The sequence below is a fragment of the Vicia villosa genome, linkage group LG5, assembly GCF_029867415.1.
Source record: "Vicia villosa cultivar HV-30 ecotype Madison, WI linkage group LG5, Vvil1.0, whole genome shotgun sequence".
Lineage (NCBI taxonomy): Eukaryota > Viridiplantae > Streptophyta > Magnoliopsida > Fabales > Fabaceae > Vicia > Vicia villosa.
The window spans coordinates 107,989,905-108,061,993 of NC_081184.1; positions in this window are offsets into that span (position 1 = coordinate 107,989,905).

Here is a 72,089-nt window from a genome sequence, read left to right on the forward strand (position 1 = left end):
TTTTGATTCTGTGTTGCTCAGATGCGTGGATAGACACGAAGCAGCAAAGATCATGCAAGAGGTGCATGAAGGATCCTTTGGTACACATGCAAGTGGACACACCATGGCTAGAAAAATATTGAGAGCAGGTTATTATTGGTCGACCTTGGAACATGATTGTTTCAACCATGTGGTAGTATGTTACAAATGTCAAGTGTATGCAGATAGGGTTCATGTACCTTCGGTTCCTCTGAATGTGTTGACATCTCCTTGGCCGTTCGCTATGTGGGGCATCGATATGATTGGATAAATTAAGCCCACCGCTTCCAATGGACATCGTTTCATCCTCGTTGCCATTGACTACTTCACCAAGTGGGTTGAAGCTGCTTCTTATGCAAATGTCTCCAAGCAAGTAGTGACTCGCTTCATCAAGCACAATATAATCTGTCGTTATGGGGTTCCTGAGAAAATTATCACTGATAATGGATCCAACCTTAATAACAAGATGATGAAGGAATTATGCGAGAACTTCAAGATTAAACATCATAACTCTTCCCCTTACAGGCCAAAGATGAATGGCGCAGTTGAAGCGGCCAATAAGAATATCAAGAAGATTGTGCAAAAGATGGTGGTCACTTACAAGGACTGGCATGAGATGTTGCCCTTTGCTTTACATGGTTATCGTACTTCGGTGCGTACTTCCACAGGAGCAACTCCTTTCTCATTAGTATATGGCATGGAAGCAATTCTTCCGGTTGAGGTCGAGATTCCTTCATTAAAGGTATTGACGGATGTGAAACTCAGTGAAGCTGATTGGGTTCAGACTAGATTTGATCAACTGAACTTTATTGATGAAAAGAGGTTGGCGGCCATATGCCATGGGCAAGCCTACCAAAAGAAGATGAAGAAAGCCTTCGACAAGAAGATTCGTCCTCGACACTTTCAAGTTGGTGACCTTGTGCTCAAGAAGATTCTGCCTATTCACAATGATCCGAGGGGCAAGTGGACTCCGAATTACGAAGGGCCTTATGTCGTAAAGAAAGTCTTCTCAGGGGGCGCCATGATCCTCTCAACTATGGATGGCGAAGACTTTCCACTTCCCGTAAATGCAGACGCAGTTAAAAAATACTTCGCATAGACCTGATCAAAATAAAATAAAAGAAAAGGAAAAGATCAGGCAAAAGAATGAAAAAGAAATAAAGTACACCCGCTAAGTTGAAAACCCGAAAGGGCGACTTAGGCAAAAAAGGGGTCCTGGTGGATTGAAAACCCGAAAGGGCGGTCCAGGCAAAAGAGGGACAAAAAAGCGAATGACTGCGTCGTGCATTGGATCCTTGAGCATAACTAGTCACCACAATTGGAGGACTCGGAAGGGTAAGAGATCAATTCATTCATCCATTTTGGAGAGCAAAACAGAAGGAATATTGAAGATCTGCAAGGCATAGCAAGATTGGAACCCAATGGAATCTTTTCTTATGTTGCCATGTTTGTAAATGCTGTTTGTTTTCCTTTTTGATGGCCACCTCCTTAAGGGGGCCACTTCCTGATGTACTCGCCTATGTTAGGCAACTTTTCATTAATAAAAAGATATTTCACTCGAAAATTCCTACATCGTTTTATTTTCACCGTTTTGTTTCTAAAAACGTCCAATTATTTTGGTAAGCATTGCATTTCTAACATCGAAGTCCTACAAAAAGAACATGATCTAAAACAGATAGAATTGCTTAAAGATTTTGAGTACTTGGGATGGTGGACGAGGTAGAGCCATCATACCTGGGGCATATTTGTTTGATTTGTTTTGCAGGAATCTCCGATCATTCAGCACAGTCAGATGCCAGTACCTACGCTTCAAGAACCCAAAGGTCTCCTTTCCTTCAAATACCAGAGTTTATTTCTCTGGGGAGCTCTCATCCGGGGCTTAAGTGCTACGCAGTGCTGATTAGATTCCCTTATTCTTTGATAAAGATGTGGAAATTCAAAGGGGGAGGTGCAATCTTCAAGTTTCCAAACATGATGACGGTAATGCCTCTATAAAAATTCCGTCGTGCTCCTTTCCTCTGGTGCAAGTCATCCCCCTGCAAGAGTTACATATTGGGATTAGTCGAGAAATCATCTGGTGTGGCCTTGCAAGGTCAAGAAAGCAAAAAGAATCCCCACATAGTTCTTCAGACAAAAGGCTCTCTCCGATGTTCATTCATCCTCTTTTGCATATAGAAATCATTGCATCTATAAAAATGCGTAGCATTTCCATGAATATGGAGCATTACGCCATGAAAAATCAAACATGCATCAATGCATAAGCCAAGATCACATATGTTACGCAGACAAATTGATATATCCCCAGAAGAGGTCTCACTTTCTCTCTCCAATGTGGATTGGATACAAAGTCTTTCTTCGTTGAGATCATTGTCTCTTTGGTTATTTCCCGTTTGCTAATTTCAATCGTTTGGATAACCCATACTTTGTGTGTGGCAATTCGAATGATTGTCACTCTCATAGAATTACACCCCGCCTTTTGGCCTGAGGGAACAGTGTAGTTCTTATGTTTCGTGAATAACAATACCTCTTCAGTGTTCATCAACATCTCCAATAAGAGTCTGGTTGCTACTAGTCTTCTTCAGTCAAGTCCAATGATTATTGGCACACCCTTTCAGATATCGAGTCACCCTTCGGCTGTGTCTCTCTTTGAAGTCTAACTGAGGTTAGCAAGTTGGTAAGATTCCCCTTCGGCTGGTTTCTTCCTTTTGGAGTCGTCCTTCGGCTACGTCTCCTTGTTCAAGTCTAACTGAGGTTAGCAAATTAGGATCGGATTCCCCTTCGGCTGGTTTCATCCTTTGTTGAGTCGTCCTTCGGCTACGTCTCCTTGTTCAAGTCTAACTGAGGTTAGCAAATTAGGATCGGATTCCCCTTCGGCTGGTTTCATCCTTTGTTGAGTCGTCCTTCGGCTACGTCTCCTTGTTCAAGTCTAACTGAGATTAGCAAATTAGGATCGGATTCCCCTTCGACTGGTTTCATCCTTTGTTGAGTCATCCTTCGGCTACGTCTCCTTGTTCAAGTCTAACTGAGGTTAGCAAATTAGGATCGGATTCCCCTTCGGCTGGTTTCATCCTTTGTTGAGTCACCCTTCGGCTGTGTCTCTTTTTGAAGTCTAACTGAGGTTAGCAAATTAGGATCGGATTCCCCTTCGGCTGGTTTCATCCTTTGTTGAGTCACCCTTCGGCTGTGTCTCTTTTTGAAGTCTAACTGAGGTTAACAAATTAGGATCGGATTCCCCTTCGGCTGGTTTCATCCTTTGTTGAGTCACCCTTCGGCTGTGTCTCTTTTTGAAGTCTAACTGAGGTTAGCAACCTATTTAAGGTCCACCTTCGGCTGGTATCCTTTGATAATACTCAATACTCTTTGCTGTACCATAGAATGCAAATTTTGATGGTACTTTCAGGGTATTCAATCCACTTACACCTCTCATGTCTCGAACTTGTGTCGTTCATACATTCGGGTCCAAGAAGATTTAATAGGGGCAGCTGTTGCACCCCAAAATTTGCCCACTTATTTATTCCCAATCAGCTTTCATATCACATCCATGTGCATACTTCATGAAGGTCATTAATTCCATACATTCATTCATATCATTGTCATTGTTCAAGAAAATTGACAAAAAAAGGGAAGTTAAGGTTGGAGAAACTCTTGATTAAGAAGGATCGGATCTGAGATCTTTTTGTAAAGGATCATCTCCATTGACATACCCCTAAAATCAGGGTTTCATCATCTCCAAGTCAAAGCTTTGATTAAAAGATACAATCCTCAAGTTCATCGGACTTTCCAAGTTAGGGTTTTGACCAAAGTCAACCTTGTTGACTTTTCGGTCAACATTTAATCAGAAGATTATTTTTGAGTATGAAATCATGGGTGCATTGAGGAAGTATTCATTTGATTCTCATTGAGTTGAAGACTGATTGGAAATTGGATCGGAAACGGATTAATCGGGAAAGTCATCTGGAATCAGAAAATCAGGAAAAGTTGACTTTTGGGTCAAAGTCAAAGTCAATTGTTAAATATTTACTTTTGGTGGAAAGTCGGTCAAAGGAAGTCAGAGAAATAAATAAAATCGAGAGTTTGACAAAATTTCCAAAAAAATAAGAAAAATTCCAACACTTAGAAAAATTTTGAGGATTTGGAATTGGTTGATCATGTCACTTCCTGGCTGATTTACACATGGATAATGGTAAAATCTCAAAACAAGTTCAACAACAAAAATGTTCGTCTAATAGCATACTACAAGTTTGTAGTTGGAATTATTTTCAAAAGATGCTTGGATCAAGTGTTATTGAGGTTTGAAGTTGAACATTTTACTAGATACAAGTGATGAAGCATGGCAAATCTCAGGGCAAGCAGGGAGCATTTCCACAAACTTGTGGTGTGCAAAATTGGAAGCTAGTTATAGAGCATTACACGAGTCCTAAAAATTCAAGCTTGGTACCATTCTATTTTCCACCATGTCATATATACAATTAGTCAAGAATAAAGTCATTTGGGTTGGTATTGAATCATCTACGAAGCTCCAAAGTCGCGCCCTTGCCAAGTCACACACTGTCAAATGTATGGGCCAGACTCCAGGTCACGCACGATGCATTTCGTCAAACATTTGGCGTGCCATATTTGAATCAATTTTTAAAAAGCTACAAGTATTTCCAGGGCTCTAAGGAAATATCATCCTCTTCTATCCCATGTCCTCTATCTAAGGGCCAAAGGAATAATCATTGGAACGACTGGTTAAGGGTTTGAGGATGTGCAAAGTTGGTTACTCGCAAATGCTTGAATGGGCAAGTCAGGTCTGGGCCAGGTCCTCACATGCAGGCAGTCGTGGACACACTACTTTGAAGTTTATTTTTTTATGCACACGAAGGCTTTTTCAAGACAATCCTAACATAAATTATGCTCTACTCCACTTCCTCATCATTTTGATCACAAAGTTGACCCAAACAATGCACCATAGTAGGAGATATAGACCCATGAACTCAGCCCAATGGCAAGGCATTGGAATAGTTTGGCATGGACTTGGCAGTTTTATTTATCACACAGCATCACAACCTCATCACCTTATATCAATTAAAAAACAAAAATACACTACACATTTTCTTCCCACTCTTATGACACCACCATATTATTCTCTTTCCCTACACAAAGAGCACAAGGCATTTGCATGAAGAAAAGCTACAGCATGAGTGCGATTACGAGTTGATAACTTCAAAGCCATTTCTCTCATACTTACAGTGAGCATCTTGGAACACTCCCAACCTCAATCTTGTTCTCCTCTGTATTCATTTCATCATGACTCTAATCTCAAATGAGATAGCAATGTGAAGAGGGGGTTGTAGGCATATGGAGTTGATGCCATAAACCGGAAATTTGTCGCATTGGAGTGACATGTCAAAACGAGATGCAAGGTTGCATCTTTGAATGAGCTACAACAATATGGTGCATCATGGTATCACTCCTAATACCCATACAAAGTTCTACATACATGAAAGGCAAAGGGAAAATTTACTACAAAAGCATGCAAGATGGAATCTTTAAGTTTGGTGGAAATAAAAGTGATGGCAGCAAAAAAAAACTAGTATACTCTTTCCTCATCTTGATGATACATAACCTCTCTCTGCATGAAAAGAGAATTTTCTATACACTCCTTGTTCACTAAGTTTGTGAGAGAAAAAAAGATCTACTACATCACTTCACACCATACAACAATACACTCACATATAAAACAAATGTTCACATTCACAAATAGGGGACACGCTTCATTTTTCATCTTTTACTTTCACTCTCTCTCTCTCTCTCATCCCTCTCTCCACTGTAAAAAACCATAACCACCACCTAACCAACTCTTTCAACCAACACCAACTGCCATAACAGAGTCTTGCAACTGATTCCGGCCACCACCAATCTCGGCCAACCTCCATAACAATCAATCTCCGGCATTCTCCATGGATCTTCATCATTGAGGCCACATGTTGCAAATACCAGGATCATCATCATCAACCACGGATTCGTTGAAACAGACTTGAATCTCTTCTTCTGCATACAAAACCCCTGAGTTTATTTCTCAGGAGTTAGAACAATTGCAGATTCGCCACAGTCGCATACAAGATCCGAGTGCAAAAAGGAATAGAAGTTCTCCGAAGGCTTTGGTTCAAAGACCTTTCAAGTAAGTGATCCCTTTCCCTTGCATTAGAAGCATGTATAGGCCTGGAACCCGTCATCAGGGATTGGGTTAGGACAACTAGAACCGCCATGTTTGCAAGTGTTTGTTGCATTTGTATGAAATCTGCGAATCCTCTTAATTCAATTCTGTTTTCTCCAAAATAATGGTTGTTTGAATGTTTGAATCACATCTTTGAATCCTATGATCAATTGTGAGTGCGTAGGTATGCTTATAGTTGGTTTTAAAGAAAATTGCAAAAGCTAGGGTTCTGAAAACGCGTTCGGTTAGGATGTTAGAGTTAGAATTAACAGAAACTAGTGAGAGATTCGTGATCTATGCAAAATTTCGAGTGGAAAGGTGTTGGCTTTTTGAGTTTCTGGAAAATATGGTCCGGCTCCACCGTGGGAACCGCCGGAGAAGACAACCGGAAAATGTCTCCGGCGTCCGTGCATGGTTTTTTTCTTCTTTCCGTTTGCCTGCGTGTCACTGTATCACTGGTCCCTATTCCCATTTTCTTGGTTATTTTTTTTGTTTAAATGATTAATTGTGAGGTGGCGTAGTATGGTTGGTTCATTCTGTAGGATCAAGCGCTTACCACTGCGCTAAAAGCAATTGCTGTTAGTGAGGGCGCAACTTTATTTCCTTATAGTATGAGCCCTCAGGGGCTGCACCTAAAGCGAGGTTTGTAAGCTCTCTCTAGGCGCCATGGGTTGGGATGTTAAGCCCATTCGAATCCCTAAGGGTGACGCTGGATTTATTTTTCCAACAATCTCCCCCCCAGTGTCAGCCGGGGGGATTCGAACCCATGACCATGCTCTGATACCACTTGTAGGATCAAGCGCTTACCACTGCGCTAAAAGCAATTGCTGTTAGTGAGGGCGCAACTTTATTTCCTTATAGTATGAGCCCTCAGGGGCTGCACCTAAAGCGAGGTTTGTAAGCTCTCTCTAGGCGCCATGGGTTGGGATTTATTTTTATCCTGGTTCGTTGTTAACTAAACTACTCCAGTCCACCCCCGCAGAGATGATTTACCTCAACTGAGGATTTAATCCACTAATCGCACGGATTACAATGGTTTTCCACTTAGTCCGCAACTAAGTCTTCCAGAGTCTTCTGATCACACACTGATCACTCCAGGAACAACTGCTTAGATACCCTCTAAGACTTTTCTAGAGTCTACTGATCAACACGATCACTCTAGTTACAATCTGCTTAGTTCACTCCTAAGACTTCCTAGAGTATTCTGATCAACACGATCACTCTAGTTACTTACAACTTAATGTAATTCTAAGAGTATTACAAATGCTTCTTAAAAGCGATAATCACAACTGTGATATTTCTCTTAATCGTTTAAGCTTAATCTCACTAATATATTACAGCAGCAATGTAGTGAGCTTTGATGAAGATGAAGATTCTGAGTTTAGATTTAAACAGCATTTCAGCAGGTGTTTTTGAATAATCTTGTTCAGAGTTGTTAACCTTGCTTCTCATCAGAACTTCATATTTATAGGCGTTGGAGAAGATGACCGTTGAATGCATTTAATGCTTTGCGTGTTCCGTACAGCATCGCATTTAATGTTATACGCTTTTGTCAACTACCTCGAGCCTTGTTCACGCTGTGTCTACTGACGTAGCCTTTAGTAGCTTTTAACGTTCCTTTTGTCAGTCAGCGTAGCTTGCCACTTGTACTTTCTTCTGATCTGATGTTTGTGAATACAACGTTTGAATATCATCAGAGTCAAACAGCTTGGTGCATAGCATCTTCTGATCTTCTGACCTTGAAGTGCTTCTGAGCGTGATACCATCTTCTGAGCTTCAGTGCTTCTGATCTCATGTTCTTCTGATGCTTCCATAGACCCATGTTCTGATTCTGCTTCGACCATCTTCTGATGTCTTGCCAGACCATGTTCTGATGTTGCATGCTGAACCATTTGAGACAAAGCTTCTGAGCGCTGAATTATGCGTACTCTTTATATATTTCCTGAAAGGGAAATTGCATTGGATTAGAGTACCATATTATCTTAAGCAAAATTCATATTATTGTTATCATCAAAACTAAGATAATTGATCAGAACAAATCTTGTTCTAACAATCTCCCCCTTTTTGATGATGACAAAAACATATATAAATGATATGAATTTGCGATCAGAAAGAATAGACGGCAAAAGACAAATTACACAGCTATAGCATAAGCATATGAATATGTCTCCCCCTGAGATTAACAATCTCCCCCTGAGATAAATAATCTCCCCCTGAAATAAATACTCGAAGAACTTTAATAAAAGACTTCCCTGATTATTTCGGTAGAGACGATCATATAAGCTTTTGTCTTCAGAGAATTCATAGCTTCTGACTTCTGCTTCCATAGGACAGCTTCAGAACTAGAATTTCCTTAGATCCCTAGAACACTCACAGCTTCTGATTCCTGCTTCCATCTAGGACAGCTTCAGAACTTGAATTTCTTTGATCTTCTGAACATTCACAGCTTCTGATTTCTGCTTCCATTCATGACAGCTTCAGAACTTGAGTTTTCTGGATCTTCTGAACATTCACAGCTTCTGATTTCTGCTTCCATTCAGGACAGCTTCAGAACTTGAGTTTTCTGGATCTTTAGAACATTCGCAGCTTCTGATTTCTGCTTCCCTCGGATAGCTTCAGAGCTTTGAATTTCTACCAACATCACTTCATGCTAGATTTGTATCAGAACATTGTTGAATGTACCAGAGCATCATTTGAGCATATCTACATCCTGAAATGTTACAGAACAAAAACTAAACGACAAAAGTCAGCATGAACGAGTTAGAACATAAAATGTATGTTTGAACACATTATATGAATCAGAGCCATATAGGCTGAAATAATGTATCAGAGCAAATAATGTATCAGAGCCATAACATTATATGTATCAGAGCAAATAGAATTTTGTCAGAACAAATGGACAAATATGGATCAAATTCTATTTCCAGTGCTTCTGATTCATTCTTCTTTCTTGCTTCTGATCTCTGAAGCTTGACAGCACTCAGCTTGCTTCAGTTTCCATGGTTTTGCTTCTTGTGTTTGCTTTGAAGATTCTCTTCACTTCTTTGTACCTGCAAAACACTTAAACCATATAGAACTTGCAGTTCTTGTTAGTAAATGTGTGGGAGCTTTACCCAGCAACTGATAGATTAATCAAATCATTTATCATTTATCTTTCTCCCCCTTTTTGTCATATCATCAAAAAGCAAAAAAGATTCAGAGACAAACAAAACGAAGCACACGAAGGAAGAAGATGATTTCATTGAAGTTCAACCAGCAGGTACAGAAGTACATGAAGATAAGAAAGAACAGATGCACAAAGACAGATGCAACGAGAAGAAAGAAACAACACAGACTCAATCTAAGATGGCCCTAGTCTTGACAAGATCTTGGTCAGCATCTCTTGAACCATATTGTTGTGTCCTTCTTGCCTCACCATGAAAGCGCTATACTGATCATTGAGTGAGCTTTGCTCATCATGTCTCTTATGAATTTCTTCTAGAGTCCTTGCAAGACGAGAAGATTCACCAGAAGAAGCTTCACCGCTTTCAACCACAGGAATGGCATGTTGATCTGCAGCTTCCATAGATAGATCATTTGCAGGAATTTCCTCAACAGGGACAGTTTTAGCAACATGATCTTCAGCATCTGCTTCTTGCATAGAAGCATCTCCATATTCTGCAGCAGGAATTTCCGAGTCTCCATTCTCAAGTGCCTGAAGAATGGCAGCTAGATTCCTGGGAGCAGAAGGACCTTCAACTACTGGTGGGTCAACAACTTCTGGGATGACCAAGTTTGGATCTTTCTCAGACGGGTTTTCCCTCAGATAGTCAAAAAGAGTCTTGAAATCTCCGAGCAGAACAGGATAGTCAGGAATAAAGATAACCATATCCCTGCATGGATTTGCTTCCATTTCAGCAGCCAGTCTTAATACTTCCAATTCATCCACAAAGGGCTTCTCCTCAGCAGCAACACAATTTCTGAGAGGATGGTAGTATATACCATTATCTTCCTCCAGAAGGTAACCAGGGTAACCAGGGGCAGCAGCCACTAGTCTTTTCTGTACTCCCATTGCTTCTACTTGAAAATCCTTGCGAAATCTTCTCCAGAGATTTCTTGTAGAAACATCATCCAGACCATTTAGGAATGCATCCTTCAGAAGGTCTAGACTGCTAATCACCTCAAGTCTGAAAAGTTCTAGGTAGGTATAGGGTTCAGGTTCAGGCGGATTGAAGGTGAATTTGTAGTCAGGGTAGAGAAGACAGTAAGGTTTGGATTTTCTGGTAGGTAAGGGATGGGATATAGAAGGTGGAGGTACGGTGGATGAGGAAGAAGGGATATCTGAGAGAATGATTGATGAGGATGGAATATTAGAAATGATAGATTGAGACGAGGATGGAGTGTTTGTAAAGGGAATTGGTGAGAAAGATTTATCAGAAGGAGTTGGGGGAAGAATACTTAAAGGTGTGGGGTTTAGAATGGGAGAGGAGAGGGATGATGGAGAAGGATTTGGTAAGGTGAAGTTTACTTTTGGTTCAGAAGGAGGTGATTTGGGAGAAGGTTTAGGGACAGAAGGAGGTGGAGTAAAAACCTTTCTGGAGATTTGTACAGAAGAGGAAGAAGATCTGGTTCTGCGAAAGGAATCTCTGATCCTTTTATCTCTTCGTTCTTTAGAGTCCACCTTGTCAGGATCATAGGTGACCTTCAACTTCTTGGCTCTCTCAGTCTCATCTTCTTGTGCTTTTCTTTTTAGCCTTGCCTGTCGTTCCTTCTTATCCTTCTTCAGAATATCATCTTTGGATGGGAGTACTCTGCCGCGGATCCAAGCAGGATCAACGTCTGATTGCTTCCTAACACAATCTTCCAAGAAAAGCTTGACAACATGATCAAGTTCTTTATGAAACAAGGAGATGAATCCTTCAACAGCAATTCTTCTTGACAGAATGTCAGGAAAGCTTGTGCACACGAAGGGTACATTCTTAATGAGTTCCAGTCTGAACAAATCAACACCATTGAAGATGGGACCTTGAATTACTCCAAGAGAATGCGATGCATTGCAATTTCTGATAGAGTCCACAACTTTGCTTTCAATCAGAATGTCTGAAATCATTCTTCCGAAAGGAATGGTTGTTCTTGGAATATGAGGGTACTTCGCCCTTTCATCTTCTCTTGATTCAAAGATAGATGTTTTCAGATTCTCAAACAGAATATGAGAGATGTTGATCTCTATCTTTTTGCCAATGCAGAAAAGAGTGTACTTGTGAGTCGGACTAATGTAGGAGGAGAAGAGCATCCTTTTTCTATGGTGAAGAGAACCCAGAATAATCTCAGCCCATACTTTATAGAAAGGCCTTAAGGTGCCTGTGTTATGAGAATCAATTCCAAAAACCGTAGAGATTTGTTTTTCAACTGGAGTCCAGTCAACTGTATTGGGTTGAAGACCAGACCAACCTTCTTCATCATCAAGATTGTACAACTTCCTGATGAGCTTCTCAGTGATAACCACTTCATGCCCTAGCACAAATGAAATGATGGCAGTTGGTGTAACCGTTGCGTGTACCCAAAAATCCTTCACAAGTTCAGGATAAATTGGACCAGCCAATCTATCAAGATAATTAGACCATCCTTGCTCAAAGATTCTTGCATCACACTGAAAGCCATTAGCTTTAAGGTTGTTGATGTCCACAGCAGTTTCACATAAAACCTCCAAGTCCTTCGTGGGTATCAAGCAAGTTTTCAAAGGAGCATCTTTATAACTTCGTAGACGGATTTGTGAAGAAGTCGGTCTTTCTTTTGAGGATGATGAGAAAGAGGAAGAGTTCATGATGATAATGCTTTGAGATCAAATCAGAAAACTAGGGTTTGAAGGGAAATGCAACGAAGTGAATGCACAAAATAGAGAGAAAGAGAGAAAAAAAAGGAATGAAGATGAAGCGGGTTATATAAAAGATTTAAAAAAAGAAATCATTATGCATTTAATGAGAAATGACATTAGGAGAGAGAACACAGTAAATGAAATGATTTAATACAGTTACCTAGGTCGGCGTCTTTTCAACTGCACGCTTTGTGCTAACCGTACAGACACGTGTTCACCATCAGATAATAGATGACAGCTGTAAATTTCAGAATAGACTTTACGCCTTCATATTCTGATCACTGCTTCTGATCTGATCAAGTTTCTCTTTTGGAAACACTCCTTCTGAAGTGTGCTGATATAAATCTGAATGATCTTCTGATCCATTACTTCTGATACACACAGCTTCTGGAGGTTCACTTCTTTGTTCTGCAGCTTCTGATAAGACAAAGCTGTATCTGCAGAAATTCTTAAGCTCTTTGTTTCATCAGAAACAAGTTTATCATCAAAACAAATGTTTATTGACTCGTCCACAATCAATGTTTCAATGTTGTATATTTTGTAGCATTTAGAGCATTCAGAATAATCAAGAATGAAACATCAAAGCTTTAGAGGCAAACAACACAGATGGTTCCAAGACTAATAAGCTTCTTTTCTGAATTCCTACGAACATAGTTTCTTCAACAGATTTAAGAACCAGAACTTGGAAGACAATCTTTCTTCCCTTCAAGTGTTGAGATCAACTTGAGTCCAGGAGACATGTCATGTTGACTTTTATCTTCTTTGTCACCAAGAGAATCTGCAAAGGAAATAGTCTTTTTCTTTGGTACCCACATTTTCTTGGGTCCTTTCTTGTTAGTCTTCCTCAAGTTCTGATTGAACTTAGGTTTAACATTGTAAGCAGAAGGAGGAACAGCATGATAATTCTTAATGTGAGTTTCATGATATTTCCTAGGTTGTGTCACATGCTTTTTGGTGTGTGTTATGTGAAAACTTTGAGCATGTGAAGTGTGCCTAATATCATGGGAGTGGCCATACTTGAACTGATCATACAATGGCTTGTATGTGATTTTCATTTCATCAACAGGTTCAAGTTTGTATGGGGTTTCACCCTCAAAACCAATGTCGACTCTTTTGTTTCCAGACACAGCATATATCATAGAAGCTAGCTGACTTCTGCCAATACTTCTAGATAAGAACTTCCTGAAACTTAAATCATATTCTTTCAGAATATGGTTTAGACTAGGAGCGGATTTTTCTGAATCAGAAGGGGATCCAACATTATTGGATAATTTTAAAAGTTTTTCTTTTAATTCAGAATTCTCCAACTCAAGCTTCTTTGTTTCAAATTCAAATTGCTTTTTCAGCTTTTTGTATTTGAGACTAATCTGAGACTTGAGTTCCAGAAGTTCAGTTAGACCGGAAACTAACTCATCTCTAGTAAGTTCAGAAAATACCTCTTCAGAATCTGATTCTGATGTAGATTCTGATTCGTCATCTTCTGTCGCCATCAGCGCACAGTTGGCCTGCTCATCTTCTGAATCATCTTCTGACTCATCCCAGGTTGCCATAAGACCTTTCTTCTTATGAAACTTTTTCTTGGGACTTTCCTTCTGAAGATTTGGACATTCATTCTTGTAGTGTCCAGGCTCATTGCATTCATAGCACATGACCTTCTTCTTGTCAAATCTTCTTTCATCAGAAGATTCTCCACGTTCAAATTTCCTTGAACTTCTGAAGCCTCTGAACTTCCTTTGCTTGGTCTTCCAGAGTTGATTTAGCCTTCTGGAGATCAAGGACAGTTCATCTTCTTCTTCAGATTCTAATTCTTCAGGATCTTCTTCTCTAGCCTGAAAAGCGTTAGTGCATTTCTTGATATTTGATTTTAATGCAATAGACTTACCTTTCTTTTGAGGCTCATTTGCGTCCAGCTCTATTTCATGACTTCTCAAAGCGCTGATAAGCTCTTCCAGAGAAACTTCATTCAGATTCTTTGCAATCTTGAATGCAGTCACCATAGGACCCCATCTTCTGGGTAAGCTTCTGATGATCTTCTTTACGTGATCAGCCTTGGTGTATCCCTTGTCAAGAACTCTCAATCCAGCAGTAAGAGTTTGAAATCTTGAAAACATCTTTTCAATGTCTTCATCATCCTCCATCTTGAAGGCTTCATACTTCTGGATTAAAGCTAGAGCTTTAGTCTCCTTGACTTGAGCATTTCCTTCATGAGTCATTTTCAAGGACTCATATATGTCATAGGCCGTTTCCCTGTTAGATATCTTCTCATACTCAGCATGAGAGATAGCATTCAGCAAAACAGTTCTGCATTTATGATGATTCCTGAAAAGCTTTTTCTGATCATCATCCATTTCTTGCCTTGTTAGCTTTACGCCTCTGGCATTTACAGGATGTTTGTAACCATCCATCAGAAGATCCCATAGATCACCATCTAGACCCAGAAAGTAACTTTCCAGTTTATCTTTCCAGTATTCAAAGTTTTCACCATCAAATACCGGCGGTCTAGTATAACCATTGTTACCGTTGTATTGCTCAGCAGAGCCAGATGTAGATGCAGGTGTAGGTGTAGACTTTTCACTTTCATCAACCATCTTTTACTGAAGCGTTTTTCTCTTCCTGAATCTTTTCTAAACACGGTTAAGTGCTTGCACCTTAGAACCGGCGCTCTGATGCCAATTGAAGGATAGAAAAACACTTAGAAAGGGGGGGTTTGAATAAGTGTAGCTTTAAAAACTTGACAGATAAAAATAAATTGCACAGTTATTTTTATCCTGGTTCGTTGTTAACTAAACTACTCCAGTCCATCCCCGCAGAGATGATTTACCTCAACTGAGGATTTAATCCACTAATCGCACGGATTACAATGGTTTTCCACTTAGTCCGCAACTAAGTCTTCCAGAGTCTTCTGATCACACACTGATCACTCCAGGAACAACTGCTTAGATACCCTCTAAGACTTTTCTAGAGTCTACTGATCAACACGATCACTCTAGTTACAATCTGCTTAGTTCACTCCTAAGACTTCCTAGAGTATTCTGATCAACACGATCACTCTAGTTACTTACAACTTAATGTAATTCTAAGAGTATTACAAATGCTTCTTAAAAGCGATAATCACAACTGTGATATTTCTCTTAATCGTTTAAGCTTAATCTCACTAATATATTACAGCAGCAATGTAGTGAGCTTTGATGAAGATGAAGATTCTGAGTTTAGATTTAAACAGCGTTTCAGCAAGTGTTTTTGAATAAGCTTGTTCAGAGTTGTTAACCTTGCTTCTCATCAGAACTTCATATTCATAGGCGTTGGAGAAGATGACCGTTGAATGCATTTAATGCTTTGCGTGTTCCGTACAGCATCGCATTTAATGTTATACGCTTTTGTCAACTACCTCGAGCCTTGTTCACGCTGTGTCTACTGACGTAGCCTTTAGTAGCTTTTAACGTTCCTTTTGTCAGTCAGCGTAGCTTGCCACTTGTACTTTCTTCTGATCTGATGTTTGTGAATACAACGTTTGAATATCATCAGAGTCAAACAGCTTGGTGCATAGCATCTTCTGATCTTCTGACCTTGAAGTGCTTCCGAGCGTGATACCATCTTCTGAGCTTCAGTGCTTCTGATCTCATGTTCTTCTGATGCTTCCATAGACCCATGTTCTGATTCTGCTTCGACCATCTTCTGATGTCTTGCCAGACCATGTTCTGATGTTGCATGCTGAACCATTTGAGACAAAGCTTCTGAGCGCTGAATTATGCGTACTCTTTATATATTTCCTGAAAGGGAAATTGCATTGGATTAGAGTACCATATTATCTTAAGCAAAATTCATATTATTGTTATCATCAAAACTAAGATAATTGATCAGAACAAATCTTGTTCTAACACATTCTTTGTTTTTTTGTCTTATTAGACTTAAAATTTCATGTGACCAATTGATAAATATCTGAGGTATATTATTGTCACGCTACTGCATAATACATAGGCCTGCTGAATCAATTAATTGGAATAAAAAATGAAAAGAAATCAAGGAAACTGGGCCCAGACGAAATGCTCTTCACACCCCCTAAGAATTAGGCCCAATGCGCATCAACTAGGATATAGTTCAAATCTTTTTTACTTTCTCACCCCCAGACTTAGGCAGATTTGTGTTTTGTTTAGAAATTGTTTCCTCTTCAAATTTTGCTTGCTAAATCATTTTCTCACCAAATAAAAAATCAATAAAAATATGTTTTAGATTCCTTAATGTGTTTAGATAATTTTAATATTTTTCTAAGAATTTTAGGACTTATCTTGGTATTTTTAATGGACTATTTTCTAAAGTGTAGTCGATTTTGTTTTGGTTTAGGTACCTTGTGCGTTTAGGCTTGATTGAATAACTTGCAAATTGATTTTTTACATTTCTTTTTGTGTACATTCATTAGAGATATATAGGATGTCATGTATCAAATAGAAAGTTTTGATTCTAAATTTTGGTATGGTTTTGAGACTAGTTCCTTTAGCGTTTGATTATTGTGCGTTTGTGTACGATTGTTGTTTGTCTTTGCCCATAAGGGATGATGCACTTGTGCAATGCTTTTAATACTTTTTGAGGACATTTCTAGGACTGTTTAAGAGGCTTTAGTACCTGATTTGTGAATTTTAAGTCATCCTTTCATGCTTTTCTCGGATTTCCTTTCTTACATGTAAATAACTTGCTTTTAGTTAGCGATTGTATCATAACTTGTCCAAATGACCTATAATTTTGTATGAAACTTCTTGACTTGATTCAATGATTGTTTAAACATCTATTAGGTGCTTTTCACTACTGACTTCCATCATTTGATTGCATTTTTCTAACTTCATTCACAATTTGAATTTACTAGCTAGTTTTGTCTAGTTTTGTTAGGACTTTGTGTTGCTTCAAGCTAGTTGACTAACATAGATTGGTGTGAGGTATTAGACCTATAAAAGAATTAATATGCTACTGACCTCAAGATTAGTTCATGTTTTCATTTGCTTTTTGTTTTGATTAATTGATGTTTGTTCGCTAATTGTTAAGTAACGATTCATGCGATACTTTGGTAACTTCTTGTGAATATTTTCGTGTGATGCCATGATGCTTTTGTGTTTGATTTAGGACACTAATTTCCTTGGTTTGCTACTTCCCTAGGGCTTTCTTCCCTCTTTATCATGCTTTGCCTCTTCTTTCACACTTTGATTGTTGTTAGTTTAAGAGGCGACGATTGTTCGTTCTTCCTTCACCTTTTGTGGATTGTTTTCTCTTGGGATTCATTGTGTGTAGTCTCTCTTAGGAGTAGACTTGGTTAGGGACTTCATTAAGTCACCTACCTTGCTTGTTGCTTTTGCTTATCTCTTACTATATGTTTACCATGTTCCCTTAGGGCGGTGACTTCAATCTTCATTAAGATTAGTCACATAGAACAACTTAGGTTGTAGTCTATGCATGATAACATAGGTAGAGATCCCTTATCCTTGACCTTAGGGCCATTCTTATATGTTAGCATTAGGTTAGAAATGTATGTTCCCCTTTTGCATAACAAACAAAATCAATAAAACACCATAAAACATTAATAAATAGTGAAAAATAATAAAATGGAATGGAAGCTCTTGTCCCTCTTGTTTAAGGGGATCACTTGAGTGGAGATTCCTAAACCTAAAAAACACAAACCAAGAGTTGATTGAGTCTTCCTTGATTAATTTTCACTCGAAACGCTCGATATACTTTCCTCTTTTGCTTTTAAGAGCATGTTACTTCCACTCCAATCCCAGCGTGAGTCTCCAAAGGTCGAGCGGCGGAGTGCGCTGTAACTGTTCACTAAAAAACACCAACAAATCCTAAAAAACATAGAAAATCTTGAGCTGAACTACGGCGCTCTGATTCTTCTTAAGAGGATACGTAGGCATAGAGGCAACTCTAGCGAGCACAATAATTATTAAAAAACTTTAGGTTTAAATATGCATTGCATTAGTGATAGATACACCCTTTAGATAGAAACAAACATAGGTGGATACCATCGAGTACGATGGGCGTGAGGGGTGCTAGCACCTTCCCCTTGCGTAAATGACTCCCGTGCCCTGTTCTCTGGTCGAAAGACCTTGTTCTTATTATGAGTTAGGTTTCTGATATCCCTTTCCCGCGATGGGATGAATATATTAGTGGCGACTCTGATTCCATTTTTCGCGGTAGCGACAATTACCATTTCCAGAAAAAAGCAAAAAATAAAACACATAGTGTAGGGAATTCAAAATGACACTTTATTTATGATTCATTTTTGAAACAAAGCCCTAAACACAAACTCATTTGTCTTGGGCAGGACAAAGAGGGAAACTTTTAAAACAAAGCCCTATACACAAAGTTATTTGGGCGGAACAAAACATTTAAAAGCAAAGCCCTATAAAACATCTCTCTGCTTTGGGCCAGGCAGGAGGTCAAAATAACAGCGAGGTGATTACTTTGAGCGGTGAACAACATTCGGAACATCGACAGCTTTCCAGTAGCAACGAACTCCTCTGTGTATTATGTATTCAGGAAAATTTGTCTCAGAATCTTCTTCAGTGATGACATTGACCGCTGGTCGAGCAGGATTTGAAGGTCCTGGTTTGTTAACCTTGTTCTTTGTAGAGATGAGACGATCTTCTTCTACTTCTTGAAGAGCATAAGATGAGTCACAATCTTCAGGATCTTTAGGGTGTAACTCCCAATCTTCAGGATGAAGAGACTCATTGTCAGAGACACTTTCCAAGTCAACTGCGGGGCCATCTTCCCCTTCATCTTCAAAAATGGCATTTATGTGATAATAACCATCTTCAGAGTTGTCAATCTTTGTAGATGCGTTAAAGTTGAAATCTTCAGTAATTTCAGGCTGCTGTGAAAGTTGAGAGTATTTGTAAGCCTTTTCTGATTGACTGTTATATTCAAAGGGATCTCCCCATCCAGTTGGTTGGATGTCTTCGATCGAAATTTTTGAACTTTCAGGTGCAGTATATTTCACCATATAATCAAACTTGCCACTTGGTTGTCCCAAGGTGTCCCAAACCTCTGCAGGAACAGGCTGAGTTTCTTTATCTTTGGATTTCTATGAAGGAGGATAGAACGGTGCATACGGTTCTTCCTGAGATATGTATCCCGAATCATTGAGATAACATTTCCATTCTTCTTCAGGATCGGGTAGACCTTCTTCGATACATTCTTCGATAAGGACATTAACCTCTTGAGGAATTGGGTTAAGGAATCCTCCACTAATGAATGTTTCTTTGATCGGACGAAGGGTTTCATCCTTCTTGGTGTAGTTTGAGAACATCGGTGAACATCCGAGTCCTGCTCTGGTTTCATTCTTGGTAGGGATCACAACTTGCCCCCAGCCAGTGTTAGTTCCATATTTTACTACTTTCACTGCCTCTTTGTATGAAGAGATTGATGCTTTCTTTTTGGAAGATTCGTCTTCTAAAGAGAGACCTTGGAACTGCGTTCCTTCCATATTATCAGCACCAATGAAAGAGAAATTGGATAAGTGGCTCACCATCAAGGCTTGCTCCCCACTTATTGTTACCAATTTTCCATTTGTTACAAATTTTAACTTTTGATGGAGCGTAGAAGTTACTGCCCCTGCTTCATGGATCCATGGTCTTCCTAACAGACAGCTATAAGCAGCTTGAATGTCCATGACCTGGAAGGTGATTTGAAATGTATGTGGACCAATTGTCATGGGAAGGTTGACTTCGCCGATAACAGATTTTCGCGATCCATCAAATGCTTTGACTACTACACCACTGAACTTCATAGGCATTCCTTGGTAAGACAAACGAGCAAGAGTCGTCTTCGGCATCACATTCAAGGAAGATCCGGTGTCTACCAGCACATTGGACAAAGAGTCTGACTGACAGTTCATAGAAATGTGCAGAGCAAGATTGTGATTTCTGCCCTCCTCGGGGAGTTCTTCATCACAAAAGCTTAAATTGTTGCAAGCTGTTATGTTGGCTATTATCCCATCAAAATGGTCAACAGTCACATCATGATCTACAAAAGCTTGATCCAAGACTCTCATCAGGGCTTCCCTGTGGGCTTCTGAGTTTAAAAGCAATGAAAGTATTGAGATCTTTGAAGGAGTCTGCATAAGCTGATCCACAATCTTGTATTCACTTCTTTTGATAAGCTTCAAAATTTCATCAAAGTCAGGATTGACATTGGTTCCACTGGATTGGCCAACATTAGTGTTTGTATTACTGATAGGAGTTTCCTCAGGATTCCTCACTGGTGTATCGACAGGATTTTGCCTGGTTGCAGGAGCAATAGGCTGCTTTGGAGGCAATGGAGTGTACACACGTCCACTTCTTGTTACTCGACTCACATCGGTGATATTCACGACAAATAAAAGAGTAGGTATGGAAACTTCTTGTCCATTCTTTATCATTGTTGCATTATAGTTGTATGGAACTACCTTGTTAGAGTCATAGGGAACAGGTCCAGGTAGACAAATGATCAAAGGAGCAACAGGAACCCTTGGCTTGTTGTAGATAACTTCTATGCGCTCAGGCATGTTGAAATGAGGAACGATGACGTTAACTTTAGGCATTTCCGAGTTGATATCGGAGACTAAAAGCTCATGTGGATAACATCCTATCATGTTAACTTCATCTTCATTCCTAATTCTGAAGATCTGAATAGTACCATCATCTAACAAAACTTGAAGATCTCTTCTCACCATCGAACATCCGTGAGGATCTACGCAACATATGCTACGGGAACCATAATGGTGTTGGCGAAAATCCCTCCTTTGACAGAGAGTGGCGTGCATTTGTACCAAATCTGCTCTTGAGAAATTGATGTCATAGATTCAGTATGGACTAGGACATCCATACACCATGTTTACAACATGCCCTCCATGATTAGGCAGCGGATTTGCTTTCACATTTGGATTCAAATTTCTGAAAGAGAGGAGATTAGATCTAACCAACCTCTGAACTTCATATTTCAAAGCTATGCAATGCTCAAGATCATGGCCAGGTGCTCCTTGATGATAAGGGCACGAGACCTCAGCTTTGTACCACCATGGGAGTTTCTCAGGTACCGGTGGTGGTGCTTTAGTTTGAACAAGACCTCTTTCAATCAAAGCAGGGTACAACTCTATGTAGGTCATTGGAATCGGATCGAACTGTGGAGCTCTTTGCACACGATTCTGATTGTTGTTGAACTGTTGAGCCTGTTGTCGAGGCTGTTGTTGTTGAAACTGCGGGGTAAATCCCGGATTTGGTGCTGCATTAACGGCTGGTGCGATAGCAGCAATCTGTCGTTAACGATTGACATTTCCTCTTGGTTTTCCTTGGGATACCATGTCAACACTTTGTTCTTTCTTCTTTGGGAAACCACTTCCGAACTTTTTGGTTCCGCTTGAAGATCCACCTTCTTTAGTTAGACGTCCGGTTCAGACTCCTTCTTCTAGACGCATCCCCATGTTTACCATCTCGGTGAAATCACTTGGAGCACTAGCAATCATGCGTTCATAATAAAACGGGCCAAGAGTATTCAAGAAGATCTTTGTCATCTATTTCTCTTTTAACGGTGGATTAATCTGAGCAGCAGTTTCTCTCCATCGTTGGGCATATTCTTTGAAAGCTTCATGGTCTTTTTGAGCCATGGATCGAAGCTGATCTCTGTCTGGAGCCATATCCGAGTTGTACTTGTATTGTCGGACAAAGGCCTCGCCCAGGTCGTTGAAAGTTCTAATGTTAATGCTATCCAATCCTGTGTACCACTTCAGTGCGGCACCAGTCAAACTGTCTTGAAAGTAGTGGATGAGCAACTGATGATTATCTGCATAAGTAGACATCTTCCTAGCATACATCACAAGATGGCTTTGTGGACAAGAACTACCTTTGTACTTCTCAAAGTCAGGGACCTTGAATTTAGCTGGTATTTGTACACTGGGAACTAAACATAGCTCCTGGGCATTCTTCCCAAAAAAATCTTTCCCACGAATAGCATTGACTTCCAGTTGAATCTTGTTGAACTGTTCTTGGAGATCTTCCACGCGGTTACGCTGATTTGTGCTATCACCTTGATCATGATAAATCTCGTTGTCTCCGTAAGGAACAGTGTGAACCATAGGAGTAGCAACTGTCATAATGGGTTGAGAAACCGACATAGTGACTTGAGAAAAGGTTACCCCCGGATTTGGAGTGAACAATGAACTTTGTGCAGCAGGCGCTTCAGTTGTGGATGTTGGAATCCCAGAGAAATTATGGCAAAAACCTGTACCGAAGCTGAAAGGCGTGCCCCAACCTTCTAGCATGGAGAAAGATGGAATGCTGAATGCAACTGTAGAGACTGGAGTAGTGATCTCAGATATCACTGTTGCTTGACTGTTGGGTGGTGGCTGTTGATTCTGCGCGGCTATTAAGGAGTCAACCAGTGTAGTGAGACTTTCCAACTTTTCTTGAAGGGTGGTCATTGTACCACGGAGCTCAATATTCTCTTGTTCAGAGCTTTCCATCACTCTTCTTTTGCTCGAACGAGTATTGTATCTGTGATCTGATTGCGAGCGCGGTCGAGAAACTTTGAGACGCGACAGCTTGACGATCTAATGGAGAAAGATCCAAAAGATGAGACTCTATACAACAGACTCGATATGCAGAATGATGTATGCAAATTTTTTTTTATGATTTTTCCAATTATTTTAAAGATTATTTCCTTGCAAACATTTGTACACAAACTGTTATCTTATTGAAATAATGGGAAACTGTTACAACATTGGAGTGTAGCTCCTACAGAAGCAAATGATAAATAAAAGCTAAACAATCCTAAGCATCCTCATCAGATGAAGAACCAAATGCATTTTGCAGCTTGAGCTTCATGATTTCTTTCCCATAGTAAGCTTTCAACTCGGCCTTTTCGGTCCTCAGTTTGTCAACAACATTCTTCCAATCGTCAGGAGTTGGAGCGTTGCTTGTTGAACCTTCAAGTTTTTTCCTGCTTTCTTTGATGTACCTGCTGATTGCAGTGTCTTTCCGACGGATCTTCTCATCTTTACTCATGAGCCATCCATCTTGACAATAGAGGGTTTCTTCGTGATCTTTCACTCGCCTCTTCAACCTTCTGTTTTCCACATCAGTCTTACGAAACTTGTCTTCCCAAGCGTCTTTTTCTAACCTCATCTTGGCTAGAGTCTCCTGGTATTCTTCCGTAGAGTCAATGGGAATGTTGGGTAGTTGAGATACCACAGGGAACATGGGTTTTTCATAATCATAAGGCATTTGAAACTCCCTTGCTCTTTTCTTTACCCAACAGGTGTAGGCGTCCGTGGCAATGCAATTCCTTATCCCACCTTTATCTTTCCTTCGGATGTCGTACCAAGCTCTCACCATTCTTGTTTTCAACCCTTGAGGATCCTCCCCCTCTTGATAGAAGTAGCTTTCCACTGTGAGACCAACAGGTTTAGTTGAATTTGCATATCCGAGTTATCGTCGGGCTAAGATCGGATTGTAGTTAATTCCTCCTTGTGTACCAATGAGGGGTACGTTAGCGAACTCTCCACAACTGTTAATGGTTTCTGTACCACAACGAGCCAAGGTAGACCAATGAATATCATTATTAGTAAGAGACATAAGTCTTCGAGGCCAACGCGAACCTTCTCGGTTTTCCGTGAAAATAGGAGACTTAGGTAAGTGTGAAACAATCCATTTGAACAACAGAGGTGCACAACATACGATGATTCCACCGCCTTGGCGATTCCTATGATGGATAGAGAAATACATGTCACCAAGCAAAGTCGGAACAGGATTTCCAATCAGAAATATTTTTATGGCGTTGATATCAACAAAGTCGTTGACGTTGGGAAACAGAACCAACCCATAGATGAGCAAGGCTAATACGGCTTCAAAAGCTATCATGCTACCAGTTTCGACGAAATCAAAAGCTTTCTTTATTAGAATCTGCGAAGTTAAACCCGGGAGGTTTCCTTTGGTAGTCCAATTGCTCTCTACTTCAGATTTCTTCAAGTGGATACTTGCTGCAATAACTTGTGACTTAGGAATGGCTTCCAAACCATTGAAAGGTATTTTGTCAGACACAGGAATACCCAAAAGATTGGCATATTCTTCCAAGGTTGGTACCAATTGATAGTCTGGAAAGGTGAAACATCGGTAGATGGGATCATAGAACTGAACCAGAGTTTTGAGAAGTCCTTCATCAACATGAGTGTTCAAGATAGGCAAAAGCTTTCCATGGCTTTTCCTAAAATCGGAAGGATCTTGTACAAAAGATGCCAATTCTCTCAGTCTTTCCACATTAGGTGCTTTGAAACCGTACGTCTTGGTATGCCTTTTTACCCACTCCATAACTTAATCCTATAATGTTTGCAAAGAAAATTCCCTAAATTTTTGGAAAAATCATGTTTTTATGGAAAAAGATGGATTTTTTTTTATGAATGCATGGATGCATTAATGCCACATATTCAAACATGGTGAAGCAAACACGATAATGCAAACATGGTAACGCAAACATGGTACTACAAACGTGGTAATTCAAACATGGTACACATAGGTTCAAAGGTCCAGCGTCACGAGCATGAGGTCAGAGAACCAAACATGGGATAGTACTAGGGGTTAATCACTTGCACAACATGTTCTACTGATACGTTAGAGTCTACATTTTTCTTTCGAATTTTCAGTATTTCCTCCATTTCTTGCCTCGAAGGATCTTCAACAAGGACTTCAACGGGTACTTGAGCTGGTTCGGTCAGTGGCTCTTTGCCTCGAGCATTGACATCTTGATTAGAAACTGGGACCTGGATGGGAGTAGTAGCAACATTTGGAGAAATTTCTGGCAAAAAGATCCTTCCACTTCTCGTAATCTTACTAGTCCCCACAATATTATCAACAGTTGGATTTACGGCCTCCTTTTGTTTAACTCCATGGACATAAACTTCAGTGTCATATTTCCACGGGACAGCTTTGTCGGTGGAATATGGAAATGGAGCTGGATTGGTAATGATTACAGATGCTACTCTGGGTGCAGCAGAAATTTTAAAGGGAGCTTTGGTAGGGATTTTCAATGGTATGTTAGAAACCACTGAAACGTCCTCTATTCTCATCCTGTTTGCAAAAACTTCGCATAAATCGTCCATAGAAGGGAGCCTTTCAAACATAATGACACGGTGATCCATCCATTTTTGAATTCCCATTTTCAAATTCTCACAACCATTGGGTAGGTGTGCACAATAAAAGCAATCAGGGTCACAACCTGGAAAGAAACCAGCTCGTATTAGCTTTCTTTTAACTTCAAGGAGCGGAGTTGACAATTCTCTCACATCATAGATATAAACAGTGTCTATGATAGCATTAACAGTCTTGTCGTGCTTTGGCATAGGTGCAGTGATGACATTTGGAGTTTCTGGAGGATCGAACTCAATTTCCCCAGCATCTATCATGTCTTGGATTTTGTTTTTCAGAGCCCAACAATGATCTGCGTCATGTCCTAGACAATCGGAATGGTATGCACATGTTGCGTCAGGGCGGTAACTAGGAGATGAAGTGTTGACATTCTTCGGAGGATCTTTCAATATAATCAAATTTGCCTTTAACAAGTGTTGCAATGCTTGAGAGATTGGCATATTGATTTTAGTGAAATTCCTTCTCGGTGCGTCGTGTCGACGCGTATACTTCGGCGGTTGATCTTTTTGAGGTGCAGATGCAGAGATCAAGACAGCCCCTATAGATTGGTGATGTTCACTTTTGCGACTTTTCTGATTTTGCATTGTATTGACCTCATTTTTCCCACCAATGGGTCTCTTTGCAGTACCAGAGGAAGAACCTACTTGAATTTTTCCATTTCGAATGCCACTTTCGACACGCTCTCCAGTTAGTATCAGGTCAGTGAAACCTGATGATGAGCTTCCCAGCAAATGACTATAGAACGGGCTAGTTAAAGTGCCCATGAACATGTCAACTAGCTCGCGATCAGATAAGGATGGTTGAACCCTTCCAGCTAGATCTCTCCACTTTTGCGCATATTCTTTGAAACTTTCTTTTGGTGCCATGGTCATGCCTTGTAATTGAGTACGAGTTGGTGCAAGGTCAGCATTGTATTGATACTGTTTATAGAAAGCAGCAGCCAGGTCTCCCAGGTGTGAACTTTTGTACTTTCCAGTTGGTAGTACCATTCGAGTTGAGTACCTGACAGACTTTCCTGGAAAAAATGAATCCATAATTTGTTATCTGCTGTATGAGGTAATATCTTCCTCACATAGGACCTTAGATGCAACTTTGGGAAAGAGACTCCATCATACTTTGCAAAGACAGGAACTTTGAACTTTGGAGGGATAACAATATCTGAGACAAGTCCAAGGTCGTCGAAGTCTAAACCAGGTATTTTCTGTATCTCCATGGCTTTCATGCGTTCTTCCAACTGCTGGTATTTATCATCACCCTCTTCGTCTTCGGAATGATAATCTTCTTTGTCAGGTTTGGCAGAACCCTGATTACTGTGATTGTCCCCTTCGTCATCTTCACCGACCTCTTCAGGGATTGGCGCATTTTTAGGCCTCCTGGCTGGGATTTTGACTTTTCTCACGAGGTGGCTCAAACCTACAAATCCCTTGGGCTTTTTCTTTTTCTTGATCATCAGGGCTTTCAGTTCCTGTTGCCCTTTTGCTAGCTCCAGAATTGCTACTTGAACTTGGGCATTTTGTACTTCAAGATTTTTGATGCTTGCTTCAGATTCCATCCTTTCTAACTGTAATAAACAGCGAGAAGATGAGAAATCCGTTATGCGAACATGTTATGCAATGTTTATGAATGAGATGCATATGCAATGTTTTCAAGGATCTTAGAGTTTAGATTTGTTAAAAAGAAAAAAACAAACATTTATTAGTCAAACATTTTATTTCTTTTTTATTTCTTTTTCTCTTTTTTCTTTGCCTCATTCGGGCTTACAAAACAGAAAATAAAGAAAATGTAGGATCCCTCAGATCTCCCATGGACGCTTTCTCTTTGCACCCAGGAATGTGTTGATCTGCTGTTCTTCATGGAGTTGTTTGGTGAGCTCCAACACTTTTCCCTCATAGTCTTGACAGTATGCTTTGAAGGTGTCTCTTTCCTCCTTTAGCTGAACCCAAGATTTCTGCAGCTCTTTCAGGTCAGTTGGCATGTCCGGATGTAGAATAACTCGAGGTTCCTCCCCTTCGACTTCTGGTTCAATAGTCACAGGTAGGATAGCGGGATATGGCATGATTAACTTTTGTGCACGGGCACGCACCCATTTGAGGTAAGGTTCCATGGGAATTGAATTCCACTGTCCTAAAGTCTTGCTTTCTACTTTGTAGACACTGCCCCAAGCATGTATAAACCTTCGTCGATGTCTTTGGGAATCATCTTCGTAGTCGAACACAATGCCACGGATAATCATATCATGAGGACCGTTACTTCGTGCATATCCAAATTGGCGTAAAGCTAAAGAGGGATTGTAGGTGATGCCTCCCTAAATGCCAAGGAGTGGCACATTAGGGTACTCCCCACAATGGTCAATGAGAGTGATGTCTCTTTGAAAGAAGTTGTTCCACCGGATATCTGAATGAGATAAAGACATGATTCTACGAGACCATTGCATCCTTTGTTCGTTTCTCAACACTGATCGGGGAAGGTGTAAGGTAAACCATCTAGCCAGTAGTGGTACACAACACATAAGAGTTCCTCGTTTTTTCATGGTACGAGTGTGTAGAGAATGTAGGATGTCTCCCAACAAAGTAGGCACCGGATTGCGGGTTAAGAAAATGTTGATAGCATGTACACTTATGAAATGGTCGGGATTAGGGAATAAAACCAATCCATAAATCAAAAGAGCCACAACTTCTTCAAAAGCTAGGTAACTTCTGTTTTTTAGTAGTAATCGAGCCTTTTCCATTAAGAACTTAGTAAGCAAACCCTCGACTCCACTCTTTGTTTCCCAATTGGACTCGATTTCTGACTTTCTCAAATGTAAGGCAGCAGCAATGATTTCTGGCTTTGGAATCTTTTCTAAACCAGTGAAAGGTAATCGATCTCGAACAGGTAACCCAATCAGTTCAGAGAACTCTTCCAAAGTGGGTACTAACTGGTAATCAGGAAATGTAAAACAATGATGTTCGGGATCAAAGAATTGGAACAAAACCCGTATCATGTCTTCTTCAAATTTTGAGGTAACCAAATGGAGTAGGTGACCATGCTTTTCAGTGAATTGAGCATTTCCGGGAAATTCTGATATTAAGTCCTTGAGTTCAGATGGTACTGTTGAGATGTTGATTCGGACATAATCTCTGGTAGCGGGAGCCATTACCTGAAACAACAAAGGTAAACTCTTTGATCCTTGAAATGATTAGTGAAAAATGATATGCTTATGATGCTTATGATGTCATGATGTCAAACATGTGGCAAACACAAACAAATCAAACAATAGCCTTAGGTTCAAAGGCTTGCATGAGTTTGATAGGTGATACCCTCCCCACTGAAGTTGAGTTGGTTAAAACCTGTCTTAGAATAGTATTCGGGTTCTATGATCCTTGGAGACAACATCTTAATACGACACTCGGGCGGCCGATAAAAATATTCCTCGAGGATAACTAACTTCGATCAATTTCAAAGCTAGTCACTTAATAGGCCACAAGTCAAGTTCAACTAAAGGTTCTAAGGCAAATTAGTGCTTGGTGACACTTCGGAAGCCTAACATACTCCTTGATCGTTTTCAAGGGACATCAGTATAAACCAAAGTGTCGCACTAACGGTGACTACCAGATCAACCGTATCGGTACATGCCGTATAGTTTCCTTGGTCTATTGTCACATACTTAAGGTATCTCGAGATTCGGGTTAGAATCTTTCACACAAGTAAATACCCAAACAAACCTTTGAAAGATAAAGCAAACAAGACAAGCAATTGAAAACATCGAAATGGCCTAATCTCTAAGGTAATCCCTTTTTGAAAACATTTTGTTTTTTTGAATTTTTTTTTTGAAGTCCCCAGCAGAGTCGCCAGTTCTGTCGCCCTCGGTTTTGTGAGACGCAAACTGACTCTTCTTTTGCTTTTTGAGTTGTGAAAATCAGAAAAAGACCTTTAAGAGATTTTGGGTAAGGGGATAGGTTATACAAAGGGAAGGTGTTAGCACCCTTTGTATCCATGGTTATCCATGGGCTCTTAGTTGCTTGGCTCATTTCTTTGAATCGTTTGTCTTGCCTTTAAATGCTTGTATGTGGTTTTAAAATACCTTTGCAAATTAACTTTGTAATGATCCTTGTGCGGATGTATACAAAGTGTTTTGTTTTTCGAAAGATGTTTTGAAAAAAGATCTTTAACTTCGTAATGATCCTTGTTTGGATATATACCAAGTATTGTCTTTTTTGAAAGTTTTGTTTTGAAAAACGGTGAATATGTGAGACATTTGTTGTTTTGATTTGAGCAAGCAATTAGGAGGTCTATCCTACATTTATAAGGTCTTTTCCTAACTCTTTTAGAAAATTCTCCTTTTACCAGATGTAAACAAAAGTTTGAATTCGTATTTGAAACAGTAGAATTTGATTTTTTTTGAAAAGAGTAACAAAGGGATTACCCTAAGAGGTGCAAGTGTGATTGCGTTCTGATTCAGATATTTTGTCTTTGAAGTTAGTGATCTAACGCTTCAGTTTTTTTTTGCTTTGACATACACGCAGTTTTATATGTACAGAAATTAAAGTGCGGGAATGTAAAATGCGGAAAGTAAATCTACGCTATTACATCGATTGTGCAGGAAATGTAAACTACGCTATTTACATGATTTTGACAACCTATACACTTGTCTAGGAATTTTAAATTGCAATAAGATAAAAGAAATATTTTTGGATTTTTTGTATGGTTGATTTTAATTAGAATTAATGCATGATTAATTTAATTAAAATGAGAAAAAGGTAGAAATAAAATTTAAACCTAAAAATTAAGTCTAAAATATATTCAAAATACTTGTCAATTAATTTTAAAACAAAACTAATTTTTTTGGAATTTTTGAATTTTTTTTTTGAAATTATAAAGTTAATTAACATATAATTATACAAATAATTATACAAATAATTAAAACTTAAAGAGAAAAAATATTCTAATTATATACAAAATTAGTGCATGATATATAAACTTAATTTAATAAAAAGAAAATATTTTTTATGATTTTTGAGAGGTTGAAAATAGTTAAAAGATAAATATACACATATTATCTAATTAATTATGCAAAATATTTAAATTATGAAGAAAAATAAAATATTTTTTATGTCAAAAATAATATATTATTTTATCAACCTGGAAATATTTTTATCATATTTTTTGGATTTTTAAAACTATTTTAAAATAATTTTGCAAAGAAAATTAAATAAAATGAAAATATATTAAATAATGATCAAGTGTGGTTGGATATAGAGTTCATGGTATGGACTGGTACATCATGAGCGTTGGATGAGCTAGCAAGTGGATCTGAGGGTGATTAGAGTGTGGCACATGGTGCCCATGGATAGAGAGATTGCATGTGATCATTCAGAATTCAAACATTCCAGGTGGGGTCCACACTGGTTGACCAGCGAATGAGGAACGCACGCGTGGTCATCTTCTTCCTTCGTCCATGCAGCTTTTTTGAATGCAAATTATGGCGGTTAAAACCGTCGTTATTTGCGTCGCAGAAACGCCATAATTTGCATGAACCTATAACCTGCAAAAATGTTAGTTTCAAATAACAAAAGCAACCCAGATCCCCTAATTAGGATGCTCTGAGTTCAAATATGATATTAGTTTTGCTGTTTGGAGCTTGCATCATAGAGAACGAAAGCTTCACATATTTGAAGCTCAAAAATGGTGGAGCTTCAAAACCACGTTAAAGCTTGCATGAGCTACATTGGATCTACTCTAAATGATGTCAGAAACTTAAATCAAAGATTAGATTAAGTTATTTCACGTAAGAATTTGGAAAACGAAAGCTATGTAACTATGGACATGAAGATGATGATACACGTATTTGGAGTATAGTGAGACTTGTTTAGTGCATCAATCTTACTCTATATGATCCCAAAGGATGATTTGAATGATTATTTTTTATTGATGTAAGCTAGAAATTGCAAAACGAAAATTACAAAGTGTTTGATATTTTGTGAGAATTTTGTGTGTTTCTTGGCTATGCTCTTGTATATTTTCGTGTCTCCTTTGATTGATGAAGTGTGCTACTTCATTTATAGGCAAAGATGTGCTTAAAATTGAAGCTAAGAAGCATTGATGAGCTTTGTTGAATTTTTGACTTGTTTAATATATTAAGCTTTGAATTCAAGCTACCATAGCTTGATTTTTCCACACCTCTTGCCCTAGGCCTGCCTTGTACCTTTCTTGCTGCAGAATTGGATCAATTTTGGAGGCTTTAGCTTAAGAATCAAGCATTGCATCATTATTCTTTACCATTTCTTTTTCAATTTAATCTTAAATGTAATAAAATTAAACCAAAAAAGAAATAAAAATGTTATGGGCCTTAGGTTGGTCGTGGGAGGCCCTTAACATTGTTAGAATCATGTTTGGATCATGAAAACTTGGCCCCTTTTGGAAAAAAAACATTTTTGATCAATGTTGGTTTCATGCATTTTCCCAAAATTTAGCCAACTTCAACAAGGCATAAATCCCTCAATTTTTATCATATGAAGGAGTTCTTGTACTTCTTAGAAACCTCAAGATGTCCTCTACAAGCTACTTTGGAAGCATATTTGCTTTTGGAGAAGTTATCTTGATGTTATGGTCTTTGACGAAAAACCACTTTTTGTTGACTTTGAAAATGACCTATAATGTCTTAGCTCATATTTTCCAAATGGTGAATCCAATGACCATAGGACCAATTGCATTTGAAAGATAATTGAATGATGAGAGAGTTATGGCCAGTCAAAGTTCAGTTGAGTTTTTAGGAGAAAACCCTAATTTTGAAACTTAGGGTTTTGCTGATTTCTGAGCTTTTCTTGATGGATTTTGATCAACCACTAGTCAAATGATGAATCCTTTGACAAAATATGGATGTTGACAAAAAATTTCATTTTTGACTGTCTGTTGACTTTTTGATCGTACGAGTCGTTTGTTGACTGTTTGAGCTGTCGATTGCGCGTCCGAGCGAATCAAAGTTTGAAAATTTGTCTGGTGGTACTTTGAAACATATGGAGGTACATGAAATCCATTTGAAGTCTCAAAAAACTTGTTCTCCTGAAAAAAACAAAAACCCTAGTTAGGGACTGTTTGTGTAGGAGACAGTCGAGCGTGCCTGATTTTTGTGCAGTGCTGAGTCTTTGCTGATCTTGTGATTGTCAGAAGACTTTTAGGACAAAAATCTTGGAATTTTGAAATGTGAAAGATGGATTTGATTGATGGTACAAAACACGGAGAAACGTGCTGTCACCGGGTTTGACTATTAACTGGCTGTTCGGGTATTCACGTAATAGTTAAAGTGAAAATTCAACAGTTAGAGTTAATTTTTCTTTTTATTTTTGTTGTGTTAATGGTGAGAAATTATTTACATGATTTGTTAGAAAAACACAGACATAATAAATAATTAAAGTACACTGTACGAGAACAAAATTACCGTCAATAATAAGACTGAAAGGATTTAATACACAGAAAAAATAAATATTTTAACTAGCAATAAACACATATAATATTATCTTACTAGTTAAATGACGATATAATAGATAGTGTAATACTTAATACTGACAGTACAAATATTACCTAAACAAAACGTAGTAAGCAGCACGGTAAATATAAAGAACGGTACATTCTAAAAACAGAGGATACGACAAACTTTACATATGACGATTAATAATCCATGCTATGACCAACAGAAAATAGATGATCGGAAGTGTAACCATCGCAGGTCCGCATTTTTCAGGACTATGCAGACAGAAGAAGGACATGATCACCGTAGCAATGGTGATGACTATAAGAAAAAGTGTCTCCATCCACTTTGCCATTTTTTGCCGGGGAAGAAGAGAAAACAGATATGAGGTAGAAATTTGAGAGATTGAATGAAATTTGATGTGAGATTTTATGGAAAAAATGAGAGGTATTTATAGAATGAAAAGAAGGATAGAGACGTTGGGGAATGAAGTGATTCCGTACAAAAAAGGAAAATTTGAGTGGTAGTAGGATTTGAAAGAAAGTGTATGGTAGGGTTTGAAAAGAGAAATGTGTAGAATAAAGTTAGGATTTGATTTGAAAGAAAGAGATTTGAAAAGAAAGAAAGAGATTTTGAAAATAATAGAATATAGTACAAAAATTAGTGGGAAACAATAATAATTTAATTGTTACCAGTACAGTCTGAATCCCCGGACCCTGCGCCTGCAAAATAAATTCTGTACCAATTGCGCCAGTACTATTTATCTGTAAATAAATCTCAAATAAACAGCGTGTGTGAAGTGATAAATAGTACTTGGCGTTTGCATAAAAATAAATTCAACAGCGAACCAAAATACCGTATAAGAAAAAAAATTCTAAAAACCAAGTATTCATAAAATCAGGATATTTATGAAATAAAATCCAAGATTATATGAAACTCCCAATTTTTAGACAGAAGTCTGTTGCCTTCTTTTTGAAAAAGATGTGGGCAAATTTTGGGGTATAACACATATCATGCCCAGAAATCCAATTAATGATTCACAAACATTCACAGCATCAATAACAATCAGAATACACCATTTAAAACCTATGAGAATGCATGAAACAGTCTAATCGAACCAAGTTTTAAAGTCACATACCTCGGCCAATTGGAGATTATGCTGGGGGTGTTGAAGTCGTGCAATGATCCAGATAGACTCAGAGTGCTCCAAGGAATGTGCAGCAATGTTTAAATCTCTTTGACACTCTTCCAATTCTTGAAACCGAAATTGCGTTTTCTTGGAGACTTTATATTCTTGTCAACTCTTCTCAAACCAGAAATTGCAACCCTTATTTGTGTGGCATGTGTTAGGTACTTATAGGCAACGAATTAGGTCAATCAAAACAAACCAAAATCTCTTTGAATCCAATCTTGCTAAGCTTGGAAATTTGATTTTATTCTTGAATGGAAACTTCCTATTTTTGTCAAATTTTGTACCAATCCTTTCCAATTATTTGTGCATGAAAATATATTGTAATTTTGACATAAATGTGATTGGAATTAGTCAATGTGAATCTTTTTAACATAATATTTGATTTTTCCTTTAATTATATTATTTTAAATCATTTTTAAATGAAATAAAAATCATATAAAATCAAATAAAAAGATAAAATTCATGGCACTTGGTTTGGGTAACATAAGTGACTTGTGGACCAAGGTTGAATCATAAAAATATAGGCCCATTTGCAAAAAATTCCAATTTGAACCTCTTTTATTTCACATTTTGCCTCCAAAATCACCCAACTTTAACAAAGCATATCTCACTCAAATTTTAAGCTATGAATGAGTTCTAGGACTTTTTGGAAACCTCAAGATGACCTTTATAAGCCACTTTGGAACATATTTTTAATTTGGGGATTTTATCTTGATGATATGCCCTTTGACAAAAAAACAGTCTTTGGTTGAGTTTTGAAAAGGACCTATAATCTTTTGTGCTATATCTCCCAAATGAAGCATTTCTGGCCTTGACTTGTGAGAGACAAAGTTGTAGAGAATCCAATTTCCTTCAAAATAGGCTTTGAGTGAGGAACTTTTGATGTTCCGTGTGAAAGTTATGGTCAGTCAAAGTTGAGTTGACTTTCTCCTATAAAAACCCTAATTTGAACCTTTTTGCATTTGTTCCTTTCTGAGTTTTTATTGATGAATCATGATCAACCTTTGATCAAATGATGGATACATTCTTCCATACTTGATATTGACCAAAAGTCAGAGGTTTTGACTGTGTTTTGATTATGGTTGACTTTCAAGTCAAACCAGTTAACTGTGAATCATCTGAGCTGTTGAACAAGTAAACTTTGGAATTGGGCCTTGACTTTTGACATGGAGGTGCCTTGGATTATAATAGGTCATGGAGAACTTCATTAGAGGCCTTGCTTTGCTAATTCCCTTAGGGGAGTACCAAACCCTAGCTTTAGGAGATTCTTGCTTTGGAGAATGTCTTGATGAAACACTTGACCTTTGAATCATTGTGAATGAAATGTGGAAGGCAAATTTTGGGGTATGACAGCTGCCCTTATTTAATCACCTTTGATTGAATGGCGTGAGGATACGTAGTTCTCGCGTCTTTGGATTGAAGAGTTATTAAATAATGGAAGACCCCTTGAATTTGCCTTGTACCCGGTGGTGAAGAAAGGAATGCCTTGCTAACGCTTGAGATTTACGTAGAGAGGACTCGTAGTTTGCTGCGTAGAAAGTAGTTACCTTGCTATAGTGCTAGCAAGGGTTTGTAGTTCGTAGGTAACCCACTTACTATAATCATTGTAAGTCGTCGCGGCTGGTATACCCACTCCCTATCGTAGTTTGAGTAAGCTCATCGTAGATGGTAGGGTCCACTTACTATAGTTCTAGTAAGTCGTCGTGGTCGGCCGTACCTAGTCACTATCGTAGTTTCAACAAGTTTATCGTAGATGACGTGGCCCACTCACTATAGCTTTAGTAAGTCGTCGCAGTTAGCCATATCTTCTTGTTATAGTAGTTTGAGTAAGCTTATCATAGATGGTGTGGCCCACTTACTATTGTGCTAGTAAGTCGTCGCAGCTAGCCATACCTGCTTACTATCGTAGCTGGAGTGAGTTTATCATAGATGGTATGACCCACTTACTATCGTCCTAGTAAGTCGTCGCAGTCAGTCATACCTACTCACTATCGTAGTTGGAGTAAGCTTATCGTAGATGGTGTGGCCTACTTACTATTGTGCTAGTAAGTCGTCGCAGTTAGCCATACCTGCTTACTATCGTAGTTTTGATTAATCCCAAAAGGATTACTTGCCACAGCCCTAGCAAGCTCACCTGGACCAAAAAGATTCACTCGCCTCGATACGGACAAGTTCACCTGCATAGAATATTACTTTGCAAATGCATGTATGCTTATGATCTTGTTGTTTGTATGATGTAAACGTATGAATGTTTGCGTGCGGATGTTGTGTGTATGAATGTTGGTGTGTCAACGATGTTTGTGTGTAAATGAATGTGTGTGTGTGATGACTTTAACGTTTTATCTCTTTGTCACCCATTGAATTTGTTTAACCTTTTCAAGTTGTTTGCAAATCCCGATTTAGATTTTTCTAGGATTATCTACTGGTAACGTTCCGGGTAAGAGAGATCGTGGTGGATCAGAATGATCGCAGCGTGGGGCTTATATTGCCTGCCGGAGATGTCATAGTTTCATTCCCATTGCTTTTGTTTTGCCAATTTGTAAGTTTCTCATTTAGAGTTCAATGCTAAAGTTTATGAAAATAATTTATCCTTTGCACAAGGTATTGAAATGATGAGAAAGCGTAGTATGAAAGAGAAAAACTTTTATTGATGTTGCCTTAAATTGGCGAATATACAAAAAAGCGAAAAAGAAAAATGACAAATAGAAATGATATTAATACTATTGTTGCTCTTTTGCTATCGAGGGTCCCAGTAATCCTCTGACTTCGAAAGTTGATGATTGCACGACTCCCTATCCTTTGTGAATTGTCTTGGATTCATGGCTTAGGGTCTTGCCTTGGCTAAGCATAGTACTTCTTGACTGCATCTGAATTGATTGGATGTGGTAGCTCGTCCCCATCCATGGTAGTGAGGACGAGTGCTCCTCCTGACAACACCGTTTTTATGACATATGGACCTTCGTAGTTGGGTGTCCACTTTCCGCGGGCGTCGAGTCGAGGTAGTAGGATTTTCTTGAGGACGAGATCCCCTTCTTTGTAAATTCGAGGGCGGACCTTTTTATCGAACGCCTTTTTCATTCTTTTCTGATAGAGTTGCCTGTGACACAAAGCTGTCAGTCGCTTTTCTTCAATGAGATTAAGCTGATCAAAGCGGGTTTTTACCCATTCCGATTCTTCTAACTTTGTGTCAGCTAGGACTCTTAGTGACGGAATTTCTACCTCGATAGGCAGGACTGCTTCCATACCGTAAACCAAAGAGAAAGGTGTCGCCCCTGTAGATGTGCACACCGAAGTTCTGTAACCGTGTAGGGCGAAGGGAAGCATTTCGTGCCAATCCTTGTATGTTTTCACCATCTTCTGTATTATCTTTTTGATGTTCTTATTCGCAGCTTCGACAGCGCCATTCGTCTTAGGCCTGTATGGTGAAGAATTGTGGTGTTCAATCTTGAACTCCTCGCACAGCTCCCTCATCTTGTTGTTGTTTAAGTTCGACCCGTTGTCCGTGATGATCCTGTTTGGAACCCCATACCAGCATATGATGTTATGCTTGATGAACCGGGTGACCACTTGTCTTGTCACGTTGGTGTAGGAAGCAGCTTCCACCCATTTGGTGAAATAGTCTATGGTAACCAATATGAATCGGTGTTCATTAGAAGCTTTGGGTTCGATCATCCCTATCATGTCAATCCCCCACATTGCAAATGGCCATGGTGAACTTAATACGTTCAACGGGTTTGGCGGTATGTGTACTTTGTCAGCGTATATTTGGCATTTGTGACATGTTCTTGCATATTGGAAACAGTCAGCCTCCATTGTTAGCCAGTAGTAACCCGCTCGCAATATTTTTCGCGCCATTGAGTGTCCATTTGCATGAGTTCCGAAGGTCCCTTCGTGTACTTCTCTGATAATCTCTTTGGCATCGTTTTTATCTACACACCTCAGTAACACTGAGTCGTAATTCCGTTTGTATAAGATATTTCCACTTAGGAAGAATTTGGATGCCAACCTTCTTAGTGTCTTTTTGTCAATTGTAGAGGCGCTCTCTGGGTATTCCTGTTTTTCCAGGTACTTCTTGATATCATGGTACCAGGGTTTGTTGTCAGGTTGCTCCTCGATTGTGAGACAATAAGCAGGCTCATCAAAGTGTCTGACTGTTACTTGTGGTTCGTGGTTTGGCCAAGTCACTTTGAACATAGAGGAAAGCGTTGCCAACGCATCGGCCATTTGATTTTCTTCCTTTGGAATATGAGTAAAGGTGATTGTCTCAAATTCAGCCATTAACTCCAGTATAAGGTCTCGATATGGGATTAGCTTTGCGTCTTGAGTATCCCACTCTTTATTGACTTGGTGGATTACCAGGGCTGAATCCCCATACACCTCGAGTAGCTTGATCCTTAGATCGATTGCTGCTTCTAACCCCAATATGCATGCTTCATATTCTGCAATGTTGTTGGTGTAGTCGAAACATAGTCTTGCAGTGAAGGGTATGTGCCTATTGTCAGGAGATGTCAAAACAGCCCCTATACCATGCCCTAATGCATTCGATGCCCCATCGAACATAAGTGTCCATATTGCCCCAGGTTCGGGTCCTTCGTCGGGTCCTGGTATTTCGTAGTCTCTTATCAACATAATATCTTCGTCAGGAAAGTCGAACTTCATAGACTGATATTCTTCGATGGGTTGATGGGATAGATGTTCTGCCAGCACACTCCCTTTTATTGCCTTTTGAGTGACGTACTGTATGTCATATTCTAATAGTAACATTTGCCATCTAGCAATTCTTCCCGTGAGAGCCTATTTTTCGAACACGTATTTCAAAGGATCCATCCTCGATATTAACCATGTGGAATGGTTCAGCATATATTGCCGTAGACGTTTGGAGGCCCATGCTAGGGCACAACATGTCTTTTCCAATGGTGAATACTGAGATTCGCAATCCGTGAATTTCTTGCTGAGGTAGTAAATAGCGTGTTCTTTTCTGCCTGTTTCATCTTGTTGCCCCAATACATATCCTATAGACCTTTCGAGGACTGTGAGATACATGATTAATGGTCTTCCTGGTACGGGAGGTACAAGTATTGGTGGTTCTTGTAAGTAGCTCTTTATAGTTTCAAATGTTACCTGACAGTCGTCATTCCACTTGATCGGCTGATCTTTCCTTAGTAGTTTGAATATGGGCTCACACGTAGCTGTAAGATGTGAGATGAACCTTGAGATGTAGTTCAAACGACCCAAGAACCCACGAACCTCTTTCTCTGTCCTTGGAACAGGCATTTCTTGTATAGCTTTCACTTTGTCAGGATCTACCTCTATGCCTCTTTGGCTTACAATGAATCCCAACAGCTTTCCTAACCTTACACCAAATGTACACTTATTTGGGTTCAACCTCAGTTTGAACTTCTTTAAGCGTTCGAACAACTTTTGTAGGTGCATAATATGTTCCTCTTCAGTACAGGATTTAGCGATCATATCATCCACATAAACCTCGACTTCCTTGTGGATCATATCATGGAACAGTGTGACCATGGCTCGTTGATATGTTGCCCCTGCATTTCATAACCCAAAAGGCATTACCTTGTAGCAGAAGGTGCCCCAAGATGTCATGAAGGGTGTTTTCTCCATGTCTTCGGGTGCCATTTTGATTTGATTATACCCAGAGAACCCATCCATGAAGGAGAACACCGAAGCTTGTGCCGTATTGTCTACCAGTATATCTATGTGGGGAAGTGGAAAGTCGTCTTTTGGACTTGCTTTGTTTAGGTCCCTGTAATCCACGCACATGCGTACCTTCCCGTCCTTCTTAGGAACTGGCACTATGTTGGCAATCCATGGGGGGATAGTCAACCACGGCAAGAAATCCTGCGTCGAATTGTTTGAGAACCTCTTCTCGGATTTTGTTATCCATGTCAGGTCGAACTCTTCTGCGCTTTTGTCTGACGGGGGCACAACCTTCTTTGAGCGATAATCTGTGCACAACGATATCTGTATCCAACCCTGGCATGTCACGATATGACCAAGCAAATATTTTTGCATAGTCGCGGAGAAGTTTGACCAGCGATGCTTTTACGTCCTCATTCAATGTTGCCCCTATCTTGATTTCCTTAGGTTCTTTGTCTGTACCCAAGTTTATGATTTCGATGGCCTCTTGAGGAGGGAGCATGCTTTTGGATTCTTTGTCCATTAACCTTGACAGTTCTTCAGGAAGTTCATCGTCTTCCTCATCCCCTTCCTCGGACTGATTAGCGAGAGCCTCGAGTTTATATTGAGTTTCAGCAGTATTATTATCGGTAGTGTCAGAAAGTGATCTGCACATGTTTTATGTTTTGCTTTTAGTATGCAGATATGGTTGTGCTTTTTTTTTTTGTGCAAGAAAGTTATTTGTCATTTTGAGAAAGTAGATGCAAGAAAGAGACAATGTTTTCAATACCAAATGCAAACGACAATTTTATTAATAAACTCAAACTTTGAAAATAAATGGGGCCCTTACAAACCAACTCTATGCTTCGGGCGAGGCATGAGCGACATTGTTTTTTTCTTTATTGCAGGGAAATAAAACACACGACAAAAATAAATTACTTTGAAATAGAAACTATCTCAGGTATCTCCAGGCTTGTCCAATTCTGGAGCTGCTCTCCTGGTCTGATCATTCGGATGAAGTTGGATGTACCCTCCTTAGGATCCACGCTAGATATCATAGATACATGTTCATATCCGCCTGTAACAAAAGTTTGCATGATCGGAGGGAATCGTTGTTCCTCCTTTGCAGCTCTCGTGATCTTTGTTAATTGATATCCTAGCCCCAGACGATCCTTCTTTTCTTGGATTTCTAGTACTTTGCCCTAGCCCCCCGTCTTCAAGTTTTGTAGGTCTCTCCAGGATGTTACCGCCCTTCGTATCTTCTATATCGATATTGTGACAGCAGTTGCGATCTCTAGTGCTTGGAACGCGGTTTCTAATGCCCCTTCTCCAGCCTCGATGTATCGGTACGAATCTAGATTACTAACGAATATGTCTTCCTCCCCATTGACGGTCACTATGGAGTTCCCATCCACAAATTTTATTTTCTGATGAAGAGTGGAGGTAACTGCCCCAGCAGCGTGAATCCAGGGACGTCCCAATAAGCAAGTGTAAGCTGGCTCAATCTCCATCACTTGGAAATTGATGCAGAAAGTATGAGGACCGACTACAACAGGTAGGTCTACTTCTCCGAACACTGGGCTTTGCGATCCATCGAAGGCCTTAACCACTAGACGACTTGGTCTAACCACTAGGCCTTCCAAGGCTATTTTATCGAGAGTAGCTTTTGGCATCACATTTAATGACGAACCTGTATCAATCAGAACCCTTGATAGGTGAGCTTTCCCACATTGTATAGAGATGTGCAAGGCTTTATTATGCTCCATCCCTTGTGGAGGTAGTTCATGATCACTGAACCCCAGACATGCCCCGGCTGTGAGATTAGCCACCATTCCATTGAATTGGTTTACAATTATGTCTTTAGTCACATGGGCAGCATTCAGGATCTTCATCAAGGCGTCTCGATGCTTCTCGGAGTGTACCAGTAGTGAGAGGAGCGATATTTTAGATGGTGTTTGTTGTAACTGGTCCACCACTCTATAATCACTCTTTTTGATCAATGCTAAGAATTCCTCAGCATCCTTATTAGTGGATTCCTTATCCTTGGGAACGCCTTCTTCAGTTGGTGTTGTAGCAGTCTGATTACTGGCTTGTGCCAAGTTTTCATTAGATTGTGCAGTTTTGAATATGCGACCTGTCAACACGGTTTTCAAACTTCGGCGAATCAAAAACGAAAAAAAACTGTGTTTTAACATTTTTGAAAAACAACAAAGTGAAGTGAAAAAAATGCTTCGGATAGCAAGAGTCGCCACCGACTTTTATTTTATCCAATTAAGGAAAGGTTTATAAAAGAAACAGGAAAAGACCTTTGAGAGATTTTGGGTTCGGGGGGTGGGTGATACAAAGGGAAGGTGTTAGCCCCCTTTGTATCCATGGTTATCCATGGGCTCTTAATTGCTTAGCTCACTTGTTTGAATCGTTTGATTTGCTTGAAATGCTTGTATGTGGTTTTAAACATTTTGTAAAGAATTAACTTTGTAATGATCCTTGTACGGATGTATACAAAGTGTTTATCTTTGAAAGATGTTTTGATGGTTTGAAAAAGATCTTTAACCTTGTAGTTATCCTTGTTTGGGAATTATACAAAATATAGTCTTTTGAAATTTTGTTTTGGAAAAACAGTGATGTGTGAGAACTTTTGTTGTTTTTGATTTTTTCTTATTTGAGCAAACAATTAGGAGGTCTACCCTAAGTTCATAAGGTCCTTTCCTATTTCTTTTAGAAAATTTTCCCTAACTGGATACAAACAGAAATTTGAATTGCATTTAAAATAGTATGATTTATTTGAAAAGAGTAACAGGGATTACCCTAAAAGGTGCAAGTGTGATCGTGTTTTTTTCCAGATATTTTTGTCTTTGAGATTAGTGATCTAGCGCTTCAATTTTTATTCTTGTCATACACGCAGTTTTATATGTACAGGAATTAAAGTGCGGAAATGTAAAATGCGGAAAGTAAATCTACACTATTACATCGATTGTGCGAGAAATGTAAACTACGCTATTTACATGAAATTTGCAACCTAATACACTTATCTAAGAATTTAAATTGCAATAAGATAAAGGGAAAAGGTTTTTTTGGATTTTTTGGATGGTGTTTTAATTAAAATTAAAAGCATAATTAGTCTAATTAAAAGGCTAAAAATTAGAAATAAAATTTAAACCTAAGAATTAAGTCTAAAATATGTTCAAGTTGCTTGTTAATTAATTTTAAAATAAAATTAATTTTTTTGTGATTTTTGGAAATGTTTTGAGGTTATTAAGTTAATTAAACAATAATTATAAAAATAATTATACAAGTAACTTAAACTTAAAGAGAAAAAATAGTCTAATTATGTACAAAATTAGTTTATAATATATAAACTTAATTTAATAAAAAGAAAATATTTTTTTCTGATTTTTTTGATAGGTTGAAATAATTAAAAAGTAAAATATTTACATATATACTAATTAATTAAAAAAATATTTTAATTATGAAGAAAAAATAAAATATTTTTATGTTATAAAATAATTTAACATTTTCTGAGCCTAGAAGTGAAATTAAAATAATTTTTGGCTTTTTAAAACTATTTTTAATCATTTTTAGAAGTGAAATTAAATTAATTATGAAATAATAAAATAAAATAGAAATAAGGGATCCTGTGTGGATTGGTCTGAGGGCATATGGTGGACTGCTTATTCAGGGCCTTTTGATCTGAATTTAAAGGAATCTGATGGTACACGTGGAAGGGTGCATGGTAAGCTGAGCAAAAGAGATGCGCTGGATCTTTAGAAATTCAAATTTTCCAGGTGGGCCTCACCGATGCATGCGTGGATGGAGAGACCAGTTGACTGGCCATTGGTGAGCAGCCACGAAAACGGAGAGAGAGCGAGGACTTTGACTGACCAATTAGGAACGTCCGTGTGGAGGTCAACAAGTCCAGGGACTCTTCATCATCATCTTCCTCTCTACTGACGCAGATAACGGCGGTTTTAAACCGCCACTGTTTCCATACGAAAACGCCGCTGTTTAATGCACCTTCAAACCTGCAAAAAATGTTAATTTTAAACAACAAAAGCGACCCAGATCCCCTAATTGAGGGTCTCTGAGTTCAATGGAACCATTAGTTTGGACGGAAAATGCATGGAACCATGAAAACGAAAGCTTCAAAGCTTTGAAGCTCAAAAATGGTGACATGTGTTATAGGGCTTATGGCTTCCATATAGCACGTCCAATCTCCTCTAAATGGTGTCAGAAACGAATTAGAGTGATCATATTACATTAACACAAGCATTAATATAGAAAACGAAAGTTGTACATGTATGTTCATGGAAAACACTATGCACGTGTTATGACTCTCATGGGACCATATTAAGGGTTCATTCTTACTCTATATGATCTCAGAAGATGATTGAAAAGATTTGTTTTGATTGATAATAGCTTTTACAAAGAAAACGAAAAATTACAAGTGTTTAGATATTTTGTGAGTTTTGTAATGTTTGTGGCTATTCTTTGGACAATGATTTCGTGTCCTCTATTGCTAAAGCTTGCTCTCTATTTATAGAGAAAGATTGAATGTTGAGTTTGGCCTTTGATCAAGTGTGGAATATTTTCCCATTTTCTATTCCTTCCATGGATAGAACTTTGAATTTTATGGCCATCTTTGATCATTGCTCCCAACCACTATTGCCCCTAAGTCCTCTGCACCCTCTGCAACCAGATTTTTATCTTTGAATTGCAGCCACTTCTAGAAACAAAGACTTTGGCAATTATCTTGCATTATTTCTTCTTAATTTAATTTTAAATGAAATAAAATTAAATAAAAAATGAAATAAAAACATCATGGATCATGAATGGGTCGTGGATGGCCTTAAGTATCTTAGAAACATGCTTGGATCACAAAAGATTAGGCCCATTTGGAAAAAAATAAGTTTGGCCAATGTTGATTTCATGTATTTTCCCAAAAAAATGGCCAACTTTAACAAGGCATAACTCCCTCAATTTTGATCATATGAATGTGTTCTTGTACTTTTTGGAATCCTCAAGATATCCTCTACAAGCCACTTTGGAAGCTTTTTTGGATTTGGAGAAGTTATCTTGATGTTATGGGCTTTGACAAAAAACTGCTTTTTGTTGACTTTGAAAATGACCTGTAATGTCTTGGCTCATATCTCCCAAATGGTAAATACAATGATCATCGGACCAATTTCATTTGAAAGATAATTGAATTTCCTTCAAAATGATCTTTGGTTGGAATTTTTGTGATGAACGAGGAGAGAGTTATGGTCGGTCAAAGTTCAGTTGACTTTTTAGGTAAAAACCCTAATTTTAAAACTTGGAATTTTGTCGATTTCTGAACTTTTCTTGATGAATTATGATCAACCTTTGATCAAATGATGAATCTTTTGACAAAATATGGATGTTGACAAAAAATTGCATTTTTGACTGTCTGTTGACTTTTTGGCCAAACTGGTCGTCTGTTGACCGTTTGAGCAGTTGACTGTGCGTCCGAGCGAATCGAAGTTTGAAAATTTGTCTGGTGGTACTTTGAGACATGTGGAAATTTTTGAAATCCATTTTAGGTCTCAAAAACTCATTCTCCTGAAAAAAACAAAAACCCTAGTTAGGGACTGTTTGTGCAGGAGACAGTTAGGCGTACCTGATTTTTGTGCAGTTTTGAGTCTCTGCTGATCATGTGAGTATCAGGAGACTTCTAAAACAAAAATCTTGGAAATTTGAAGTGCACACCTTGAGGTGTGACAATTGAATTGACTGTTGGTACAAATGCGGGGAATTGCGCTGGTAACGAGGTTTGACTGGTAACTGGCCGTCCGGGTATTAATGTAGCAGTTAAAGTGAAAACTTTAAAGTTAATTTTTTCCTTTTGTTTTTGTTGTGGATTGTGGAAAATTATTTACATGATTTGTTAGTAAAACAAAAACAGAATAAACAAAACGTACACCGTACACGAATGAAACTATTGATAATAAAATTAAAAAGGATTTAATGCACAGAAAAATAAATATTTAACTAGCAATAAACACACATAATATTATCTCAATAAGTAAACGATAGTACAATAGACAATACGATATTTAATACGGACAATACAAATATTAAATAACGGTAAATATAACAAACGCAACATTACGACAAATATAATGAACAGTATGCTATTTGAAAATGATAAACACGACAAACATGAAATAATCTAATTACAATTGATAATCCAAGCCAAAATCAACAATGGCCAGATGGCTAGGAGAATCAAAAGCATCCCGACACCACATTCTTCGAGATTGTTAAAATAGAAAAAAGACATGGTCACTGTAAAAACAGTGAAGATTATAAGAACAAGAGTCCACCACTTTGCCATTTTTTGGAAGAGGAAGAGAGAAATGATTAGGAGATAGTATGATAGAAATTTGGGAGATGAGTGAAATTTGATGTGAGAAATTATGGGAAAAATGAGGAGTATCTATAGAGTGAAAAGAGAGAGATAGAGACGTTGGGGAATGGAGTTGCACTGTAAAAGGGAAAATTTGAATGGTAGTAGGATTTGAAAAAAAACATGGTAGTGTCATACCCCAAAATTTGCCCATACTATTTCTCTTGTTCAAATTCAAATCAAGATACAAAGCTCAAGATTTGACTGACTGAACACTCTCCTAAACAACAACCCTCAAACTAGGGTTTTGATATTTTCAAAGTAAAATCAAGTTATGACAATTCAAGTGGACCTCATAACCTCTCATATGATTCAAAGAATCCTCACCTCAAGTTTCAAGCTCTGATTCACAAGATTGCTCACCCAAAGGACCAAACGATCAATAATCGACTGGTTGACCTACAAGTCAAACTATGGTCAAACCACAATCAAAACTTCTGAATTTTGGTCAACATCCTCATTATAAAGTATCATTCACCATTTGATCAAGAATTGATCATGGTTCATCTAGGAAAGATCAAAAATCAACAAATCAAAAGGTTTCCAAATTAGGGTTTTTATAGGAAAAGTCAACTGTACTTTGACCAGCCATAACTTTCACATGGAACATCATAAATTTTCCATCCAAAGCTCATTTTGAAGGAAATTTGATTCTCTACAACTTTGTCTCTCACATGCCAAGTCCAAAAATGCTTCATTTGAGAGATATAGGCCAATACATTACAGGTCCTTCTAAAAGATCGCGAAAAGTCATTTTTTCTCAAAGCCCATAACTTGAACATGGTAAACTCAATTGAGATGAAACCAAAGAGAGGTTGTAGAGGACACCTAGGGCTTTCCAAAAAGTCCTATATCATCTCCATGTGATAAAAATTGAAGGAGATACGAGGCTCAGAAATTGGTCGATTTCGAGAAGAAAAATGTTAAACAAAAGGCTTCAAAATGGACATTCTTGCAAACGGGCCCATGATTTTATGATCCAATCTTGCTACCCAAGTTATCTAGAAGATCCAATCTGAATGCCACAAATTTATAGTGATTATTTGATTTTATATTGAATTTTTATTTATTTAAAAAGTAATATAAATCAAATATTTTGGGAAATATTCAAAGGATTTGATTTGTTTTGGTTTTAAATCAAAATAAATAATCAAAATACCTAATATGTGGAGCCAAATTCGTTCAAAGTATATATTGGTGAAAGAAATCAAGATTTGGTCAATTTTAGAAGGTTTTCAAAACAAATTTTAATCAATATCCAATCATTGATTCAAAGAAGATTCTTCACAAAAATTGTTACCCTAATCCCTCTATTATAAATACCTGAATCATCCAGATGAAAAGGAGAGGATTTTTTATAAGGATTCCGCAACAAAGAGCCCTAAAAAAGTCAAAAAACGTGGGGAAGAAGTGAGATGGCAATCTAGGATTTAGGTGGATTCAAGCCGTTCTAAACATCAGGAATGATTCTTCATCACTTTCTGAAGCTATTAGGATCATCATCACCGATTGGGACATCCAGAAACGCGTATATACACCTCACGAATGATGACATGCCATGGCTAGGGTTCGTGTTCATGATTTTGGGAATAGCGAGGAAGAAACGATTTCAGACCAAATTAAAGGTCCGTTTGAGTTCGCGAGGGCATATAGATTCGATCTGGGTTATTGTATTGTGTTTGTTGGTTTGAATTTGCAGGTTTTGAGCATCGCAACCTATTGCCACGTTAAAAAAACCGTAGCCAAAAGTCTGTGTTTTAAAGAACGCAAAGGTTGAAGATGAACAGTACCGGCGCCAATTTGTTCTGGTTTAAATTTTGCTATTTATTGTTTATATATTACTTAATACGGTTATATAATTGACAAGCTGGTGAGTTGGTTGAAGTGGGGCAAAGGTTAACGTTTGAGGTTATGGGCGTGGGTTCGAATCCTCATTCCCACACCATTTATTTTGTAACATACTTGTGTCTTGATCCAGTGCACAACATCACTAGCGCCTCACGGTAATCCTCTCAGCACCATCGTAGATTCTTCTCAGATCCAGATCTAAGGGCCTGAGGACGCAGCTTCACTATGGTCCTTCAAAAACTCAGCCACACAGGATTGCCAGCCAGCTAAGATCTCTAATTCCTTTTTATTATTATTTAGTTTTCTTTTTCTTAAATAACATTTTTTTCTTTTATATTATTTGCATGTTTTAATAAAACCTTAAAAAAAAAACTTTCTTTTCTTCATAAAATTATTTTAATTAAATGATTAATTTAGTTAAGTTTTAATAATAATTTTTTTATGTGATTAAATGATTAGATTAATTTTGTTTAATTATTTAATTAGTTTAATATTTCTTTAAAATACTTATTAGGGTTAGATAATTTAATCAAAAATTCATTTTTTTGCCAATTTAACTAATTGGGTTGAAAACCAACAATTAATTTATTCTATTAACTATGGCTAACTTGTGCCCTAATCAGGGTTTACGAGAATTCGCCCTACACTAAAAATATTGTTTTTGCGCATTCTTTACAGGATTAGCAACAGGATTACTTCCGACTACGCGTCATGCCTTTTGCAAAGCTAAGTCCCGATTAAATTTTCCTTTATTATTTCTTTTTCTTTTCTTTTATATTTAATACAATGTTATTTTTCCCTTCATTCCTTTTAATCATTTAATTTTGCCTCTTTAATTTAAAAGAACTTTCATACACTTACTTCCTACCATTTTGCTGTTAATTCTCAGATGATCAGGGTCAATGCTTTAAGGAAATCTCTAACCGTCAACCTTCATCAATTGAAGCTAAGTATTCTTTCCCTTTCTCGTATTTTTACTTTTATTGATTAGGGTTAACCCTGTTTATGGCCGAATTGATAATGCACTCACCCTACTTTTTGTTTGCCATTTTTCCCGCCTTGCAGGGTTTGCCAAATGCCAAAGCTTCGCATAGTCGGTAACCCTAAACCCTAATTATTACTTATGTTAGACTTATTTGTTTATTATTCCTCTGGTTTCAATTCCCCTCTCCCTCCGCTGGTTTCAATTTCCCTCTCCCGTTATTGCTTTAATTATTAATTGTTGTGGTTAGTAATTTTAGGGAATGATAACTTTGAATTGAATCTAGAATCACTTAACTATAAGATAAATATCTGAAACTGATCACGTGATTGGTGCACACACGCACACTTTTTTTGGTAACCCCTCTCGTTGCCTATTGCCTGTTGCCTTTGTTGCCTTGCGTTTTTGCAGAATAGCCAGGTCCCTCGAATACGAGGATACCTCAGCCATGTTGCCTCGATTAAGATCATGGTCTCTAATGATGCTGCCTTCGATACACTAAACATGATCTCGACCCTCGAAAGTTGCCTACGGAAAGGCTGAGGTATCCTCTGGCTGCCTACGAAAAGGCTATTCTGGTTCTTCCCTTAGACTACATGCCTCCCTATGGCATGGGACAGTCTTATGGCGAATGAACTCTCGATGACCCTTCAACCTCCAAATGAAAGGCTTCCTGCCCTCTTATGGCAAGGATAGACCCTTTCACCATGAAAGTCTAAAAGAACTTCTTTTTCAAACTATAAGGTAATTGCCCTTAATTGCTTTGCCTTGCTCTAAAACTTTTTCATATTCTTTCTCATAAATCTTCAAAAAGGCTACGCTCATTTACGAGCTAAAGTCCCTATTCTTTTCTTCTACATTTATGAAAACAAAGAGCAAAGCAATTAAGAGCCCATGGAAAACCATGGATGCAAAGGGTGCCTTACACCTCCCCTTTGCATAATTACCCCCCGAACTCAGTTTTCTTTAAAAAGGTTTTTTTCTGTTCTTTTAGCCTTTCTGATAAATTTGGATAAAATAAAAGTCGGTGGTGACTCATGCTATCCGCGACATTTCGATTATAAAAGTCAGTTCACCGTATTACAGAACTGGCGACTCTGTTGGGGATGCTTTCGATTAAAAGAGGGGTTACCTTAAAAGTTTAGGAACACTTTAAATGTTTTCTATTGTTTGCTTTGTTTGTTTTATTTTTCAAGGGCGTTTTGGGAATTAACTAAAGGACGAGTCCTACACCCGGATTCAAGTACATCTAAGATAGGAAGTGGCATAGTCATGGCGACCTCCTTCATGTATGTGGAGGATTGGTCAATATGAGAGTTCGCGCTTAAGTTAGGCCTCTATGGGTGTTTGCATGCTTCTCTTGTATGAGGGAGGTTCGTGCGGATGTTCGTGGGTGAGTCGGAGCTTAAGGACCTTTAGTAACCTTTAACCCATCCTGACTTTTAGGAACGTAGTGGGGGAGACTACTCTTGATGTATGTTGAGAGCATAGTCGCTACCCGATACTACAACTCAGATAGGTTCTTTCTCAAAGTATCATTGCATGGTATGTATGTATCATGTTCGAGGGTGCTTTAGGAGGGTTGACAATTCTGGGTCACTTGGTAGAACCTGTTGCTGATATCATCCTTATCCTTAGAAACACCTTTGGGGAAGGGTATCTCACATGATCTAAACTCCATGCAAGCCGAGCCTAAGGAAATTGTGTGACTTATGTGACTTGTGCGACTTGCTTGTGTTTGCTACTAACCTTCGTTTCCTTGCAGGTTTTGTTGAAAGGACTTGTTTGTCCTTACTATCTCACACCATGTCTAATGAACTGCATTCGCAAAACATCATGACATCATAAGCATAACATGATTTAACTAACCCTTTCAAGGATCTTAGGGATTTAAGGCGCACAATTTCAGGTACCTCTATCAAAGGTTGATGTCCTAATCAATGGGCAAGAGGATTTATTTTCCTCTAGACACATACCTTCCAATTCAAAGACACAGTACCTATCAAGGGGCAAGGGTATTTACTTTCCTCTAGCCATATACTTTCAAATTCAGAAGGATCTCGAATCAGAGGCGATGACCCACTCGATATGGTGAGCTTGATTTCTCAAGGAAGGACGTCCTTCAGACGAAGCCGTGACTGATTAAATTTCTAATACTGCTAAATAGATTCCTCAAGATCCTTGAAAAACATTGCATTTGCATTCATAAACATCGCATAACAGGTTTCTTACGATAGGTCTCTCATCCTTCCTCGCTGTTTATTTCAGCATCATGGATCTCGAACAATCTGTGAAGAATCTCCAAGTTCAAAATGCTGAATTTCAAGCTATGATCCTGAACTTGTCCAAAGGGCAAGACGAGCTGAAAGCTCTCCTGACTAAGAAGTAGAAAAGGACCAAGAAACCCAAAGGAGTGATCAACCTGGGAAGAAGATTCAAGGGTCGTCCCAAGAAGGCCGAAGAAACTGAGATTCCTAAAGACGAGGAAGAGGAAGAAGATGATTTCAGTATCAAGAACAACCAGGGAAGCCATGTAGGTTCTGATGCTCAGGAAGAAGAAGAAGAGTATCCTCAAGACGAGGATTGTTCTAATGAGAAGTATAGGCTGTTAGAAGAGCGTCTGAGAAGCGTGGAAATTCAGAAGGTACCTGGGCTGGATTTTGAAGAGCTTGGACTCGTTCCTGGGGTCGTTATTCCTCCAAAATTCAAAACTCCCGCCTTTGCTAAGTATGATGGAGTCTCCTGTCCCAAGATGCACTTGAGGTCTTATGTAAGGAAGATTCAACCTCACACTGCTGACAGGGATTATCCTAGTGTGCCCTTGTGTGGGTATTATCACTGGTGCCTTAGAACAGGGGATAATTAACGGCTTCTTTGCCCCTTGGGTGGGTATTATCAACGGCTCGTTTCTTTCTAGCATAGCCACATATTCCTCTTCCGGATGTTCTTTTAGCTGAATCAGTCCTTGATCCATGAGCCTCTGCAGAGTGTCCTTAAAAGCCTTGTTATGTTCTAGGATGAACCCCCTTGCTAGTAGATACCTCTTAAGGGCATCTATGGGGGAGCTCCGTTGTTGAACTAACTCTTGCTTAGTAACGACCTCCATTGCATTGATTGTGCCATCATGATGAGGCATGGGATTTGTTTTCACATTAGGTTTGTCAAAGGCGATTGCCCCTGACTCTATCAGGTCCTGAACCTTGTGTCTGAAAGCCCAGCATTTTTCCAATGTGTGTCCGGGGGAATTAGCATGAAATTTGCACCTTTCATTAGGGTTGAACCTGGGTGAAGCTTTTCCGGGAAGCGTAAGTGGCATAGGCCTGAGCTCTACCAATGACTCGCTCACCAAGTATTTTAGTATTTTACTTCTGGAAGTGGGCAAAGGATCGAATTTCCATGGAGGACCTTGGAACCTGTTTTGTTGAGGTGGGAATGACATAGGAGGTCTAGATTCTTGGTGCACCACTGCATTGGTCTCCCCTTCCTTCTTTTTAGCGAAAGCTGGGGTGGGCCTCTTTGAGTGATAAGAACTAGATGAGGCTCCTTGTATCTTCCCATTTTTGATTCCATTTTCGTTTCTTTCTCCGATGACTACCAGATCTGAGAATCCTGAGGATACGCTTCCGATCATCTTATCGTAGTATGGTCCTTGCAAAGTACTCATGAACATGTCTACCAGCTCTTTTTCCAACAAAGGCGGTTGGACTCGGGAAGCCATCTCTCGCCATCTTTGGGTATATTCCTTGAATGATTCCTCCTTTTTCTGTGACAAGTTTTGCAACTGCATCCGATTGGGTGCCATATCCAGGTTGTACTTGTATTGTTTTAGGAACGTGTTAGCAAGGATATGTGTCTTTTCCAATTGCATGTACCAGTCGACAGATGCCCCACTTAGACTATCTTGGAAGAAGTGCATCATTAGCTTTTGATCGTGGGCATAAGCAGCCATTTTCCTGATGTACATGCATAGATGACTTCTTGGGCATGCGAGTCCTTTGTATTTTTCAAAGTTAGGTACCTTGAATTTATGGGGAATAGTCAAATATGGCACCAAGCTCATCTCATAAGTATCTACGTCAAAGACGTCATATCCTTCTACCGCTTTCAGCCTTTCTTCTAGCGCCTTGATTTGTCCGCTATTCCTAGTATTTTCTTCTGAAATAGATTGAGTTTGCTTATACTGGGTTCCTTGATTTGTTTCATCCACATCCCCATATTAAAAATCCACGTAGTCTTCATCCTTAGGAGGATTGTTAGCAGGGATGCGAACAGTGCGAGGTGCCCCCTCTTTCTGAGTGGTGGGGATGAATCCTTCATGGGAAGCGTCTCCCTCTTCATGGGTTCTGATAACTCTCTTAGAGGAGTGGGCATTTGACTTGTAAGGGTCAAAGCCTCGAACAAATCCTAACAGCGGGTTGCCATCGTTCGGTATTTCTTCATACTGACCCTGAACTTCCTTAGCCTTTTCCTGCTTGTCCATAAGGTCTTTCATGAAGCTTAGCATCTGAGTCATTCCTCCCCTAATTTCCTCCACAGTACCTTTCGATTGGGTCACTTCCTCACGAAGGGCGGCTTGATTTTGCTCTAGTTGTTCCATTGCTTTCTTCTTCTGAGACCGGGTTTGATATGGCGGTGCGGTTGCTTGATTGTCTTCTCCAATGGTGTGACTGGAGATAAAGATAATTTCCCTTTTTAATGCTTTGAAAATAAATATGATATGCATGCTATGAATGTTATGTTTATGTTATGCTCATGTCTTATCCACATAGTATATACATATATTTTTTATATATATTTTTTCTATATATTTTTTTTGTAGTAGAACCTTCTCTTTTTTTTATAACCCTTTTTGGTGAATAATTGCAAAGAAAATGAATAATGCGGAAATAAACACTCTTTACTAATTCAAAAATACTTGCAAAGGAATACAATTTAAATTGTTCATATTGCAAAAGGAAATAAACATCAAAATAAATTAAACTTCCAAAATTTAAAGTTTAAAAACTATAAATGACTAAGAACGCCTATGAATATCCTCCTTGAATTTGTCCACCATGTCTCTACAAAGCTCCATGAATTCCTTCACTACTTCGGGAAGGATGATGGGAGAAGACTCCACTCTTTCCAAACTCTTTGGAATGTCTTGGATTAAGTCATTGCACAAATAGATTAGCTTATCATAATTCTCACGACACTTCTCATACTCTTCAAGCATCTTGGGAACTATGCTCACGTGCTCATTAGCCGTAGAAATAATTGTGTATTGTCTTTTCCAATAATCCCCTTCATCCCTTGCAGCCTCATATATCTCCCTTTGCCTTATGAATACTTTCCTAAGTGAAGCCATGGCTTGAAGTGCTCTGTTGTACTCCCCGGTGCGCTGTAAAAGTGCTTCTTCCGTAGTCAATCTCCTTGTGCGTTCTTCTTGTTCAGAATTGCGGGCTTCTGAAGATCAAATTTGAGATGCCTTATTTCTACCTCTTGATCTTTAGTTCTATCAGTTAATTCAAAAACCACAGTGTTATACCCCAAAATTTTCCCGCATCTTATTTCAAGAAAACTTCAATCTAAAAATTAAGAGTTTCATATAATCTTGGATTTTCATATCCTGATTTATGAATACTTGGTTTTTAGAATTTTTCATATACGGTATTTTGGCTCGCTGTTGAATTTATTCTTACGCAAACGCCAATTACTGTTTATTACTTCACACACGCTATTTATTTGATATTTATTTACAGATAAATAGTACTGACGCAATTGGTACAGAGTTAAATCTTTTGCAGGCGCATAGTCTGGGGATTCAGACTGTACTGGTAACAAGTAAATTATTATTAATTTTTGTTTCCCACTAATTTTTGTACTATATTCCATTATTTTCAAAATATTTTCCTTTCTTTTCAAATCTCTTCTTTCAAAATCAAATCCTAACTTTATTTTATACATCTCTCTTTTTCCCAACACTATCATACACTTTCTTTCAAATCTTACTTCCACTCAAATTTTCCTTTTGTACGGAATCACTTCATTCCCCAACGTCTCTATCCTTCTTTTCATTCTATAAATACCTCTCATTTTTTCCATAAAATCTCACATCAAATTCTAACTCATCTCTCAAATTTCTACTTCATATTCATTCTCTCTTCTTCCCCCGGCAAAAATGGCAAAGCGGATAGAGACGTGTTTTCTTATGATCATCACCGTCGTGGTGATAATCATGTCTTTCTTCTGTCTGCATAGCCCTGAAAAATGTGGACCTGGGATGTTGACACTCCCAATCATCTACATGTTACTGTTTGTAGCATGGGTTATTAATCGTCATTCTTAAAGTTTGCCGTATCTCTTATTTCTTAATGTACCGTTTACTCGTCGTACTGTTCATTATAGTATGTAATATTTGTACTGTCAGTATTAAATGTCGTACTATTTGTCATATTGTTGCTTAATTATCCAGATAATATTTTGTGTGTTTTCTTCCAGTTAAATATTTATTTTTCTGTGCAGTAAATGATTTTCAGGGTCATTATCGGTAATTTTGCTCGCATACAGTATTTATTATTTATTTACTACGTCTGTGTTTTACTAACCACTCATGTAAATAAATTTTCACCATTAACACAAAAACAAAAAAACAAAACAAAAACAAAAAAAATATATTAACTTTGACTGTTGAATTTTCACTCTAAACAGTCAGTTGACAGTCAAACCGCTGACAGTGCAATTCTCCGTGTTTTGTACCATCAATCAAATCAAACTTTTGCATTTCAAAATTCCAAGATTTTTGTCCTAGAAGTCTTCTGAATATCACATGATTAGCAGAGACTCAACACTGCACAAAAATCAGGTACGCTTAACTGTCTCCTACACAAATAGTCCATAACTAGGGTTTCTTGTTTTTTTTCAGGAGAACAAGTTTTTGAGACCTCAAATGGATTTCATGGACCTCCATATATCTCAAAGTACCATCATACAAATTTTCAAACTTCAATTCGCTCAGACGCACAGTCAGCAGCTTAAACAGTCAACAGACGACCCGTTTGACCAAAAAAGTCAACAGACAGTCAAAAATGAATTTTTTTGTCAAAGTCCATATTTTGTCAAAGGATTCATCATTTGATCAATGGATGATCATAATTCATCAAGGAAAGATCAAAAATCAACAAAACCCTAAGTTTCAAAATTAGGGTTTTCTCCTAAAAAGTCAACTGAACTTTGACTGGTCATAACTCTCTCATCCTTCATCCAAAAAATTCAAACCAAAGCTTATTTTGAAGGAAATTCAATTATCTTTCTAATTCAATTGGTCCCATGGTCATTAGATTCACCATTTGAAAAATATGAATCAAGACATTACAGGTCATTTTCAAAGTCAACAAAAAGTCACTTTTTTCAAAAGGACACACAAGGAGCATGGAAAGTCATTTTGACATGAGACCAAAGACATTGGTTAGAGGACTCTTTGAGGTTTCCAAAAAGTGTAAGAACTCCTTCATATGATAAAAATTGAGGGATTTACACCTTGTTGAAGTTGGCTAAATTTTGGGAAAATGCATGAAATCAACATTGATCAAAAATGTTTTTCTTCCAAATGAAACCCAATTTCCATGATCCAAACATGTTTACCATGATGTAAAGGGCCTCCCACGACCAAGACAAAGCCCACATCATTTTTGTTTTTTTTTTGATTTAATTTTATCACATATAAGATTAAATTAAAAAAGGAAAATGGAAGGATAATGCATAGCTTAGTTTCTAAGCATGAGTCATCAAAGAATCTTCAATTTTCTGCAGCAAAAGGAAATACAAAGCAAGAGAAGTAAAGAAGAGCAAGCTTTGGTCAAAGTTTCAAAGATTTTTAATATTTAAAAATCAAAGTTTCAACAAAGCTCATCAATGCTTCTAGCTTAGATTTTAAGCACCTCTTAGCTTATAAATCAGGCAGCATACTTCCACAATAAAGGAGACACACGAAAATAGCAAAGGAGATAGCAAGAAACTTCACAAAATTCTCACAAAAATATCATAACTTTGTAATTTTCGTTTTCTATATTCCAACCATTATCAATACAAACAATCACTTTCAATCATCTCCTGAAGTGGCATAGAGTAAGAATGAACTCATAATATGGTCCTATAAGGGTTATAACACGTGCATAGTACTCTTCACCTTCATGCATAATTAATTTTCGTTTTCTTACATTTAACCAATATCAATGTAATCTAATCATTCTAATGAGTTCATGAGGCCTTATAGGGTGGATCTGGGGTCTAATATGTTAGCTTCCACGTGAGAATTGCTCTATGCCATTAACAAGTGCTCATGCATGTTCAAACACAAATAATATTTTTAAGTTGATAAAATAATACTTTATTTTCTGAAATAAAAATATTTTATTTTTCTTCATAATTTAAATATTTTGCATAATTAATTAGTATATATTTATATATTTGCTTTTTAATTATTTCAACCAATCAAAAAATCATAAAATTTTTTTTCTTTATATTAAATATAGTTTATATATATAGGCTAATTTTGTACATATTTAGGATAATTTTCTCTTTAAGTTTTAATTATTTGTATAATTATTTACATAATTATGTATTAATTAACTTAATAAATTCAAAATCAATTTCAAAAAATTCCAAAAAATTAGTTTTATCTTAAAATTAATTGATAAGCATTTTGAACATATTTTAAGCTTAATTTTTAGGTTTAAATTTTATTTCCATCTTTTTCTTATTTTAATTAAATTAATCATGCATTAATTCTAATTAAAATCAATCATCAAAAAATCCAAAAATATTTCTTTTATTTTCTTGCAATTTAAATTCCTAGATAAATGTATAGGTTGTCAAATTCATGTAAATAGCGTAGTTTACATTTCCCGCAAAATCGATGTAATAGCGTAGATTTACTTTCCGCATTTTACATTTCTGCATTTAAATTCCAGTACATATAAAACTGCGTGTATGCCAAAGATAAAATTGAATCGTTAGATCACTAACTTCAAAGATAAAATATCTGAATCAAAACACAATCACACTTGCACCTCTTAAGCTAATCCCTCTTTTACTCTCTTCAAAAATCAAGATCAAATTCAAATGCAAAATCGAACTTTTGTTTACATCCAGTAAAAGGATAGTTTTTTTAAAGGAAATAGGATAAGACCTTATAACTTAGGGTAGACCTCCTAATTTGCTTGCTCAGATCAAAACAAACAAATCTCTCATATATCATTGTTTTTCAAAATAAAACTTTCAAAAAAGACAATACTTTATATATATATATCCAAACGAGGATCATTACGAAGTTAACGTTCTTTTTCTCAAAAACATCTTTCGAAAGATAAAACACTTTGTATACATCCGCACAAGGATCATTACAAAGTCAATTTACAAAGGTATTTGAAACCACATACAAGCATTTCAAGGCAATAGAAAAGTGATTGAAAACAAGTGAGCTAAGAAAATTAAAGAGCCCATGGATAACCATGGATACAAAGGGTGCTAACACCTTCCCTTTGTATAGCCTACCCCCTTACCCAGAATTTCTTAAAGGTCTTTTTCTGTTTCTTTTATAAACCTTTCCTTAATTGGATAAAATAAAAGTCGGTGGCGACTCTCTGATTTTCAAAAACACAAAAGCAGAAAGAAAAGAGTCAGTTCGCGTATCTCTCCGCGAGAGGTATGGTAAAAAACCGAGGGCGACACACAGCTTCTAGATTTTTCTCGGATTCCGCTTTATCATGGGAAGCCTTCTCATAAAACCTTCTCCACCTTGCAATTTCCACGCCTGCTTGTTCTAACCTTTCATTATGTGCAATTAAATCAAAGTTAGCACTTAGGACTCCTTCGGTTGCACGCTTTCTCTTACTCCTTTGTCTATCATTTTCTTCCTTAGCGGCTTGGAGCTCTTGGCTCTTTTCTTTAAGATCGAGGCGTAGTTGGCTCTTTTTGTTGGAAAGTCGATGTATGTCAAGCTCTAATTCTTCCTTTTCCTTACGGGACTCCTCTAGGGCAGCCTTGATTCCTTCTATCTCTTCGATGGATAGAGAAACAGGATTAGGAGAATCGGGCTTGTATGTGGGATCCACACCAAAAGGAAGTAAAATCTTTCCAACTCTCTCTTGAACCCATCTAGTGTAAGGTTCCTTAGCAATAACATTCTTTGGCCCATAATTCTTTGTTTGAACATGCTTCCAAGCTTGAATTATTTTCTTTAATGTCCTAGGATTACCTTTCCCATTATCATGCAAAATTAATTCTTCTACTTGTTGTTCGGAAGGCTCACAATCCATAGAATGACCCAATTGGCACAATGCTAGCACGGGGTTATAATTAATACAACCTAAAGTTCCCATTAAAGGCACATTGTTGATGAGCCTTGCTGGGAGACATTCTACATTCTCTATACACTCGTACCATGAAGAAACGAGGAACTCTTATGTGCTGTATACCGCTACTGGCTAGATGGTTTACATTTCATCTTCCCCGATCAGTGTTGAGAAATGAACAAAGAATGCAATGGTCTCGCAGGATTATGTCTTTGTCTCATTCAGATATCCGATGGAACAACTTCTTTCAAAGAGACATTACTATCATTGACCATTGTGGAGAGTACCCTAATGTGCCACTACTTGGCATCAAGGGAGGCATCACTTACAACCCCTCTCTAGCTTTACGCCAATTCGGATATGCACGGAGAAACGGTCCTCATGACATGATTATCCGTGGCATTGTGTTTGATTACGAGAATGATTCCCACAGACATCGACGAAGGTTTATACATGCATGGGGCAGTGTTTATAGAATAGAAAGCAAAACTTTGGGGCAATGGAATTTTATTCCTATGGAACCTTACCTCAGATGGGTGCGTACTCATGCTCAGAAATTCATCATGCCATATCCCGCTATTCTACCTGTGACTATCGAGCCAGAAGTCGAAGGAGACGAACCTCAAGTTATTCTACATCCGGATATGCCAACTGACCTGGAAGAGTTGCAGAAATATTGGGTTCAACTAAAAGAGGAAAGAGACACCTTCAAAGCACACTGTCAAGACTATGAGAGAAGATTATTGGAGCTCACCCGACAACTCCAAGAAGAACAGCAGATCAACACATTCCTGGGTGCAAAGAGAAAGCGTCCATGGGAGACCTGAGGGATCCTTCATTTTCTTTATTTATTTCTGTTTTGTAAGCCCGAATGAGGCAAAAGAAAAAAGAAAAAAGAAAAGAAAAAAAAGAAAAAAACTGTTTAACTAATAAATGTTTGTTTCTCCCTTGTTTTAACAAATCTAAATTCTAAGATCCTTGAAAACATTGCATATACATTTCATTCATTGCATATGCATTTAATTCATACACATTGCATAACAGGTTCACATGACGGATTTCTCATCTCCTCACTGTTTATTTCAGTTAGAAGAGATGGAATCTGAGACAAGCATCAAGAATCTCGAAGCACAGAACACCCAAGTTCAAGTAGCAATTCTGGAACTGGCAAAGGGGCAACAAGAACTGAAAGCCCTGATAACCAAGAAGAAAAAGAAGCCCAAAGGATCTGTAGGCTTGAGTCACCTGAAAAGGAAGATCAAAATCCCAGTCAAAAAGTCCAAAAAGCCACCGATCCCTGAAATAGTCAGTGATGGTGAACAAGGAGACAATCACAGCAACCAGGGTTCTGCCAAACCCTCCCTCTCTTCTAATGAAGAAGATTATCATTCTGGAGACGAACAGGATGATGACAAATACCAGCAGTTGGAAGAATGCATGAAAGCTATGGAGATACAAAAAATACCTGGTTTAGATTTCGATGATCTGGGACTCGTCTCAGATGTTGTTATCCCTCCAAAGTTCAAAATTCCTGTCTTTGCAAAGTATGATGGAGTTTCTTGTCCAAAACTACATCTGAGGTCCTATGTAAGGAAGATACAACCTCATACAGCAGACAACAAATTATGGATTCACTTCTTCCAAGAAAGCCTGTCAGGTACACAACTCGAGTGGTACTACCAGTTGGAAAGTACAAAAGTTCATACCTGGGAAGATTTAGCTGCTGCTTTTTACAAACAGTATCAATACAATGTTGATCTTGTACTAACCCGTACTCAGCTAAGGGGCATGTCCATGGCACCAAAAGAAAGTTTCAAAGGATATGCACAAAAGTGGAGAGATATGGCTGGAAGGGTTCAACCACCCTTATCTGATCGCGAGCTGGTCGACATGTTCATGGGCACTTTAACTGGCCCTTTCTACAGTCATTTGCTGGGAAGCTCGTCATCAGGTTTCACTGACCTGATATTGACTGGAGAACGTGTCGAAAGCGGCATTCAAAGTGGAAAAATTCAAATAGGCTCTTCCTCTGGTACTACAAAAAGGCCCATCAGTGGGAGGAATGAGGTCAATACAATGCAAAGTCTGAAAGGTCGCAAAAATGAGCATCACCAATCTGTAGGGGCAGTTCTGATCTCCGCATCTGCGCCTCAAAAAGATCAACCGCCAAAATATACGCGTCGACCAGATGCGCCAAGAAGAAATTTTACCAGAATCAATATGCCAATCTCTCAAGCATTGCAGCATTTGTTAAAAGCAGATCTGATCACATTAAAAGACCCTCCAAAGAATGTCAACACTTCCTCTCCGAGTTATCGCCCCGATGCAACATGTGTGTATCACTCCAACTGTCCAGGACATGACGCAGATCACTGTTGGGCCCTGAAAAATAAAATACAAGACATGATAGATGCTGGGGAAATTGAGTTCGATCCTCCAGAGACTCCAAATGTCATCATGGCACCTATGCCGAAGCACGACAAGACCGTCAATGCTATCATAGACACTGTTTACATCTATGACACCGTCAATGCTATCATAGACACTGTTCAAAAGAAAGCTAATCCAAGCTGGTTACTTTCCAGGTTGTGACCCTGATTGCTTTTATTGCACACACCTACCCAATGGTTGTGAAAATCTGAGAATGGGAATTCAAAAGTGGATGGATCGCCGTATCATTATGTTCGAGAGGCTACCTTCCATGGACGTTTTATGTGAAGTCTTTGCAAACGGGATGAGAATAGAGGACGTCTCAGTGGTTTCCAATATACCATTGAAAATCCCTAACAAAGCTCCTTTCAAAATTTCTGCTACACCCAAAGTGGCATCGGTAATCATTACCAGTCCAACTCCATTTCCATACTCCTCAGACAAAGCTGTCTCGTGGAGTTATGACACTAATGTTTATGTCCATGGAGTTAAACATGATACCTTTGTTAGAACAAGATTTGTTCTTATCAATTATCTTAGTTTTGATGATAACAATAATATGAATTTTGCTTAAGATAATATGGTACTCTAATCCAATGCAATTTCCCTTTCAGGAAATATATAAAAAGTACGCATAATTCAGCGCTCAGAAGTTGTGTCTCAAATGGTTCAGCATGCAACATCAGAACATGGTCTGGCAAGACATCAGAAGATGGTCGAAGCAGAATCAGAACATGGGTCTATGGAAGCATCAGAAGAACATGAGATCAGAAGCACTGAAGATCAGAAGATGGTATCACGCTCAGAAGCACTTCAAGATCAGAAGATGCTATGCACCAAGCTGTTTGACTCTGATGATATTCAAACGTCGTATTCACAAACATCAGATCAGAAGGAAGTACACGTGGCAGACTACGCTGACTGACAAAAGGAACGTTAAAGCTACTAAAGGCTACGTCAGTAGACACAGCGTGAACAAGGCTCGAGGTAGTTGACAAAAGCGTATAACATTAAATGCAAAGCTGTACGGAACACGCAAAGCATTAAATGCATTCAACGGTCATCTTCTCAACGCCTATAAATATGAAGTTCTGATGAGAAGCAAGGTTAACGATTCTGCACCAATACAATTCAAATTAACTTGCTGAAACTCTGTTCAAATCAAAACTCAGAATCTTCATCTTCATCAAAGCTCACTACATTGCTGTTGTAATATTTTAGTGAGATTAAGCTTAAACTGTAAGAGAAATATCACAGTTGTGATTATCGCTTTTAAGAAGCATTTGTAAACTCTTGAATTGATTACATTAAGTTGTAAGGAACTAGAGTGATCGGTTGATCAGTATACTCTAGGAAGTCTTAGCAGTTGGCTGAGCAGGAAGTCTTGGCAGTTGGCTGAGCAGGAAGTCTTGGCAGTTGGCTGAGCAGAAAGTCTTAGGAGTGAACTAAGCCTAGAGTGATCGTGTTGATCAGTAGACTCTAGAAAAGTCTTAGGAGTGAACTAAGCAGTTGTTCCTGGAGTGATCAGGTTGTGATCAGAAGACTCTGGAAGACTTAGTTGCGGCTAAGTGGAAAACCATTGTAATCCGTGCGATTAGTGGATTAAATCCTCAGTTGAGGTAAATCATCTCTGCGGGGGTGGACTGGAGTAGCTTCGTTAACAGCGAACCAGGATAAAAATAATTGTGCAATTTATTTTTATCGCCCAAGTTTTTAAAGTCACACTTATTCAATCCCCCCCTTTCTAAGTGTTTTTCTATCCTTCAATTGGCATCAGAGCGCCGGTTCTAAGGTGCAAGCACTTAACCGTGTTTAGAAAAGATTCAGGAAGAGAAAAACGCTTCATTTAAAAGATGGTTGATGAAAGTGAAAGGACTACACCTACACCTGCATCTACATCTGGCTCTGCTGAGCAATACGACGGTAACAATGGTTATACTAGACCGCCGGTATTTGATGGTGAAAACTTTGAATACTGGAAAGATAAACTGGAAAGTTACTTTCTGGGTCTAGATGGTGATCTATGGGATCTTCTGATGGATGGTTACAAACATCCTGTAAATGCCAGAGGCGTGAAGCTGTCAAGGCAAGAAATGAATGATGATCAAAAGAAGCTTTTCAGGAATCATCATAAATGTAGAACTGTTTTGCTGAATGCTATCTCTCATGCTGAGTATGAGAAGATATCTAACAGGGAAACGGCCTATGATATATATGAGTCCTTGAAAATGACTCATGAAGGAAACGCTCAAGTCAAGGAGACCAAAGCTCTAGCCTTAATCCAGAAGTATGAAGCCTTCAAGATGGAGGATGATGAAGACATTGAAAAGATGTTTTCGAGATTTCAAACTCTGACTGCTGGATTGAGAGCTCTTGACAAAGGATACACCAAGGCTGATCACGTAAAGAAGATCATCAGAAGCTTACCCAGAAGATGGGGTCCGATGGTGACTGCATTCAAGATTGCGAAGAATCTGAATGAAGTTTCTCTGGAAGAGCTTATCAGTGCCTTAAGAAGTCATGAGATTGAGCTGGACGCAAATGAGCCTCAAAAGAAAGGTAAGTCTATTGCATTAAAATCTAATATCAAAAAATGCACTAACGCTTTTCAGGCTAGAGAAGAAGATCCTGAAGAATCAGAATCTGAAGAAGAAGATGAACTGTCCATGATTTCCAGAAGGCTAAATCAACTCTGGAAGACCAAGCAAAGGAAGTTCAGAGGCTTCAGAAGTTCAAGGAAATTTGAACGTGGAGAATCTTCTGATGAAAGGAGATTTGACAAGAAGAAGGTCATGTGCTATGAATGCAATGAGCCTGGACACTACAAGAATGAATGTCCAAATCTTCAGAAGGAAAGTCCCAAGAAAAAGTTTCATAAGAAGAGAGGTCTTATGGCAACCTGGGATGAGTCAGAAGATGATTCAGAAGATGAGCAGGCCAACTGTGCGCTGATGGCGACAGAAGATGACGGATCAGAATCTACATCAGAATCAGATTCTGAAGAGGTATTTTCTGAACTTACTAGAGATGAGTTAGTTTCCGGTCTAACTGAACTTCTGGAACTCAAGTCTCAGATTAGTCTCAAATACAAAAAGCTGAAAAAGCAATTTGAATTTGAAACAAAGAAGCTTGAGTTGGAGAATTCTGAATTAAAAGAAAAACTTTTAAAATTATCCAATAATGTTGGATCTCCTTCTGATTCAGAAAAATCCACTCCCAGTCTAAACCATATTCTGAAAGAATATGATTTAAGTTTCAGGAAGTTCTTATCTAGAAGTATTGGCAGAAGTCAGCTAGCTTCTATGATATATGCTGTGTCTGGAAACAAAAGAGTTGGCATTGGTTTTGAGGGTGAAACCCCATACAAACTTGAACCTGTTGATGAAATGAAAATTACATACAAGCCATTGTATGATCAGTTCAAGTATGGCCACTCACATGATATTAGGCACACCTCACATGCACAAAGTTTTCACATAACACACACCAAAAAAGCATGTGACACAATCTAGGAAATATCATGAAACTCATATTAAAGATTATCATGCTGTTCCTCCTATTGCTTATAATGTTAAATCCAAGTTCAATCAGAACTTGAGAAAATCTAACAAGAAAGGACCCAAAAAGATGTGGGTACCTAAGGATAAGATTATTCCTATTGCAGATATCCTTGGCTGCAAGAAGGACAAAGCACAACATGTCATGGTACCTGGACTCTGGATGCTCGCGACACATGACAGGAAGAAGGTCTATGTTCCAAGACCTGGTGCTTAAGTCTGGAGGAGAAGTCAAGTTCGGAGGAGATCAGAAGGGCAAGATAATTGGCTCTGGAACTATAAAGTCTGGTAACTCTCCTTCCATTTCTAATGTACTTCTTGTAGAAGGATTAACACATAACCTCTTATCTATCAGTCAATTGAGTGACAATGGTTATGATATAATCTTCAATCAAGAGTCTTGCAAGGCTGTAAATCAGAAGGATGGCTCAATCCTATTTACAGGCAAGAGGAAGAACAACATTTATAAGACAGATCTGCAAGATCTTATGAGTCAGAAGGTGACTTGTCTTATGTCTGTTTCTGAAGAGCAGTGGGTCTGGCACAGGAGATTAGGTCATGCTAGTTTGAGAAAGATCTCTCAGATTAACAAACTAAATCTTGTCAGAGGACTCCCTAATCTGAAATTCAAATCAGATGCTCTTTGTGAAGCATGTCAGAAGGGCAAGTTCTCCAAACCTGCATTCAAGTCTAAGAATGTTGTTTCTACCTCAAGGCCATTAGAACTCTTGCACATTGATCTGTTTGGCCCAGTCAAAACAGCATCTGTCAGAGGAAAGAAATATGGATTAGTCATCGTAGATGATTATAGCCGCTGGACTTGGGTAAAATTCTTAAAACACAAGGATGAGACTCATTCAGTGTTCTTTGATTTCTGCATTCAGATTCAATCTGAAAAAGAGTGTAAAATCATAAAGGTCAGAAGTGATCATGGTGGTGAATTTGAGAACAGATCCTTTGAAGAATTCTTCAAAGAAAATGGTATTGCCCATGATTTCTCTTGTCCTAGAACTCCACAGCAAAATGGGGTTGTAGAACGAAAGAATAGGACTCTTCAAGAAATGGCCAGAACCATGATCAATGAAACCAATATGGCTAAGCATTTCTGGGCAGAAGCAATAAACACTGCATGCTATATTCAGAATAGAATCTCTATCAGACCTATTCTAAATAAGACTCCCTATGAATTGTGGAAGAATAAAAAGCCCAACATTTCATATTTCCATCCTTTTGGATGTGTATGCTTTATTCTGAACACTAAAGATCATCTTGGTAAGTTTGATTCCAAAGCACAAAAATGTTTCCTTCTTGGATATTCTGAACGCTCAAAAGGCTACAGAGTATACAATACTGAAACATTGGTTGTAGAAGAATCAATCAATATCAGGTTTGATGATAAGCTTGGTTCTGAAAAACCAAAGCAGTTTGATAATTTTGCAGGTTATGATATTGACATATCAGAAGTTGTTGAGCCAAGAAGCAACGCATCAGAAGCAGAGCTTCTCAGAAGCAAAGAATCTGAAGACCAAGTATCAGCTTCTCTGGAAGATCTAAGCATATCTGAAGAACCATCTGTCAGAAGATCATCCAGACTCATCTCTGGTCATTCAGAAGATGTCATTCTTGGAAAGAAGGATGATCCAATCAGAACAAGAGCATTCCTTAAGAACAATGCAGACTGTCAATTAGGTCTTGTATCTTTGATCGAGCCAACTTCTGTTGATCATGCTCTAGAAGATCCAGACTGGATAATTGCTATGCAAGAAGAACTAAATCAGTTTACAAGGAATGATGTTTGGGATCTTGTTCCTAGACCAGATGGATTCAACATAATCGGTACAAAATGGGTCTTCAGAAACAAGCTCAGTGAGAAAGGTGAAGTGGTAAGAAACAAAGCCAGACTGGTGGCTCAGGGTTATAGTCAGCAAGAAGGGATTGACTATACAGAAACCTTTGCACCAGTGGCCAGGTTAGAATCTATTCGTCTATTAATTTCTTTTGCCACTCAACATAACATCACTCTCTATCAGATGGATGTTAAGAGTGCCTTCTTAAATGGTTATATAGATGAAGAAGTTTATGTCCATCAACCTCCTGGTTTTGAAGACTCTATGTCTCCTAATCATGTTTTTAAACTAAAGAAATCATTGTATGGATTGAAACAGGCTCCCAGAGCTTGGTATGAACGCTTAAGTTCTTTCCTTCTGGATAATGGTTTCACTAGAGGAAAAGTGGACACTACTCTCTTTTGTAAAACCTTTGAAAAGGATATTTTAATTTGTCAAATATATGTAGATGATATTATTTTTGGAACATCTAATGCTACACTTGGAAAGGAGTTTGCTAAGTCTATGCAGGCTGAGTTTGAAATGAGCATGATGGGAGAACTCAAGTACTTCCTTGGAATACAAATAAATCAAACATCAGAAGGAACGTACGTTCACCAAACCAAGTATGTGAAGGAACTTCTGAAGAAGTTTAATCTTCTAGACTGCAAAGAAGCCAAAACTCCTATGCATCCAACATGCATCCTAGGTAAGGATGAGGTAAGTAAGAAGGTAGATCAGAAGTTATACAGAGGTATGATTGGATCTCTTCTATATTTGACTGCTTCTAGACCTGACATTCTGTTCAGTGTTTGTTTGTGTGCTAGATTCCAATCAGATCCTAGAGAATCTCATTTAACTGCTGTTAAGAGAATTCTAAGGTATCTGAAAGGTACTACTAATGTTGGCTTAGTTTACAGAAAATCTAAAGAATACAACTTAGTAGGATTCTGCGATGCTGATTATGCTGGAGACAGAATTGAAAGAAAAAGTACTTCAGGAAGTTGCCAATTTCTTGGAAGTCATTTGATCTCCTGGTACAGCAAGAAGCAAGCAACTATTGCTCTATCAACAACAGAAGCAGAATATGTTGCTGCTGCTGGTTGTAGTACACAGATGCTCTGGATGAAAAGTCAGTTGGAAGACTATCAGATATATGAGAGTAACATTCCTATATTCTGTGATAATACTTCTGCTATATGTTTATCTAAGAATCCTATTCTTCATTCAAAAGCTAAACATATTGAGATAAAACATCATTTCATAAGGGACTATGTTCAGAAGGGTGTTATTTCTTTAAACTTTGTGGATACAGACCATCAATGGGCTGATATCTTTACAAAACCCCTGGCTGAAGATAGGTTTAAGTTCATTCTGAAGAACATCAGTATGGATTTATGCCCAGAATGAAAAGATGAGAAGTTCTCATGTATGAGTATCTTCTGAAATGAATGAGGAACATTTTTTTGTCAGAAGTTCTGATTAAATTCTTTTAGAAATTATGATTCGGTTATTACTAACGTTTCATTGTCTAAGTTGATTCAGAACCTCTTTTAAAGCAAAACAGCTGTTACGTTTTATCTCGGGATGGTAAACCTGTCGTTACTATTCATGGATAAGCGCGCGTGCAGTTGAAGGGACGCCGACCATAGGTAACTGTGCCAGTCACCTCATTTGTCTTTATTATCTCTCCTCACGTCACGTAACATTTAATGCTAGTCTTCATTCGTTTCACTTTATTTTCTTTTAAATACTCTTCAAAATGGTTTTTGGTTTCCTATCTCTTTGCTTTCCTCTTAAAAGTTTTTTTCTTTCTTTCTCTCTCTCTCTCTCGTTTTTCATTTCTTCTCTCAAAACCTAGCGTTCACCCTAAGCCTGTTGAAGCTCCATGACTCAAAGGCGACAGATCTCTGTGCATCTCGGGATGGCTCTTCTAATACCTCTCAAGTCAGACTCTTCTTTGATGTTGTTATCAACTTTCATCCAAAGACAGAAGACTTTCTTGAGTTATGGGAGGAGGTTAAGAATGATATTCTTGACTTCTATGTTGAGGGAAAGCCCCGCTTGCAACATTAGCTCTCTGTCTGTGAACTGTCCCTCACTTCCTCCTTGGTTCTGGGATCTCTCCTACAGTGGAGGTTTCAGTCTGGAAGACAAGAAGTCCTCCGGGATTCTTGATGGGTTGACACAGAGCGTGTCTAGCTAGGGTTCTGTTTTTATTTTTTGTAGTGATTTCCTCCTTGGAAATCCTTTTTTGTATTTGCTAGGAATGTTTCTCATCTTGTCAAACATAGGAACCATGTGTAATATCTTTTGATTATCAATGAAAAAGTTTCTTTGTTTCACATTCCAGTGTTTTCTTTTGTCGTTTTATACATCTGAATCGTTTTAAATATTCTTTTTGATGTTATGACAAAAAGGGGGAGAAAGATAAATGATAAATGATTTGATTAAATCTATCAGTTGCTGGGTAAAGGCTCCCACACATTCACTAACAAGAACTGCAAGTTCTATATGGTTTAAGTGTTTTGCAGGTACAGAGAAGTGAAGTGCATCTTCAAAGCAAACACTAGAAGCAAAACCATGGAAACTGAAGCAAGCTGAGTGCTATCAAGCTTCAGAGATTAGAAGCAAGAAAGAAGAATGAATCAGAAGCACTAATAATAGAATTTGAATATCATTGTCTATCCTGTTCTGACAAAATTCTATTTGCTTTGATACATATAATGTTATGGCTCTGATACATTATTTGCTCTGATACACGTTTTTAGCCTAAATGCTCTGATACATTTGGCTCTGATACATATCATGTATTTGAATATACATTTTATGTTCTAACTCGTTCATGCTGACTTTTGTCATTTAGTTTTTGTTCTGTAACATTTCAGGATGTAGAGATGCTCTGATGAAGCTCTGGTACATTCAACAATGTTCTGATACAAATCTAGCATGAAGTGATGTTGGTAGACATTCAAAGTTCTGAAGCTATCCGAGGGAAGCAGAAATCAGAAGATGTGAATGCTCTAAAAGATCCAGAAATTCAAGTTCTGAAGCTGTCCTGAATGGAAGCAGAAGTCAGAAGCTGCGAATGTTCTGAAGATCAAAGAAATTCAAGTTCTGAAGCTGTCCAATGGAAGCAGAAGTCAGAAGCTATGAATTCTCTGAAGGCAGAAGCTTATATGATCGTCTCTACCGAAATAATCAGGGAAGTCTTTTATCAAAGTTCTTCGAGTATTTATTTCAGGGGGAGATTATTTATCTCAGGGGGAGATTGTTAATCTCAGGGGGAGACATATTCATATGCTTATGCTATAGCTGTGTAATTTGTCTTTTGCCGTCTACTCTTTCTGATCGCAAATTCATATCATTTATATATGTTTTTGTCATCATCAAAAAGGGGGAGATTGTTAGAACAAGATTTGTTCTTATCAATTATCTTAGTTTTGATGATAACAATAATATGAATTTTGCTTAAGATAATATGGTACTCTAATCCAATGCAATTTCCCTTTCAGGAAATATATAAAGAGTACGCATAATTCAGCGCTCAGAAGTTGTGTCTCAAATGGTTCAGCATGCAACATCAGAACATGGTCTGGCAAGACATCAGAAGATGGTCGAAGCAGAATCAGAACATGGGTCTATGGAAGCATCAGAAGAACATGAGATCAGAAGCACTGAAGATCAGAAGATGGTATCATGCTCAGAAGCACTTCAAGATCAGAAGATGCTATGCACCAAGCTGTTTGACTCTGATGATATTCAAACGTCGTATTCACAAACATCAGATCAGAAGGAAGTACACGTGGCAGACTACGCTGACTGACAAAAGGAACGTTAAAGCTACTAAAGGCTACGTCAGTAGACACAACGTGAACAAGGCTCGAGGTAGTTGACAAAAGCGTATAACATTAAATGCAAAGCTGTACGGAACACGCAAAGCATTAAATGCATTCAACGGTCATCTTCTCAACGCCTATAAATATGAAGTTCTGATGAGAAGCAAGGTTAACGATTCTGCACCAATACAATTCAAATTAACTTGCTGAAACTCTGTTCAAATCAAAACTCAGAATCTTCATCTTCATCAAAGCTCACTACATTGCTGTTGTAATATTTTAGTGAGATTAAGCTTAAACTGTAAGAGAAATATCACAGTTGTGATTATCGCTTTTAAGAAGCATTTGTAAACTCTTGAATTGATTACATTAAGTTGTAAGGAACTAGAGTGATCGGTTGATCAGTATACTCTAGGAAGTCTTAGCAGTTGGCTGAGCAGGAAGTCTTGGCAGTTGGCTGAGCAGGAAGTCTTGGCAGTTGGCTGAGCAGAAAGTCTTAGGAGTGAACTAAGCCTAGAGTGATCGTGTTGATCAGTAGACTCTAGAAAAGTCTTAGGAGTGAACTAAGCAGTTGTTCCTGGAGTGATCAGGTTGTGATCAGAAGACTCTAGAAGACTTAGTTGCGGCTAAGTGGAAAACCATTGTAATCCGTGCGATTAGTGGATTAAATCCTCAGTTGAGGTAAATCATCTCTGCGGGGGTGGACTGGAGTAGCTTCGTTAACAGCGAACCAGGATAAAAATAATTGTGCAATTTATTTTTATCGCCCAAGTTTTTAAAGTCACACTTATTCAATCCCCCCCTTTCTAAGTGTTTTTCTATCCTTCAACCTTGACCGAAGAGGCCCTGAATTTTACTACTCCAACTGTTGATAATATTGTGGGTACCACTAAAATTACGAGAAGTGGAAGGATATTTTCACCAGAAATTTCTCCAAATGTGGTTACTAATCCAGTCCAGGTCCCAGTTCCTAATCAAGATGTCAACGCTCGAGGCAAAGAGCCACAAGTTGAACCAGTTCAAATACCGGTGGAAGTCACTGTTGAGGATCCATCAAAGCAAGAAATGGAGGAAATATTGAAAATCATCTGCAAGAGTGATTACAATATTGTCGAACAACTGGGGCATACTGCTTCAAAAATCTCATTGCTGTCTCTGCTAAAGTATTCAGAAGTTCATGCCAAAGCCCTGATGAAGTTCCTGAAAGCTGCACATGTACCACAAGAGATTTCAATCGATCAATTTGAAAATTGTGTTGCTAGTCTAACAGTAAATAATGGCCTCGGTTTCTCTGATATTGATCTAACCCCTGCTGGAAAGAATCACAATAAAGCCCTAC